A 72,089-nucleotide genomic window follows, 5' to 3' on the forward strand; every position below is an offset into this window, starting at 1 on the left:
TACCACTCCACGGTGCTCTCAATACTCCCTACACTACACCATCTGAGATGTGTGACTCTCTATGACTGAGAAAAAAATCTACTCTCTGTAACTTAAACAAGACCACATAAGGCCTATTCGCTAATAACTAATCACATGAATACAAATTAATATTAGCTTAGATTTAAACTAAAATCAAAATAAACTCTTAAAAACTATCAGGAACAAGGATGGTATTAACTTCACTGACCTATCTGTATATTGTCTTGACACTCTAGAAAGTTACAAAAGAATATATAAAATCTAAATTCCAAGATAAAGTGAAAATTCAATTGAAAAACCAACATGGTTTTCTTTAAGATGAATAAATGGCTTTATCTTGAGGCATCATATCTAGAGGGAAAAAGAAAAAAGAATAAATGGTTTTTAATCAATATTTGGCTGAAGCTGAAGTAGAATTAATCAGCATTACATTTTAAAACTCTTTGCAACAGGATTTTTAAAAAGAAGTAAAAAAAAAAAAAAAACATTTCAGTGATCAAACAATAAATCTAACATATATCCTTCTACATTTAGTAGTATCTTAAAAATAAGAGTTTTTTTGTTTTTTGTTTTTTTCAAATTTAAGAAACAAACATAACCACACTTAGGGAAAAAAAAACAGTAATACTCTTTCTGAAATACCAAAAAGATAAAATACTGTGGGTTCTTAAGATAATCACATAGGCTACACTGGCACTATGGTCTATAATGGGCTTGAAAAAATAACAAGATTTGATTTTATTATTTCATCACTATAATCTTAATCATTAGGCATATTAATGTCACATACACTTTTAAAATATATATTATTAAAAGCTGTGTCTCAACAATATGATACCAAAAACACACAACCGATATAGGTTGTATAGGTAATCATTCTGACTGTGAAAGAAATATGATCAGAATACTGTTACAATGAAGGAAAAATAACTTCTTTTCAATCATTCTCATTCAGCAATAGTAAAAATGCTCTATGTACACGGTGGCTCTGAACAACACATTTCATCTCTTTTTCAGACCTGGTGTGCTACCTATTGCTGTTTTGATGATTACACAGTTCAAAATGAAAATGTGTCCCATTCAGATTCCCAATAATAAGTCTGATTAGGCAGATAACTTCCCAATCATAAAAGCTTTTATTTTAGGACAACTATTATGGAAATCTAGGGTGGAAATCGGACTCACTGTAATTGGGATAAGAAGACACTCTGAAAAGAAGGCTGTACATGTGACACCTATTGCATTTTATGCACTCATTTTGCATTCTCTTCCTTTCTTCCTCCTCTTTGAAGCGCCAGATTAAAGTATAATTACACTAGACAGTTACAAATGGGCTTATTACAAGAGAACTATATGTTTAAGAAAGAGGCTTTCAGATAAGAAATCTCCAAATATTTTCTGTTATATGTTTTTACAATCTTTCTTATAAAGGAGTGTTTGATGCGCAATATCTGCTAACAGAAATAAATCTACACTCAAGCCCAGCAGAATAATCAAATATAAAACACAGACATAAAGCAAACTACAACGGCAACAGTGATTCTTCGGGCAGCATGTGCAAAATATACTATTTTGCTATCTAATATCATTGTGATCAGAAATGTGCCAAAACACTCTTTCGCATTCCACTTGAACTGGATCCCCGTAATTCCAACAAACATCACTTGTGACATTAGGTTGTCATTAGCTTGCATGATCCCCAGTTCACTTAACCTTTTCTTCTTTATCTGGCCTTTTTGTGTAAAGGCAGGAACCAGTTCATTTACAGTTTCCCTCAACTTGCTCAGAAAGGTCAGATCTTGCATAAAGCTCCATTTCAGCAGGTGCACATTGCATCAGCTCCTCTGGATCTACTCTTTCAGCTACATCTGCCTTTCTACTTGTCTGAATTTTAAGTGCTTTATTTTCTGGAGAAACAAACTATGACAAAGTTCAGTATACAAGCTAGCCCAACTAAAACATGAATATTCCTACACAGTTTGTTAGAGCTTTCAAGTTTTTTCTGCCAAGCATTCCTGCTGTCATCTAACTGGAGTTTACAAATTCCTTGCCATAAGAATCTCAATGAGCGACTGCCTTGCTCTTTATGCGGTTTCCTGATCTTCATACAGGATCACAAATTTTGAACTATTTGTCTATCCTTTTCATCCTAGAATCTTCTCCACTCAACAGATATTTATTGGATATTTACTATCTGTTAAGCATTGTGTTAGGAACTAGGATGCAGATTGGTAAGACAGTGCTATTTTCCTTTAATTCCCAATCTTGCAGCAAACTCTAGATGAGCCCCAAGATCCCAGCCCCCTGGTATTATTTTCATGATGATAAAATGGCAAAAGGACTTTGCACTGCAATTTGCAATGTAATTAAGGTTCCTAATCAGTTTTCTCCAGCTGGTTGGAAAAGAGGAATTCAGAGAGATTCAAAGCATGAAAGGTTTGCCTTAAGGGAGGTTCTCTTTTGCTGAGATAGAGCGGACCATGGGGCAAGAATCTGAGAGCAGCCTCTAGAAGCTAAGTGCGAGCCCCAGCCAATAGCCAACAAGAAAACAGAGACCTCAGTCCTACAACCTACATAAATGAATTCTGTTGATGAATAACATGAATGTGTTTGGAAGCAGGTTCTTCCAACTGAGCTTTCTTTTTTTGAGATGGAGTTTCATTCTTGTTGCCCAGGCTGAAGTGCAATGGCGCAATCTCGGCTCACTGCAACCTCTGCCTACCGGGTTCAAGCGATTCTCTTGCCTCAGCCTCACGAGTAGTTGGGATCACAGGCATGTGCCACCAAACCTGGCTAATTTTGTAATTTTAGTAGAGACAGGGTTTCTCCATATTGGTCAGGCTAGTCTCGAACTCCTGACCTCAGGTGATCTGCCCACCTTGGCCTCCCAAAGTGCTGGGATTACAGGCACGAGCCACTGCGTCCAGCCCCAGCTGAGCTTTCAAATCAGAGCACTGTCCAGCTGACACCTTGACTTCACCCTTCAGACCTGTGAAGAAATAAAGAACTAGTTCTTCAGGAGTGGACCCTGAAGGATGAAGGAGTACTCTTGAAACTGCTTTAAACTTTCCTTAACTCAGTCAATACTTAATTCTTCTCTACGACTGAGATTTAGTAGACTGAGATCTATGTTACTGCTTTGAAGTTCACAAATATCCAGTGAGTTAGCTCACATTTGCTGCCAAGAGAGGCAGATGACAGGGAGGCACTTCCTTCTACCAATAAAAAATGGAGGCAAACTCCACTATCCACTCCAGTAAACACAGCCCTCAACCTGGCACACGGATTTCCCCACCTCCAACCTCAACAGATGCCAGCCAGAGCCACCACTGCTATCACACACCCATCCTCATTCTATCTGTTTATAGAAAGCCAACAATGGTAAGAAGGGAACTGCAGGACCACAGAAACCACAATGTCAAAGTTTTGAATGAACAGTTGAACCAGCTGACTTTGAAAGTTCCTTTGTCCCTCAGATTCTATATTATAGCTTTACCAAACTTCTCTTTCTCCATGCCCAAATATATTCTGGCAATCTTAAAAAAAAAAAGAAAAAAAAAAAGAAAAAGAAAAAAGCAGGAAGACTCAGATCCTTAATCAGATTTTAATGCTAAAAACAAGTAAAGTAGGTCTGATTTTTCTATCTAAAATTCCTAAATATCGCATACCTTCAGTTTCATCTTGGGCATTTTCTTGCAGATTAGAGAAAATTGTAGTTTTCACCAAGAAAACACCATAACCTTCATTTTATGATATTACTCACCAAGGATATTCTGGGAATGTCATAATGCTCATCTAAGAAGACCTGTGACACTGAAACAAATGTTTCAAGGAACTGTCTTTTCAACACTGCCTGCTTAAAAAATCTTGGCTTTTTTCACACTATTTTAAAAATAAAGCAGAAAAGCTATGCTGATTGACATGCTGTAGCAGAGTGTGATGCAGCATTCCTCTGTCATTTCTGCAGATCTACAGGCAACAAAGCATTCTTGCAAAAGACTTTCAATCATTAGCTACTGATATTATTAGAATTTATATACTATTTAGGCCTTTCAAAATCAGAAAACAATAGGACTCAACATGGGAATGTAATAAAGCATAATTTCTTAGGTGAAATCATTCCAACCTTTAGAAAGCAAGTGTCTCAGTTGATGCTCAGCTTAATGAGAAGCCCTTCCTTGCAACAGCAGGTCCATTCTCACTCAGGGAACCCGAACTTACTCCCATATATTTCTACGCCAGCACCCTGCAAGTTACAATTTGAGATAATAACAATCAGTTCCAAAAACGCAGGAAGAGTTTTATTACAATCACTTTTTAGCCTTTTACACAGTGCAAATGTAAAGCACAAAGATAAAGTGTTTTACAGATAAGCTTTATTAGGTATTTTAAACCAACACTTCATTTGTTCCAGATTAGCAAGTCATTAGCATGCATCATTTTCAAACCACCCCACCCCACCCCAACACACAGACTGAGTGTCAACATTCAATTCCTGTTCCACTGTCTTTCATTCTAGACAAATCGGTTTTCAGATTCTGCCAAAAGTAGAAATCCTTTAACAATTTTGTTGAAAGATGCACTTATTCAAAATGACCATTCTCTCATCTACTCAATTAGTGAAGAACAGTATTTGAGTTTAGTAAAGTATAATTTGAGACTAGAAACAAGGCCCTACATTAAAAAAATGCCATTTATAAGATACCCCAATCCAACTCAAAAATTGCTTCTATGAATTAAGTAATGGCCTTCACTGCTACACAGGTTAAAATTAACAACTAATTCAAATGTCTCTGAACCACATATGTACACTCTAACTTATCTCTTCTATTGAGATGTTTTTAAAAATCTGCTAACTGGGACTTAAGCTAAAAAAATGTCAGCTTGGGGTTATGTGCAAAAAAGACATAGGAGTGATTATATTAAAAATACATATACAAATAGTTAAATATCAAACTATCAGGAATCATATCAAATTTAAAAAGAATGGGAACAGCAGCTATCTGGCAAATGATACAATCATATTCAAACTCAGTTATAAAGATGAACAGATAATTTGGCAATTAAAAAGTAACTGCCACTTGTGAAACAATAGGGATGTCTCTATTTTTCCTGCTAGGTATAACCAAAAACCATCGACATTATATATAAAATAAACATAAGATAACTGAAAAACGGAGAGAAGGTGGCAGACCAGCAACAGACCTCAAGACCCAAGAAAGAACACCAACACAGTGGGAAGTTCCCAGGGTTTTCTTTTCATTTCACAATCCCCGAACTTGGAGCTGATGTAGCTGGCAATCCAGTACACAAACAGACAAAGACAAGAAAAGCCTCCAAAATACTGCTTTGTCTAGGCAACCTAGAAAGACTGAAAACAGATAATAATACCTCCATTCCAGTCAAACAGCACAAAATAAAAGAGCAACCCCATTCCCATCATGCCAGCCAAGGTCGAGAGGAACCTGGACTTTTGCCCTCTGAAGGCTATAACCAGGTATACTCCCACTGGGGTGGAATCAGTGAAAGCAAAACAGGGAGCCAGGACTTTCATCCCCACTAACTGGTTACAAGGCTGTCTCTGCAGCAGTATCAGTGAAGACTGAGGAGCCTGGGCTTGTACCCCCACCTAGCAGCAACAAGATGCTTGCCCCCTCCCCACCGGGGTGGTGTCAGAGCAAGCCTAGTGGAGATTACAACTTTCACAATTAGCCAATGGTAAGAAGACCAGGCCCGTATACCACAGTGTCAGCAGAGACCAAATGGGAAGCTAGAATTCCCACCCTTACCCAGCAGTAACAAGGAGTTCCGCCACCCAGCTTGAGTATCAACAGAGGCCAAGGGGAAACTATGACTTCTACCTTAACAAGTTGATGGCCACCTACCCCCATCTTTTATCTGCTTGCAGGAATGTCAGAGAAGTTAGAGAAGATCCAGACTTCCATAATGTAATACAAAAAATGTACAGGATTCAAATGAAAATTACTTGTCATGCCAAGAACCAAGAAGGTGTCAAACTGAATAAGACAATCAACTGATGCCAAAACCAAGATGTCAGAGATGACAGAATTAACTGACAATAATTTGAAAGCAGCCAGGATAAAAATGCTTCAGTGAGCAATTACGAACATACTTCAAACAAATGAAAACTGAGTCTCAGCAAAGAAATAGAACATAGAAAGCACCCAATTAAAATTCTATTTTTAATTTTTATTTCAATAGCTTTACGACTGTAATATAGTTTGGATATTTGTCCCCACCCAAATCTCATACGGAACTGTAATCTCCAATGCCGAGGGTAGGGTTTGGTGGGAGGTGTTTGGGTCATGGGGGCAAATCTCTCTTGGCTTGGTTCTGTCATTTCAATAAGTGAGTTCTTGCGAGATGTGGTCTCACATCTCACAAGTATGTGCCCCCTCCCACCCCCCTTTCACTTGCTCCTGCTTTTGCCATGTGAGGTATCTGCTCCCTCTTTGCCTTCCACCATGATTGTAAGCTCCCTGAGGCCTCCCTAGAAGTTAAGCAAATGCCAATATCATGCTTCCTCTAAAGCCTGCAGAACCATGAGTCAATTAAACCTCTTTTCTTTTTAAATTACCCAGTATCAGGCATTTCATTAGAGCAATGCAAGAACAGCCTAATACAGAAAACTGGTACTGAGGAGTGGGGCATTGCTTTAAAAACACCTGAAAATGTGGAGGCAGCTTTGGAACTGGGTAATAGGCAGAGGTTAGAAAAAGTGTGGAGGGCTCCAAAAAAGACAAGAAGATGAGAAAAAGGTTGGAATTTCTTACAGACTGGTTAAATGGTTGTGACCAAAATGCTGATAGTGATACGGACAATGAAGCCCAGCCTCAGATGGACATGAGAAACTTACAAGAAACTGCAGCAATGGTCACGTGTGTTATGCCTTGGCAAAGAGCTTGGCTGCATTCTATTCATGCCCAAGGGATCTGTGGAAGTTTGCACTACAGAGCAATGACTTAGAATATCTGGCAGAAGAAATTTCTAAGCCACAAAGCACTCAAAAAGTGGCCTGGCTGCTGCTTCTAACAATCTACGCCCAGATGCAAGAGCAAAGGAATGACTTTAAGCTGGAGCTTTAAAGGGGGAGCAGAGCATAAAAGTTTAGAAAATTTGCAGCCTGGCCATGTGGCAGAGAAAGAAAAAGCTTTCTCGGGGAGAAGAATTCAAGCAGGCTGTGGAACAACTACTTGTTAGATATTTGCTTAACTAAAAGGGATCCAAGTGCTAATATCCAAGACACTGGGGAAAAGGCCTTGAAGGCATTTCAGAGCTCTTCTCACCAGCCCCTCCTATCACAAGCCCAAAGACCTAGGAGGGAAGAATTGCTTGGGTGGCCAGGGCAAGGTTCCCAAAGCCTGCATAACCTCAGGACAGTGCTCCCCACATTCTGGCTGCTCTGGCTCCAGCTGTGGCTCAAAGAGTCGCAGATACTGCTTGTGCCACCAATCCAGAGTGGGTAAGCCACCATAGCCTTTGGCAGCTTCCACATGAAGTTAAGCCTGTAAGTGCACAGAGCATAAGAGTGAATGAGGCTTGGTACCCTCTACATAGATTTCAGAGGATGTACAGAAAAGCCTGCTGGGTGTCCAGACAGAAGTCTGCTGTAGGGGAAGAGCCCCCATGGAGAACCTCTACTAAGGCAGTGCCTAGAGGAAATGTGGGGATGGAACCTCTAGAGTCCCCACTGGAGCACTGCCTAGTGGAGCTGTGAGAAGCAGGTGGCCAAACTCCAGATCTGAGAATGGTAGATCCACCATCAGCTTGCACCCTGGGCCTGGAAAAGCCACAGGCACTCAACAGCCAGTGAGAGCAGCTGCAGGAGCTGAATTCTCGAAAGGCACAGGGGAAGAGCTGCCCAAGGCGTCAGGGGCTCACCCCTTCCATCAGTGTAACTTGGGTGTGGGACATGGAGTCAATGAAGATTATTTTGGAGCTTTAAGATTTCATGACTGCCCCGCTGGGTTTTAAACCTGTATGGGGCCTGTAACCCCTTTCTTTTGGCTGATTCCTCCCTTGTGGAATGGGAATGTTTACCCAATGACTATAGCTCCATTCTATCTTGAAAGTACATAACTTCCTTTTGACTTTACAGGCTCATTTGTGGACTGGACTTGCCTTGTTCAGATGAGACTCAGATGAGATTTTGAACCATAAACTTTGAGTTAATGCTGGAACAAGTTAAGACTTTGGGTGACTATTGGGAAGGCATGATTGTATTTTGCAATGTGAGAGAGATACGAGATTTGGGAGGGTCCGGGGCAGAATGATATAGTTTGGATATACATTTTTCCCTGCCCACATCTCATGTTGAATTGTAATCCCCAATGCTGAAGGTGGGGCCTGGTAGGAGGTTTTTGGATCATGGGGGCAGATCTCTCATGGCCTGATGCTGTCTTCAGGATAGTGAGTGAGACCTTGTGAGATCTGGTCATTTAAAAGTGTATGATACCTGCGGCCCCTCTATCTCTCTCTTGCTCCTGGTCCGGCCAGGAGCCGCAATGTGCCAGTTCCCCCTCTGCCTTCTGCCATAATAGTAAGCTTCCTGAGACATCCCTAGAAGCAGATGCCACTATGCTTCCTATATAGTCGGCAGAACCATTAGCCAATAAAACCCCTTTTCCTATAAACTACCCAGCCTCACATATTTCTTTATAGCAGTGCAAGAACATCCTAATACAGAGTACATGTGCTTTTTGGTTACAGGATGAATTGTATAGTGGTGGAGAGTTTGGGATTTTAGAATATCCATCACCCAAATAGTACACTTTGTACCCAACAGATAGTTTTTCATCCTTCATCCTCCTTCCAACCTTGTCTATTCTGAGCCTCCAATGTTGGTGATACCAGTCTGTAAGCCTTTGTACACCTAAAGCTTAGCTCCCACTTGTAAGTGACAACATGTAGTACTTGATTTTCCACTCCTGAGTTACTTCCTGTAGAATAATGGTCTCCAGCTTGATCTAAGTTGCTGTAAAAGACATTATTTATTTTTCATAGTTCATTATTTTCTGAGTAGTATTTCATGGTGTGTGTATGTGTGTGTGTGTGTGTGTGTGTGTGTGTATAAAAATTTTAGAACTGAAAAATAATTGAAATAAAAATCTCAATGATAAGTTCAACAGCAGAATGAAAAGAACAGAGGAAAGAAACAGTGCATACAAAGATAGAACAATAAAAATTACCCTATCTGAACAATAGAGAGAAATTAAACTGAAAAATAAATGTAAACAGAGCTTCAGGGACCTAACTGGACTATAACAAAAGATCCAATATTTGTGTCATTACAGACCTGGAAGGAGAGGAGAAAGAAGGTGAGGCTAAAAAGGTAATTGAGGAAATAATGACTAAAAGCTCCCACATTTGGTAAGACACAATAAGCCCATAGACTCAAGAAGCTGAGCAAACTCCACACAGGATAAACTCAAATAAATCCGTGAAAACATATATCATAATTAAATTACTGAAAACTAATGGCAAAAACAAAAAAAAGTATTGAAAGCATCAGTGAAAAATTTACACCTTACCCATTGGAGAGAAATTGTGATTGAGAGCATCAGAAACCATGGATGGCAGACAAAAGAGGCCCAGTATTATTTAAGGGTGGAAAGAAAAGAACTGTCAATCCAGAATCCTATAGCCAGTAAAGATATTCTTCAGGAATGATGAAGAAATCAAAACATTCTAAGAAGAGGAGAAACTAAGATAATTAGCAAACAGCAGATCTACTCTAATAGAATGGGTAAAGAAAGTTCTCTGAACAAAAGAAAAATAATAAAAGAGGGAATCTTGGAAGATCTGAAAGGAAAAAGGAGCAAAAGTAAGCAAAAATACCAGTAAATAGGCTTTCCTCCTCTTGAGTTTAAATTATGTTTGAAATTTGAAATGAAAATATTATTATTGTCTAATGTGGTTCTAGATGTACATAAAGGAGATGTTTAAGACAATTATAAAAAGAAATTGCAGGGAGCCAAAGGCTGGTGGGATGTGACCAACTCAGCATTCCACTGGAAGCTCTATGATCAAACAACAAACTGTTTTTCATGAATGCAGGATGTAGGCAAACTCATGACTGCTCCTGCTGACAGAAGTTTTGCTGGAGGCAATCACTCCCTGGTGCTGAGGTTATCTACTATGACATCTACAGCCCATTGTTCAAGGACTGCATTCTTGCAAGCCTGCTCTGGACCAAGCAGCTGATCCCTTCTTCCATTCCCCTTCTCACTATCTCTTTTGCCGAATAAATATGGAAGACTGTGTAAAGCTCAGGGCCCTTGTCCACTAGAGGCAAGGTGCCCCCTGACTCCTTCTTCCAAATATACTCTTTTGTCTCTTGTCTTTTATTCCTACATTTGCCCAGCTTTGTTTGGTTCCCCTAGGTTCATGCGGGTTACATAGTGGTGCCACGATCAGCAACAGAATCGGGTGCTCCACAAGAGATGTAAAGGAAAGCAGAGTTTCTCTACTTCACTTGAACTGGTGAATGAAGACACCAGTAAACTGTGAGGCTATGTACATATATTACCTGAGGCAATCACTAAAAAAAATAGCTATACAAAAAGATATACTCAAAAACAAATGAAACTATGAAAACTGCTCAGGTAATCCCCAGGATGGCAGAAAAATGCAAATCAAGAAATAAAAAGCAGAACAAACAGAAAACAACAATTAGATTAATGACTAAACATCAACAATTAAATGTAAATGATCTAAATATAAAGACATTAAAAGACACAGATTCGCAGAGTGGATTAAAAACATGACTCAACTATAGGCTGTCAACAACCAAATTTAAACAAAATAATATAGGCAAGTTGAAAGTAAAATGGTGGAAAAAGATGTATCATGCAAACATTAATCAAGGGAAGGCAAGTGTGGTTATATTAATGTCAGATAAGGTAGACTTTGGAGCAAAGAAAATAACCAGAGACAGATAATAACATTATATAATCAGAAATATGTTTCACCAAAATGACAACATAGCAATCCTAAATGGGCATACGACAAATAACAGAACTGCAAGATATGTGAAGCAAAAACTAACGGAACTGAAAAGCCAAACATATCCATACTTGTGCTCAGAGATGCTAGCAACTCTATCTCAAAAACTGACAGAATTACTAAACAGAAAATCAAAAAGAATACAGGAAAACTCAACAATACCACCAACCAATTTGATCTAGTTGATATTTATAGAATGAAATACCCAACAACAGCAGAATACATATTCTTTTCATAGGGTCACTTTACACATAACAAGATAGACCACATCTTCTTGGGTCATGAAACAAACCTCAACAAATTTCAAAGAGCTGAAGTCACACACTGTGTTTTCTGACAACCATGGAATCAAACTAGGAATCAACAAAAAGACAACAGTAATACTCCCAAAACTTAGAAACTAACACTTCTAAATTCTGCATGGGTCAAATAATGAAAGTACAAAATATAAAAATTTGTGGAACACAGCTAAACTAATGCTGAGAGGGAAGTTTATTAACATTAAGTGTGCACATTAATCAAAAGCAAAACAAACCCAAAACAGGCAGAGGGAATGACATAATAAAAACAACAAAAAACAATGAAATTGAAAACAGAACAATTTCTAAAAATCAATGAAACAGAGTTGGTTCTTAAAACGAGGCCGAGACGGGCGGATCACGAGGTCAGGAGATCGAGACCATCCTGGCTAACAGGGTGAAACCCCGTCTCTACTAAAAATACAAAAAACTAGCCGGGCGAGGTGGCAGGCGCCTGTAGTCCCCAAGCTACTCCAGAGGCTGAGGCAGGAGAATGGCATAAAACCCGGGAGGCGGAGCTTGCAGTGAGCTGAGATTCAGCCACTGCACTCCAGCCCGGGCGAAAGAGCAAGACTCTGTCTCAAAAAAAAAAAAAAAAAAAAAAAAGAGAGAGAACAAACGAGCTACCAATGTAGACTATCAAACGGAGATGATCACTACAGACCCTGCCAACATCAAAAGAAAAAGGAAATACTATAAAAAATTCCAATATAGGTGGGGTGGAGCAAGATGGCCGAATAGGAACAGCTCCAGTCTCCAACTCCCAGCGCCAGCAACACAGAAGACCGGTGATTTCTGCATTTTCAACTGAGGTACTGGGGTCATCTCACTAGGGAGTGCCGGACAATCGGTGCTGGTCAGCTGCTGCAGCCTGACTAGCGAGAGCTGAAGCAGGGCGAGGCATCGCCTCACCTGGAAGCACAAGGGGGAAGGCAATCCGTTTTCCTAGCCAGGGGAACTGAGACACACAACACCTGGAAAATTGGGTAACTCCTACCCCAATACTGCGCTTTAAGCAAACAGGCACACCAGGAGAATATATCCCACACCTGGCCAGGAGGGTCCCACGCCCACAGAGCCTCCCTCACTGCTAACACAGCAGTCTGCGGCAATCTATCTGCAAGGCAGCAGCAAGGCTGGGGTAGGGGCGCCCGCCATTGCTGAGGCTTAAGTAGGTAAACAAAGCCGCTGGGAAGCTCGAACTGGGAGGAGCTCACAGCAGCTCAAGGAAGCCTGCCTGTCGCTGTAGACTCCACCTCTGGGGACAGCACACAGCTGAAGTCCAACAGGGGAAGCAGCGGGGCCGGTGCAGACGCGAACAACTCTGTCTGACAGCTTTGGGGGGAGCCGTGGATCTCCCAACGCGGAGGTTGAGATCTGAGAAGGGACAGACTGCCTGCTCAGGTGGGTCCCTGACCCCTGAGTAGCCTAGCTGGGAGACATCCCCCACTAGGGGCAGTCTGACACCCCACACCTCACAGGGTGGAGTACACCCCTGAGAGGAAGCTTCCAAAGGAAGAATCAGACAGGCACACTCGCTGTTCAGCAATATTCTATCTTCGGCAACCTCTGTTGCTGATACCCAGGCAAACAGGGTCTGGAGTGGACCTCAAGCAATCTCCAATAGACCTATAGCTGAGGGTCCTGACTGTCAGAAGGAAAACTATCAAACAGGAAGGACACCTATACCAAAACCCTATCAGTACGTCACCATCATCAAAGACCAGAGACAGATAAAACCACAAAGATGGGGAAAAAGCAGGGCAGAAAAGCTGGAAATTGAAAAAACAAGAGCGCATCTCCCCCTGCAAAGGAGCAGAGCCCATCGCCAGCAACGGATCAAAGCTGGTCAGAGAATGACTTAGACAAGATGAGAGAAGAAGGCTTCAGTCCATCAAACTTCTCAGAGCTAAAGGAGGAATTACGTACCCAGCGCAAAGAAACTAAAAATCTCGAAAAAAGAGTGGAAAAATTGACAGCTAGACTAATTAATGCAGAGAAGGTCATAAACGAAATGACAGAGATGAAAACCATGACACGAGAAATACGTGACAAATGCACAAGCTTCGGTAACCGACTCGATCAACTGGAAGAAAGAGTATCAGCGATTGAGGATCAAATGAATGAAATGAAGCGAGAAGAGAAACCAAAAGAAAAAAGAAGAAAAAGAAATGAACAAAGCCTGCAAGAAGTATGGGATTATGTAAAAAGACCAAATCTACGTCTGATTGGGGTGCCTGAAAGTGAGGGGGAAAATGGAACCAAGTTGGAAAACACTCTTCAGGATATCATCCAGGAGAACTTCCCCAACCTAGTAGGGCAGGCCAACATTCAAATTCAGGAAATACAGAGAACGCCACAAAGATATTCCTCCAGGAGAGCAACTCCAAGACACATAATTGCCAGATTCACCAAAGTTGAAATGAAGGAAAAAATCTTCAGGGCAGCCAGAGAGAAAGGTCGGGTTACCCACAAAGGGAAGCCCATCAGACTAACAGCACATCTCTCGGCAAAAACTCTACAAGCCAGAAGAGAGTGGGGGCCAATATTCAACGTTCTTAAAGAAAAGAATTTTAAACCCAGAATTTCATATCCAGCCAAACTAAGTTTCATCAGTGAAGGAGAAATAAAATCCTTTACAGATAAGCAAATGCTTAGAGATTTTCTTACCACCAGGCCTGCCTTACAAGAGACCTTGAAGGAAGCCCTAAACATGGAAAGGAACAACCGGTACCAGCCATTGCAAAAACATGCCAAAATGTAAAGATCATTGAGGCTAGGAAGAAACTGCATCAACTAACGAGCAAAATAACCAGTTAATATCATAATGACAGGATCAAGTTCACACATAACAATATTAACCTTAAATGTAAATGGACTAAATGCTCCAATTAAAAGACACAGACTGGCAAACTGGATAAAGAGTCAAGACCCATCAGTCTGCTGTATTCAGGAGACCCATCTCACATGCAGAGACATACATAGGCTCAAAATAAAGGGATGGAGGAAGATCTACCAAGCAAATGGAGAACAAACAAAAGCAGGGGTTGCAATCCTAGTCTCTGATAAAACAGACTTTAAACCATCAAAGATCAAAAGAGACAAAGAAGGCCATTACATAATGGTGAAGGGATCAATTCAACAGGAAGAGCTAACTCTCCTAAATATCTATGCACTCAATACAGGAGCACACAGATTCATAAAGCAAGTCCTTAGAGACTTACAAAGAGACTTAGACTCCCATACAATAATAATGGGAGACTTCAACACTCCACTGTCAACATTAGACAGATCAACGAGACAGAAAGTTAACAAGGATATCCAGGAATTGAACTCATCTCTGCACCAAGCGGACCTAATAGACATCTATAGAACTCTCCACCCCAAATCAACACAATATACATTCTTCTCAGCACCACATCGCACTTATTCCAAAATTGACCACATAATTGGAAGTAAAGCACTCCTCAGAAAATGTACAAGAACAGAAATTATAACAAACTGTCTCTCAGACCACAGTGCAATCAAGCTAGAACTCAGGACTAAGAAACTCAATCAAAACCGCTCAACTACATGGAAACTGAACAACCTGCTCCTGAATGACTACTGGGTACATAACGAAATGAAAGCAGAAATAAAGATGTTCTTTGAAACAATGAGAACAAAGATACAACATACCAGAATCTCTGGGACACATTTAAAGCAGTGTGTACAGGGAAATTATAGCACTAAATGCCCACAAGAGAAAGCAGGAAAGATCTAAAATTGACACTCTAACATCACAATTAAAAGAACTAGAGAGGCAAGAGCAAACACATTCAAAAGCTAGCAGAAGGCAAGAAATAACTAAGATCACAGCAGAACTGAAGGAGATAGAGACACAAAAACCCTCCAAAAATCAATGAATCCAGGAGTTGGTTTTTTGAAAACATCAACAAAATTGACAGACCGCTAGCAAGACTAATAAAGAAGAAAAGAGAGAGGAATCAAATAGATGCAATAAAAATGATAAAGGGGATATCACCACCGACCCCACAGAAATACAAACAACCATCAGAGAATACTATAAACGCCTCTACGCAAATCAACTAGAAAATCTAGAAGAAATGGATAATTTCCTGGACACTTACACTCTCCCAAGACTAAACCAGGAAGAAGTTGAATCCCTGAATAGACCAATAACAGGCTCTGAAATTGAGGCAACAATTAATAGCCTACACACCAAAAAAAGTCCAGGACCAGATGGATTCACAGCTGAATTCTACCAGAGGTACAAGGAGGAGCTGGTACCAGTCCTTCTGAAACTATTCCAATCAATAGAAAAAGAGGGAATCCTCCCTAACTCATTTTATGAGGCCAACATCATCCTGATACCAAAGCCTGGCAGAGACACAACAAAAAAAGAGAATTTTAGACCAAGATCCCTGATGAACATCGATGCAAAAATGCTCAAAAAAATACTGGCAAACCGGATTCAGCAGCACATCAAAAAGCTTATCCACCATGATCAAGTGGGCTTCATCCCTGGGATGCAAGGCTGGTTCAACATTCGCAAATCAATAAACGTAATCCAGCATATAAACAGAACCAAAGACAAGAACCATATGATTATCTCAATAGATGCAGAAAAGGCTTTTGACAAAATTCAACAGCCCTTCATGCTAAAAACGCTCAAAAATTCGGTATTGATGGAACGTACCTCAAAATAATAAGAGCTATTTATGACAAACCCACAGCTAATATCATACTGAATGGGCAAAAACTGGAAAAATTCCCTTTGAAAACTGGCACAAGACAGGGATGCCCTCTCTCACCACTCCTATTCAACATAGTGTTGGAAGTTCTGGCTAGGGCAATCAGGCAAGAGAAAGAAATCAAGGGTATCCAGTTAGGAAAAGAAGAAGTCAAATTGTCCCTGTTTGCAGATGACATGATTGTATATTTAGAAAACCCCATCGTCTCAGCCCAAAATCTCCTTAAGCTGATAAGCAACTTCAGCAAAATCTCAGGATACAAAATTAATGTTCAAAAATCACAAGCATTCTTACACACCAGTAACAGACAAGCAGAGAGCCAAATCAGGAATGAACTTCCATTCACAATTGCTTCAAAGAGAATAAAATACCTAGGAATCCAACTTACAAGGGACGTAAAGGACCTCTTCAAGGAGAACTACAAACCACTGCTCAGTGAAATCAAAGAGGACACAAACAAATGGAAGAACATACCATGCCCATGGATAGGAAGAATCAATATCGTGAAAATGGCCATACTGCCCAAGGTGATTTATAGATTCAATGCCATCCCCATCAAGCTACCAATGACTTTCTTCACAGAATTGGAAAAAACTGCTTTAAAGTTCATATGGAACCAAAACAGAGCCCGCATTGCCAAGACAATCCTAAGTCAAAAGGACAAAGCTGGAGGCGTCACGCTACCTGACTTCAAACTATACTACAAGGCTACAGTAACCAAAACAGCATGGTACTGGTACCAAAACAGAGATATAGACCAATGGAACAGAACAGAGTCCTCAGAAATAATACCACACATCTACAGCCATCTGATCTTTGACAAACCTGAGAGAAACAAGAAATGGGGAAAGGATTCCCTATTCAATAAATGGTGCTGGGAAAATTGGCTAGCCATAAGTAGAAAGCTGAAACTGGATCCTTTCCTTACCCCTTATACGAAGATTAATTCCAGATGGATTCGAGACTTAAATGTTAGACCTAATACCATAAAAACCCTAGAAGAAAATCTAGGTAGTACCATTCAGGACATAGGCATGGGCAAGGACTTCATGTCTAAAACACCAAAAGCAACGGCAGCAAAAGCCAAAATTGACACATGGGATCTAATTAAACTAAAGAGCTTTTGTACAGCAAAAGAAACTACCATCAGAGGGAACAGGCAACCTACAGAATGGAGAACATTTTTGCAACCTACTCATCTGACAAAGGGCTAATATCCAGAATCTACAAAGAACTCAAACAAATATACAAGAAAAAAAAAAAACAACCCCATCAAAAAGTGGGCAAAGGATATGAACTGACATTTCTCAAAAGAAGACATTCATACAGCCAACAGACACATGAAAAAATGCTCATCATCACTCGCCATCAGAGAAATGCAAATCAAAACCACAATGAGATACCATCTCACACCAGTTAGAATGGCAATCATTTAGAAGTCAGGAAACAACAGGTGTTGGAGAGGATGTGGAGAAATAGGAACACTTTTACACTGTTGGTGGGATTGTAAACTAGTTCAACCATTATGGAAAACAGTATGGCAATTCCTCAAGGATCTAGAACTAAATGTACCATACAACCCAGCCATCCCACTACTGGGTATATACCCAAAGGATTATAAATTATTCTACCACAAAGACACATGCACACGTATGTTTATTGCGGCACTATTCACAATAGCAAAGACTTGGAATCAACCCAAATGTCCATCTGTGACAGACTGGATTAAGAAAATGTGGCACATATACACCATGGAATACTATGTAGCCATAAAAAAGGATGAGTTTGCGTCCTTTGTAGGGACATCGATGCAGCTGGAAACCATCATTCTTAGCAAACTATCACAAGAACAGAAAGCCAAACACTGCATGTTCTCACTCATAGGTGGGAACTGAACAATGAGATCACTTGGACTCGGGAAGGGGAACATCACACACTGGGGCCTATCATGGGGAGCCGGGAGGAGGGAGGGATTGCATTGGGGAGTTATACATGATATAAATGATGACTTGATGGGTGCTGACGAGTTGATGGGTGCAGCACACCAACATGGCATAAGTATACATATGTAACAAACCTGCACGTTATGCACATGTACCCTAGAACTTAAAGTATAATAAAAAATAATAATAAATAAATAAATAAATAAAAAATTCCGATATATGTAAATTTGACAACTTAGAAGAAACGGTTCAATACTGCTAAAACAAAAACTACCAAAATTTACTCTATATAAAATAGGTCATTTGAATAGTTCTTTACCTATTAAGAAAATTGAATTCATAATTTTAAACATTCCAAAAGATAAATTTCCTGGCTCAGATGGTTTCATTGGAGAAATCTATTAAACATTTAAAGAATTAACAGTAATTCTACAAAATTTCTTCTAGAAAATAAGAGAAAAAAATGCTTCAGAGTTCATTTTATGAAGCTAGTATTAGTGATACCCAAACCAAAGACAGGAGTTCAAAAAAACAAAACTACAGACCAATATTCTTTATGAATGTAGATGCAAAATTTCCTCACAAAACATTAGCAAGTACAAGTCAACAAAATATAAAAAGATTTTACACTATGGCAAAGTGGTATTTATGCCATTGAGGCAAGGCTGATTCAAAATTTGAAAGTCAACCAGTATAATCCATCATTATCTTTTTTTTTCTAATAATAAAAATCAGGTGATCATCTCAGGAAATGCAGAAAAAGCATTAAGGAAAGTCAACATTCATTGATGATAAAAGTTCTCAGAAAAAGAGAAATAGAGGAGAACTTCTTTACCTTGATAAAGAATATCCATAAAACACCTAGCTAACCTCATTCTTAATGATGAAATATTGAATGTATTCCCCATAACATGAAAAATAAAGTTAAGCTATCTACTCTTATTCAAAATAGTGCTGGAAGTTCTAGCCAGTGCAATAAGGCAAGAAATTAAAAAAATAATAATAAAAAGCATACTAATCAGAAAACAAAACAAAAACAAGAAAAAACAACTTTTGATACTTACAGATAACATGATTGGCTACATAGAAAATCCCAAGGAATCTACAAAAACACTTCTATAACTAATAGGTAACATTCAGCAAGGTCACAAAATACAAAATGAACATACAGAAATCAATCATATTTCTACATACTAGCAATAAGCATATGAACATTGAACTTAACAATATAGTATGACAATCTAATAATAACAAATAATGGAGAAAAAACTCTCTATTCAATAAATTTTGCTGGGATAACTGGCTAGCCATATGCAGAAGACTGAAACTGAACCCCTTCCCTTCACCGTATTAAAAACCAACTGAAAATGGATTAAAGACTTAAAAGTAAGATCTAAAAGTATAAAAACCTTAGAAGAAAAACTAAAGAGCTACTGCAGGGTATCAGCAGAGTAAACAACCTACAGAATGAGAGTAAATATTTGTAAGCTATGCATCTGACAAAGTCTTAATGGCTAGAATCTATAAGAAAAAAAAAGGCAAAAACCAAACAAACCCATCTAAAAATGAGTAAAGGACATAAACAGACACTTCTGAAAAGGAGATATACACATGGCCAACAAGCCTATGAAAAAATATTCAATATCAGTAATCAGAGAAATGCAAATAAAAGCCACAATGAGATACCATCTCACACCAGTCAGAATGGTCGTAATTAAAGTCAAAAAATAGCAGATGTTGGTGAAGTTACAGAAAAGGGCATGCTTAAACACTCTTATTGGTACTGTAAATTAATTCAGTCACTATGGAAAGCAGTTTCAAGATTTTTCAGTGAACTTAAAACACAACTACCATTTGACCTAACAATCCTATTACTGGATATATACCCAAAGGAATATAAATCATTCTACCAAAAAGACACACGAACTCGTATGTTCACTGCAGCACTAGTCACAAGAGCAAAGACATGGGAACAACTTAGATGCCCATCAAGGGTGGACTGGATAAAGAAAATGTGGTAAATATATACCGTGGAATACTACACAGACATAAAAAAATCGTGTCCCTTGAAGCAACATAGATGCAAATGGAGGTCATTATCCTAAGCAAATTAACACTGGAATAGAAAACCAAATACTGCATGTTCTCACTTATAAATGGGAGCTAAAAAATCAGGACACATGGACACAAAGATGGGAACAACAGACAACAGAACCTACTTTAGCGGGGAGAGTGGTAAGTGGATAAAGGTCAAAAAACCTACCTATTGGGTACTGTGCTCAATACTTGAGTGGCTAAATCATTTGCACATCAAACCCCAGTGACATACAATTTACCCATATAATGAACCTGTGCATGTCCCTCATGAATCTAAAATGAAAGTTGAAAAAAAAAATACAAAACACAAACAACAATTGTATGCTAAAGACTACATAATGTTGACGAAGGAAATCAAAGATATAAATAAACAGAGAAATATGTTCACAGACTGGAAGACTCAACATAATAAAGATGTCAATTCTTCCCAAATTTATATACAAGTTTATTAAAATTCCTATCAAAATTTCAGCATAATTTCTTATGTATACAAAATTATTCTAAAATTTATATTGAAAGGCAAAGAACTTGGGTAGTTGAAACAATTTTCATAGAGACCAAGTGGGAGAAATCACTCTATTTGATTTCAAGACGTAAATCCAGCTACAGGTATTAGTGAAGAAATAGGCCACTGATCAGTGAAACAGAATAGAGAATACAGAAATAGACCTATACAAATATGCCCAAACAATATTTGAAAAAAACATAAAACCAACTTATTGGAGGAAGGACAGTCTTTTCAAGAAATGGTAAAGGAGCAACTGGACATCCACGGGCAAAAAAAAATGAACCTTGACCTAAACCTCACATCTTACAGCAAAATTACTAAGAACTGGATCACAACTTTAGGTAGAATGTAAAACCATAAAAATTTCATAAAAAATAGGGGAAAATATTTTGAAATCTACAGTTAGGCAAAGAGTTCTTAAACTTAACACTGAAAAGCTCAATCCATAAAAGGAAAAATTGATAAATTGGACAAAATAAAAACTTTACTCTGTAAAAACCCATATAAAGAAGATAAAAAGACCAGCTACAACGCAGCAGAAAGTATCCGCAAAACACATACTTGACAAAGGACTAGTATCTAGAATATATATATATAACTCTCAAAGCTACAGTAAAAAAGGACAAACAATCCAAATAGAAAATAGGCAAAAGTCACAAACAGACATCTCACTAAAGAGGATAGAAGAATAGCAAATAAGCCTATGAAAAAATGTTCAACATCGTTAACCACTACGGAAATAATTAAAACCACAGTTAGACAGTACTATCACCTATCAGAATGGCTAAAACAAAAAATAGTGAAAACATCAAATGCTTTCAGGATATGAAGAAACAATGTTTCCCACTCAAACATTGCTAGTGGGAACTGAAAATGGTACAACTACTCTGGAGAACAGTCTGGCAGTTTCCTTAAAAAACTAAACATGCAACTGCCATAGGACCTACAATTGTATTCCTGGGCAAATCCTAAGAAATAAAAAGTATAGTCTCATCAAAATCTGTACACAAATGCTTATAGCAGCTTTAGTGACAATAGGCAAAAACTGAAAATAATCTAGATGTCCTCCAATGGGTAAATAAACAAACTGTAGAACAACCACACATTGGACTACTACCCAACAATAAAAAGGAACAAATTACTGGTACATACAGCAACCGGGATGAGGCTCCAGAGAATTATGCTAAGTGAAAAATGCCAGTCCTACAAGGTCATATCCCAAAAGGAATGTGATTTCACTTTTAAAACTTTTTTGAAATGATGAAATAATAGAAATGGAAAACAGATTAAGGTTTGCCAACAGTTAAGGAAGCAACTGGTGGGAGAGGGAAGTAAGTGAATGTGGCTATAAAAGGGTAACTGGAGGAATCCCTGTGGTGATGGATGTGCTCCTCAGCCTAACTGAATGTCAGCACTCTGGCTGTGCTACCATATTGTGGTTTCGTAAGTTGTCACCACTGGGCTAAACTGGTAAAGAGCGTACATACAGGATCTCTTTTTGTTATCTCTTACAACAGTAGTGAATCTATAATTACCTCAAAATAAAAAGTAATTAAATAAAAGCAACTGAGCTTTAACTGTTACAAAGTTGTTTACAAAGTTATAATTTTAAGGTCTAAAATTCTCTGAAAATTACCATAAATTGTGAGATTTATTTTTCTTACTAATCTATGTTTTGAAAATGCTACATAAGAACCCTGTACAATTGAGCTTGCATGACTTAGTAGATATAAATGTCTGAACTTCTTTGAAGAGAATAGGAGTACGCAGTTACATCTTGGTCTCATATTTTACATATTTATTTACAACTTAAACTCAAACTATTTCCCAAAAAAAAACTCATCATATCTTGTCACTATGTAAATCCAAGTTCTTCATGAAAAATTCTACTGATGTGCGTGCTGTGCCTCATGCTACTTCACGTGGCAGCACAGTTTTCTGATGGAGTCTCACTATGGTGAGTGCCTGTGATGAAAACATATAGCTGACTGCTTTAAGAAGTAATGTACCTTTTCCAGTATCAGGGACAGCCTGGAGCTGACATTAGATATAGTCTAAATATTTAATAGCTTCCATTTAAACTTGAATTAGAAATTCATAAAATACAAAACAATGACTATTTTGAGTTATTTTCTAAAATCTAAAAGCAACATTCTTAAAAAAGAATGACTTGACCTCAGAAATGCAAAAGCACTTTCATTACCACAAAAGAATATCAGAGAGCAACTTTGCCCAGTATCTTGGGAAAAAAATACCTTATTCAAGAAAGAAGACACAGATCCTAGGAAACAAATACTACTGCAATGTGAAGGTAGCTAGTTTCAGTCTAGTGATAAATTGAAAACAATGAATACAGACCACCACATTGGAAAGTATTAAAAGAAAAAGATGACTGCACCGAGAAGAAATTAATATTAAACTAACACATTTTCAAGAATAGGCTGAACTATTTTTCACATCAGGGTAAGATTCCTAAGTTGTCATGCTGTGTACACAAATAAATAAGCAGCCTTCCACATATAGGCATATTGTCATTTCAACAATATTCAGTCTCTTTACCAGGAGTAGATTCCATGTCAAGAAATCATCTTCTTTGCTCATCCATAAAAAGCAAATCCTCACCTGTTCAAGTTTTGTCACAAGATTATAGCAACTCATTCCCATCTCCAGGCCCCACTTCTGATTCTGGTTCTCTCACTATTTCTACTACATCTGCAGTTACTTCCTCCACTGACTTCTTGACCCTGAAAGAGTTTGGAAGTGTTGGAATTAAGTTCTCCCAAACTCATGTTAATGTTGACATTCTGACCTCCTCTCATGATTCTTGAATGCTCTTAGTGACATCTAAGTGGTGAATCCTTCCCAGAAGGTATTCAATTGACTCTGCCCAGATTCATCAGAGAAATCACTATCAATTGAAGCTATAGTTTATGAAGTCTACTTCTTAAATATTATGACTTAAAAGTTGAAATTACTCCTTGACCCATGGGCTGCAAAATGGATGTTATGTTAGCACAAAAAGAACATTAATCTCCTGGCACATTTCTGTCAGAGCTCTCAGGTGGCCAGGTGCTTTGTTCAGTAAGCAACAATATTTTAGATTTTTTTTTTTTTTTTTTCCTGAGCAGTACGTCTCAACAGTGGGCTTGAAATATTCAGCAAACAATGCAAATAACAGATGTGCTCTGTTGTTCCATTTCTAGAGCACAGAAATGTGTTCCACCCAGGCTCTGTTGTTCCATTTCTAGAGCACAGGCAGAATAGATATAGCATAATTCTTAAGGGCCCTAAGATTTTCAGAATTGTAAATGAGCACTGATTCAATTTAAAGTCACCCGTAAAAGAGTTGGCCAGTCTTTTGAGGCTCTGAAGCCAACTAATGACTTTTCTCTAGTTATTAAAGTCCTAGATGCATCTTCTTCCAATAGAAGGTCATTTCATCTACAGTGAAAATCTGCTGTAGTGAGCCACCTTCATCAGTGATTTCAGCTAGCTCTTCTGGATAGCTTGCTGCAGCTTCTACAATAGAAACTGCTGTTTCACCTTGCACTTTCATGTTACAGAGATGGCTTCTTTCCTTAAACTTCATTAACCAACCTCTGCTAGCCAACTTTTTCTTCTGTAGCTCCCTTGCCTCTCTCAGCCTTCATAGAATTAAAAAGAGTTATGACTTTGCTGTGTAGGCTTATGCTTAAGGGAATGTTGTAGCTGCTTTAATCTTCTATCCTGACCACTAAAACTTTCTCCATATTAGTAATAAGGCTGTTTTGCTTTCTTATTCATGTGTTTGGCTTTTGACGTGCCTTTCTCACTAGGCTTAATCATTTCTAGACTTTGTTTAATGTGAGGCACATGCAACTCTTCCTTTCACTTGAACACATAGATGCCACTGTAGGGTTATTCATTGATCTCCTTTCAATATTGCTTTGTCTCAGAAGAGAGAAGTCCAAGAAGAGGGAGAGAGAAGGGAGCATGCCTGATTGTTGGAACAGTCAGAACACACACAACACTTACTAAGTTCACCATTTTCTATGGTGATGCAGTTCATGTCACCCAAAACAATTACAGTGGTAATATCAAAGACTACTGGTCACAGATTAGCATAACAAATATAAAATAAAAATGTTTGAAATATTGTGAGAATTACCAAAATGTCACACAAAGGCATAAAGTGAGCACCAGTTATCGGAGAAATGAGGCCAAGTAGACTTGCTCGAAGCAGGGTTACCACAAACCTTCAATGTATAAAACATTCAATATCTGTGAAGCACAATAAAACAAGGTATTCCTGTACTTAACAGTGGCATTTCATTAAATTCTCTCTTTCATAGAAAGTAAAGTTTTACACCAAACAGTCAGACACTTACTTAAGATTCCTTCTACAACACCATGCTGAACAAATTTTAAGCCTGAGATGTTAATATCCTCATTCACGCAGTCCACAGAAGTGTCACCTTTTTCCCTATTTTCTATCACAATATCAATTGGTAGAACACATCTTAAGGGAGAACAGAAACATTTAGGGTGGGTGAGGGGAAATGTCCAAACACAAAAATGTAGAACACATTTCTCTAGTGCAAGAGACTCGAAATGATGAGACCAGCCAACCCAGATGCATTTAAATAAAGTTGATCTCCCCACATATCCTATTTAAACCAGGGCATCAAATTTTTAACAGTAACAACTTCCCAATGTGTCCTCATATTAGCAAGACTACTCTATCAGCCATCTCAGACCAGCCCAGCACAAAATTCACATACAAAGCTGCCATAAAAGTTAAAAAATAATCCTAAGGACCTACATCTGGGTGAAAGGGCTTTAAAGCATTCAGCACTCTTAAGCTTTTTTCTAACTGCATGGGTGCTGTAGAAGGAACCTTAAGTATCTGAGATTCTATGATTCTAATATAAATTACATTTGAATAAACCTAAGCAGTTCTCAGGATTACCTAATTTTAATATTCTTGTAGAAAGAATGACTTAAAATCTGACAAACTGACTTAGGACAGTTTAGCTACAGGAAAAAACAGTCTACCTCATTAATTAACAAAAACCATCAGATCTCTATAAATCTTAATCAAATCAATAATACAGGCCAAGCCTCTGAGTGGGTTTACAAAAACCTGGAATATCAGAAAACTAAAAACCTCGCTTGACTTTCATTATAAAACAGAAGACAAACACACAGACAAAGCTGTAAGAAAGAAAGACCTCATTGTCTAATGATAAGTCCTTGAGTATATGAAAGCAGTAACTGCAGTAAACAGGCAAAGCCACTGAACTTATCCGTACTTGAAGGGTACAGACAAGCCTTTGGGGGCACTAGAGAAGGCAAGACGACTCCATACACTAGAATGCTATCGGGGTGGTCTAGAAATGACTGAACAGTGAGTAATTTTGTTTCTGATTCTGTATGTGTCGGCCTGTACTTTGAATATTTTCCACAATAACCATTCGTTTTTTTTACCATTAGAAAAATTAAAAATAGAAAATTATTGCATATTGAAGAAAAAACAGATTTTTACACAAATTATGTATTCTTACCAACTTAAAACATAAAGCCATTACCTAAAATGAACAGATTTTCTAAAGAAGAAAGAGAAGCCCAACTATAAGTACTATTAATACTCTGCACATAGTAGGTACTCAATATATCTCATTTTAAGTGTTGGCTATAGATTACCATCAGATAAGCTTTAATTTACTCATAAGCAAGTGCTCCATATATTCACACCAGAGATACCATATGATTCCTCAGTTCTCAGAAATGTCCTCTGTTAGTAAATTTACAGTCATTTTTACACTCAACTATCAGAATTTGATAGGTTATTTTGACACTCTGGCAATTACATTGTAATTTCTTCACCAATCTAAGAAGAACTCTTATCTACTATACAATTTATAATATCAATGTTATTTTTACCCTGCTAAAAAATAAAGTGTTTTTATGGCAGTGATTTATCCTGCAGATGTGTTACTTATACATACACATCTATTATAAATCAAGCATTGGAGATGAGAAAGAACAAAATAAACAAACATAAAACAAAAAAGGGAGTGAGATGATGTACTAGTGAACAGCAGGAAATTAAACTCCCAGCCTTGATTCCATTAAGAAATTTTGACAAGACAAAGATCAAGAGCACAGCTTAAGCAGTTTGTGAACAGCTGCACAAGTCCCAAAATGATAAATGATTTTTTTGCATTACAAGCTTCATTGCTAACTTGTAGCAGTTTTGGTAAATAGTTGAACAGGTACAACTAAATTTGATACATTATGGAAATACACAGGACCAAGATGAACAATTGTAAAGTAATCTAAACTTAGGAATTACTCCAAATGAAAAAGATTATAACTTGAAAAGTTATTTTTAATAGATATTAAAGATATCTATTAAAGCAGATAATAGTTATCTATTTATTAACTAATATATTTATTTTAATATTAATATTTCAACATTGTTCCATTGTTTTCAAAAGCATACTGTGTCAAGAGACAAAGTGTTGCATTTGTGACACTTAGCAAACTTTTAGAGAATTAAGATAATTTTTGATACCAATTTCAAGTAAAACGTCCTTCACCATATCTCTCATAAAAATAAGCTAAATTTAAAACAAAAAGTCATGCACTAAGATATCACAACATCTATGAGATAAGAGCAAGCAACAAACTAAAAAATACTGAAATTAAAAAATATATATTGTTGCAATTTTTTTTTTTAATTCTAGAAATTTGACATCCTTTCCATAAATCACCTACAATCTGTAAAGCATGCTTCTTCCTCATGGTCTTCTTTCTATATAGGCCTGTAAGTAACTTCCCAAAACATACACCGCTAAAAAGAACCACAAGTCCACTTAAAAACTGGGTCAACTCCTTTTAAGCTTCCAATGTCTTTAATGTTTCAAGGCAATTCAGTAATTCATTTGAAGTCAAATAGGTTGAAATCACATTCTTGGAGCGTTGACAAGAACAGTCGTTTATTGTTTACTTAATCATGTCATGCATGAGAGTTTGGCTGTGTCTTCCATTCCCACCTTCCAACTCAATGGAGTCAACACTGCACTCCATTATGCCGTGTACCACAAAATGGCCAGGACAAACAATAACAGTGTCACCTTCATAGCAGGCATTTATAACAGGTAATGGATCACTACAGAACTAGAAAACAACATACTTGCAAATATACACCCTCACATGGTTTGGATCTGTGTCCCCACAGAAGTCGCATGTTCAATTGTAATCCCCAATGTTGGTTGTGGGGTCTAGTCAGAGGTGACTGGGTCATAGGGACAGTTTCTAACAGTTTAATACCATCCCCCTAGTGCTGTCTCATGATAGAGTTCTCACGAGATCTGGTTGTTTAAAAGTATGTAGCACCTACCCTCTCTCTCTCTCTCTTCCTCCTGCTCCAGCCATGTAAGCTTTGCCTGCTTCCCCTTCACCTTCTGCCATGATTATGAGTTTCCTGAGGCCTCCCCTGCCATGTGTCCTTATAACCTGCAGAACTGTGAGCCAATTAAACCTCTTTTCTTTATAAATTACCGTTTCAGGTATTTATAGGCAGTGTGCAAAGTGACAAATATACACCCCCACAAAGCAACTTGAGTATTATTCCAAGTGCCTTTATATCTCACTCTGAAAATGGAGCCAACACTGCACACTGAAGCATCTCCTTTGGTAGTGGACTGAACCAAATGAACGCCTGGTAAATGGCTACTGTTGATGAAAGGCAGGGTTTTCACTACTTCCTATATAACAGAAAACCATCTCTGGGAAGCTTTTTGTAGAATTCATGAAAACGTATGGTGAATCAGAAGGAAAAAAGCCACTTGGCAGCAAGAAACTCTCCTTTTACCTGTATTTCTATCTCTTTCCCCAAGGCACCTGGCAAAGCCTGTCCGTGAGTAGGGTCCACAGCAGACCAGTCATCCTGGTGAAGGAGATCTCATGGGTGGAACTACTGACCACCGGATGGACACCCTTTGCTTAGATGTTAGAATTCTGATAATCAAACACATACCACGAAGAAACCAAACAGACGTATCAGTTCTCAGTAAGACAGCGAGGAAGAAAAGATGCTAACTAGCTAAGAATTACAAAGACACACATACCTCAACAAAGGATTCTCCATGAGTTTTAGCTTTTGCTTCACCTGTTCAATCTCTGAATACAATTTTAACCCTTCAACCATGGAGATATCTTCCTGTTCAAAGCTACAATTTGACAAACTGCTTCTCAGATTAAAAAATTTGCTGTAAATCTCCTCACATTGAGACAACAGATTGTGGCAGTCACGTCCTGAAGGAACTCCAGTTTTCAAGAATGTCATAATGCCTGAGAGTTTAAAAGCAAACTGAAATCCATTGCCTTTCAGACACATTTTTTCTCATTAAGAAAGCCCATGTAGTCCTCAAAGACCCACTAAGAAAAGTGCTTTATAACTCAGGTACATGTTAAGTCTCCCTGAATAGTACTCTAAGTAGCTGTTGAAAGTTTGAAGCACTACTTCATTAAAGTCACTAATTTTTCTTCTTTTGAGGAATTGTTTTTTCTTAGATCCAAACATTTGTGCTTTAGAATTACCTAAAGTTCATGTTGTACAATTTGTAATCATTATTTAATAAGAAATTATTTTCTTCTCATATATTAGATTCAAAATCTTAATAAGGAGTGGGTGGCAAGGGCCAACTGGGGAATAGGTGTATAGAGCGAAGTAAATTGTTTCACAACGGTTAAGAGTGCCATGTTTTTCAGAGATCTGAATGTAATTTTAAAATGTTTTAAAAGATTACCATATTTATAGGATCAAAAATTAGAAATGACTCAAATTGTCTAGTCCTTCCTTGCACTTAAAGCACTATATAAGCACAAAATTATGTTGAATATTCCCTGAGAAAGATCATGGGATTTCAAAAAAATAAATCTTCGAGATTCTGAGGGGAAAAAAATGCTGTCATTATTAGAGAATGATTAACACAAAATAACCTCGTACTGGACAACCTCACTAGCACTTGAAATTTATTCATTTACATAAATTCTCAAATATAATGACAGAACAAAAAGTATGTCTCAATGTAATAAAATAATTTATAAATATACAGTCAATAGATATTAAACTAATGGGTTTAACACTAAACTATTGCCACTACTTGTAGTTTTAAAATAATTGCTTTATTTTTCAGTTAAATGTATATCAACTAGCTGTGCCTTAGGTTACAGCTTCTCAATTCTGATATCAGAATCACCTAGGATCTTTCAAAAATACAGATGCTCAGGCCAACATCCAGAGCAATAAAAACTGGTCTCTGAAAGTGGAGAGGTATTTTTTTAAAGTTCCCTAGGGATGTAATGTGTAGCCAAAGTTGAGAACTATTGTCTTAGATGACTATTATTTTTTTTAACTTAGTCATGCTCTGAAGAAGATGGGGGGGAAAAGCAGAACAAAACCCTAATTTATATCAAATTATGGTGAACACTCAATATTTAAAATGAATAGAGGATTTTATTTTCTTGCTTTTCAAGTAAATGGATTAGGTAAAGCTTGAAAAAGTAGGGATTTTGTCTACTTTGGCTACCCACACTCATTTAAAGATATTCTAGAAACCTACTTTGCAAATAAGAAATTAGGAACCAAATCATTGGTCTATTAAGTCGTAAAGATTAAGACTAAAATTTTAAAATAAGTTTCTTAGCATTTCCAATATCCATGCAAGTTAGCTTATTTCTTCTCATTAGATTGAAACTTCATAGCCTAGAACCAATAAACCAACACCATCTTCAGACCCCTAAGTTCTGAAGCAGTGTGTTTTGAATTAAAAAGGAAAGTATTTGCCACACAGTGCAAAATCAAGACAGTGATTAGATCTTGCTGGCTGATAGCTCTACTCCTATCTTAGCCCAAGGACCTTTTTAGAGTCTGCCTACATTTGGTAACATTCCAGTCCCTCCATCAAGTGCCATAGTTTCTTCTCCGTAACTAAAAACAATTCCTCCCTTATGCTGTCCCATCTGCCAGTGATGTACAAGGCATGTAGGGAAATCATTACTTGTTCACACATGCAAGGCTCTCAAATCAGAGTACAATTTTTGTCCACATACAGATCAAATTTGCCAGATATGCATTATATTCTCCTACCATTACATTCCACTTCAATCAAAACCAATCACTACTCTTTAAGAGCAAGTGTATCAAACTTAGAAAATACTCAAGCTTTTTGATGTTCTGGGATTGTACTGAACACACTATAGAAAAATAGGAAATGCACAATGGAAAAATTAGAAAGGCTAAATAGAAATCACAGCCAACTTATGAAAGCTGAAATCAGACATACATAATTCTAAACCACGTAGAACCATTAACCAGATTTTCATTTTTTAAATTTTGTTATTATTTACTACTTAAACCAAGAGAAACTTACTAAATCAAATCAAACTGCATGAAAATGTAAAGAATTCCTGCCTTGTCTTATATAGTCAAATCATCTTTCACATAGGAAAAACAAATTACCTTCTACAATTTTTTTTAATGTGAGTTCTAATTTTATTGCAGCATTGCCTAATAATTTACTGCTCATGAATATAGGAGAAAATTACTGGTCTTAGGGCACCATCTAGTGGAAAGATAAGTGTCACATGTAACAAGACCAGCATAGAACAACTACTTAATTTAGGCTGCATGATTAATTTTGGTATTTTTGTATGGAAGGGCTTTTCCTTGTCAAAATATGATAAATTAAAAGAATGTGTTTAGGTATTTTGGATTCATCTGTTAGTTTAACCTAGTATGTTTTACTATAGGAACTTAGAGTAAAGCCATATAGCTTAAAAAGTATTCTTTAAAAGTTTAAAGCAAAAAAGTCTCTATAATTCAAATAAGTTCACTCTTTGAAAAAAACGATTGTCGGCCGGGCGCAGTGGCTCAAGCCTGTAATCCCAGCACTTTGGGAGGCCGAGACGGGCGGATCACAAGGTCAGGAGATCGAGACCATCCTGGCGAACACAGTGAAACCCCGTCTCTACTAAAAAATACAAAAAAAAAAAAAAAACTAGCCGGGCGAGGTGGTGGGCGCCTGTAGTCCCAGCTACTTGGGAGGCTGAGGCAGGAGAATGGCGTGAACCCGGGAGGCGGAGCTTGCAGTGAGCTGAGATCCGGCCACTGCACTCCAGCCTGGGTGGCAGAGCGAGACTCCGCCTCAAAAAAAAAAAAAAAAGAAAAAAAAGAAAAAAACGATTGTCATTGAATAGATGTTCACAAACCTCCTGATTTTAGACTCAGTTTATAAACAGTAAAAGCAGGTTTCTCTGCACTTGTTTGTTTCATTTAATAACTTGAAAAGGGGCTGCACTACTTGTATATTGGTCTATTTCTGTCTATAGGCCCTTGGAGTAAGAGTGTACATGTGTGTGTGTTGTGCATGCATGTGTGTGTGTGTGTGTGTCTCACAAAGGTAAAATTAAGCCATGATAACTATTTTTTCAATAAGTACAAGATCAGTAATAAACACAATCTCAACTGAGGTTCAACACATCTGACAAAACAATCATATGCATCATCCTTTTCTTCACTCCAACTCTTCCAAATGTTTTGGTAGGAAAACCTAAAAAATAACTTAATATCATTCAAATTTAATCACTGGCCCCAAATGTTAGGATTCTGGAGGGATGAGAGCTAAAAAATAAATCAAAGCAATTCTCATATCTCAGAGAATGCTGCATATTTGCTATGGTTATCAGTTGAGTCACACAAGATAATGACCTTCTTTGGATCAGCTAGAGGGGTTTTTCTACAACATTCTTTTTATAAAACTTTCTTTTTATCAGAAGTAGTATTTATTTACCGCCTGTAACTGGGCAGATAGTAGTTCCATTTGTTGAGATAGAAAACACTGGGAGAGAAACAGGTTTGGGGTTGAAAATGAAGAGTTTTGTCTTTGCCATGTTCAGGTTGAGATGCCTATCTGACCTCCCAGTAATGACGTCAAGTGTGCAGAGGAATACACAAGCCCAGAGATCCAGGGAAAGGTCAGGGCTAGAGACATAAATCTCGGAGGTGTCAGCATATTAATAGTTTTAAAGCAGTAAATGAGATCATCTAAGGACATAATATAAAGCAGCAGTTCTCAACCCTGGTTGCACATTAGGGTCCCCCGGGACACTTTAAAAAATTGATTCCCTATCCCAGACCAATAAATCAGGTATCTGTGGAGGGAGGGGGGTTAGCATCCACATTTTTTTTTAAAGCTCTCTAAGCACTTTAACAAATTTTTATGACAAAAAATTCTAAACATGTAACAGATAAAATAGTATTATGAATACCATGTATCCATCAGTCAATTCCAATAATTACCCACTTAGGAGCAATCTAATTTCCTCTCTACCTCACCAACCTACCCTCTGCTCCTCTCCTCCCACCATCCTTTCCCTGGCTTATTTTGAAGCAAATCTCAGATACATAAAATCATTCACAAATTTTTAGCCCTAAAATAAATCTTTATGCCAAAAAAGTTTTAATTTCTAATATTACCAAATACCCAGTCAGTACTCAAATTTTCCTAATTTTCTCTTTGCTATTGTTGTTTTACAGTTGACTTATTCAAATTAGGATCCAAACAAGGCCAGCTGTGGTCCTTAATGGATGTGTCTCTTAAATCATTTTTATTCTATACATTACCCCTTGTTCAATTTTTACCCTTGTAATTTATTTAATAGCTTCCCATACACTGAATTTTGTTGATTACTTCTCCAGGGGGTCATTTATTTAACATGTTTTTCTGTTTCCTTTCTTTCTAGTAAACTGATAGTAAGATCTAGAGCTTGATGGGCTTCAGGAAAGATTTGTTGGCAGGAATACTTCAAGTGAGGTATGATGTACTTGCATCAGGAAGCGCATACAGCAAGTCCTCTAATGTCAGCCTTTCATTCAATGTCTTTCATTATATAAAGGAATAAACATCAATTCCTGGCCATAGTCACAGCCTGTGTGGAGTTTTCATGTTTTCCCATGTCTGCATGGGTTTTCTACACGTACCCTGGCTTCCCACATCATAAAGATGTGCATACAAAAGATGTGCATGCTAGCTGAACTGGTGTGTCAACATCCTCCCAGTCTGAGTGTGGGTGTGAGTGCACCCTGGGATGAAATGGCATTCTGTCTCATGCTGGTTCCTGTCTTGCACCCTAAGCTGCCATGATAGGTTTTGGCCACCTGCAATCCTGAACTGGAACAAGCAAGTTGGAAAATGAAAAAATGAATATGAATTATTGTCAAATAAAAAATTTTAAATTAGACAATAATCATACAAATGCACAACAATAAACAATGCAGTATAAAATCGTTCAGCAAGTCCATCAAGTTTGTGACTGGTTTGAACCACGTGGTGGTAAAGGGTACTCCTTACAATATTTACTTTGCCAACATTTATTCCTCAATTTGACTAACAACCACCATGAATGACTGCCATGACTCACTGGTTCACCAAAAATTGGGTAAATAATTATTTTGTTTTCTTACATGTATACAGGATTCACATTTATTTCAATGTTCAAGATTAAAATTGTTTTGGGTCTTTATTAGAAGTGTGGTGATGTTTTTGTGACCAGAAATATGCCATAGGAACTTTAACTTTTGTTTATATGTATTATCCTATGGTAACATTGGTTTTATTATTTCACTTAAAGTTGAAGTTTCCAAGAACCTGTCAACAACAGTAAGTGAAGACTTCTATAATGCCTAGCCATCTCTTTTTGTGAGGTTAAGACTGATCAATGGATTCAGGTATTGTCAACCTGATTCATCCACTACAAAGTTCTCTGTTAATTTTTTACCTAAAGATTACAGCAGTCATGGAGGATCACTGCTTATAACCTTTATTCCATTAGTGGTTACAAAATATGGATATTCTATCATTCCTTCTTCATGTAGTGGTTGGAACACGTCTATAAGGAAAATCCCCAAGTTATTATAATGCACTTCCAAGGTAGAGTAGATTAGAAAAAGAAGAGTAATAGGATTGATCCCTTGGTAACTCGAACACTCTAAAAAGATACAGCATGAGAGAAGAGCTGGGCAAGATGACTAGAAAACCAAGCCAGTGAGACACGAAATGAACAGTGCTGGCACAGAGGCTGAGAGGACAGTGTGTTAAGATGGGAATGGAGGAGGCAGAGCAAGGTGGTAGAAAAGAAGGCTCCTCTGATCATCCTCTGTGCGAGGACACCAATTTAACAACTAACCACACAGAAAACCAACTTCGTCAGAACTAAAAATCACACGAGCACCTATAGTACCTGGTTTTAAGTTCATATCACTGAAAAGAGGCACGGAAGAGATAGAAAAAGAAGTCTTGAATCACCAATGCCACCCCTCACCCACCCTCCTGTGTGGTACAGAGAGCATATCTGGGCGCTGGAGGAGAGAGAGCACTGCAATTGTGAGGCGTTAAACTCAGCTGTCCTGCTACAGCAGAAAGGAAAACTGGACCAAACTCAGCTGATGCTCACCCATGGCGGCATTTAAACCAGGCCCAGCCAGAGCCGAATCACTCTTCCCAGCAGTCCAAACTTGAGATCCTGTAAACCTCGCCACTGAGGGCTAAAGCACTTTGTGTCTCTAAGTAAACTTGAAAGGCAGACTAGGCCATAAGGACTGCGACTCTCAGGTGAGTCCTAGGGCTGAAACGGGCCCAGAGCACAGTGGACTTGGTAGGGGCACACAACCTACTGAGACATCAGCTGAGGTGGCTAAGGGAGTGCTGGCATCACCCCACTCCTAAAGCCAGACTGCACAGCTCACAGCTCTAAAGGAGACCCCTTTCCTCCACTTGAGAAGAGAAGGGGAAGAGTGGTGAGGTCTTCATCTTCCATCTTGGAAACCAGCTCAGCTAAAGCAGGACAGGTCACCAGGCAGAGTTGTGAGGCTCCCCCACCCCGCATTCCAGGCCCTAACTCCCAATCCCCAATGACATTTCTAGACACATCCTGGTTACAAGGACCCAGTCCTGCCAGCATTCATCATCTGCCAACTGAAGACCCCTTGGGCCCTGAATAACCAGCAATGATACCCAGGTACTATGTCAAGGGCCTTAGTGAGCCAGTGAGACTTGCTGGCTTCAGGGGAGACTCAGCACATTCCCAGCTGTGGTGGGCCACAGGCCGAGACTCCTTCTGCTTGAGAAAAGTAAAGGGGACTTCATCTTGCACCTTAGACACTAGCACAGCCACAGCGGGGTAGAGTACCCAGTGGGCTATTAGTGTCCCTAATTCCAGGACTTGATTCTTGAATGGCATTTCTGGACCTGTCTTGGGTCAGAGGGAGGGAAGCCCACTGCCGTGAAGGGTGAGTCCCAGGCCAGGCAGCATTCACCACCAACTGAGTCGAGAGACCTGGGGCCTTATGGGAACATCAGCAATAGTCTGGCAGTAGTCCTTGTGGCCTGGGATGGTGGTAGCTACGGGGTGAGGCTCCTCTGCTTTTGGAAAGGGGACAGAAGAGTGAGAAGGACTGTATCTTGTGGTTTGAGTGTCAGCTCAGCCACAATAAAACAGAACATCAGGTAGACGTCTAAGGCTTTGGCTCTAGTCCCTGACTTCAGGACGACACCTCTGGATCCACCTGGAGCCTGGGGGACCTCATCACCCTGAAGGGAAAGACACAGGCCTGGCTGGCTTTGCCACTTGCTGATTGTTAAGCACCAGGTTCTTGAACAAATATAGGCAGTAGCCAGGATGTGGTTACAGTAGGCCTTGGGTGAGACTCAGTGGTGTGCTGGCTTCAGGTCTGACCCAGTACAGTCACAGTGGTGGTGGCCACAGGGGTGGTTGTGTCACTCCACCCCCAACTTTAGGCGACTCAGAAGAGAAACTCTGCTTGGAAGAAAGTAAGGGAAGAGAACAAGAGTCTCTGCCTGATAATCCAGAGAATTCTCCTGGATCTTGCCGAAGACCATAAAGGCAGTACCTCTATGAGTCTGCAAGAACCATAGTGTTACTGGACTTGGAGTGCCCCCTAAAGCAGGTACAGCTTAGATCACAACACTCAAGTCTCTTCAAATATCTGGAAAGCCTTCCTAAGAAAGACAAGTACAAACAAACCCAGACAGTAAAGACTACAAGTAAGTACCTAACTCTTCAATGCGCAGACACAGATGAACACCTACAAGAATCAAGACATTCCAGGAAAAAAATACCTCACCAAATGAACCAGATAAGGCACCAGGGCTCTTCCTGAAGAAACAGCAATACATGACCTTTCAGATAGAGAATTCAAAATAGCTGTTTTGAGAAAACTCAAGAAAATTCAAGGCAACACAGAAAAGAAATGCAGAATTCTATCAGATAAATTTAACAAGGAGACTGAAATAAAAAGAATCGAGCAGAAATTATGGAGCTGAAAAATGCAACTGGCATACTGAAGAATGGAATAGAGTCCATTAATACCAGAATTAATCAAGCAGAAGAAAGAATAGTGAGCTTCAATACAAGCTATTGGAAAAATACACACTCAGAGAAGAAAGAAAAAACAATGAAACATGTCTACAGGATGTAGAAAATGCCTCAAAAGGGTAATTCTAAGAGTTATTGGTCTTAGAGAGCAGGTAGAGAAAGAAATGGGGGTTGCAAGTTTGTTCAAATCCTCCTTAAGGATAGGTCATATGTTAGGTATCAAAACAAGTCTTCAAACATTAAAAAAAACTGAGATAATACCAAGCATCTTCTCTGACCAAAGGAGAATAAAACTAGAAATCAGTAAGAGGAATTTTGGAAACTATGCAAATATATGGAAATTAAACAATATGCGCCTAAAGGACCAGTGAGTCAATGAAGAAATTAAGGAGAAAATTGAACAATTTTTTGAAACAGATGATAATGGAAATACAACACAGCAAAATCTATGAGATACAGTAGAAGTAGTACTCAAAAGAAAGTTTATAGCTATTTAAGTGCCTACATCAAAAAGAGGAAGAACTCCACATAAATAACCTAATAATGCATCTTAAAGAACTAGAAAAGCAAGAGCAAATCAAACCCAAAATTACAAGAAAATAAATAATAAAGATCAGCACAGACATAAATAAAACTGAAATGAAAATACAAAAATCTGAAACAAAAGGTTGTTTTTTAAAAAGTTAAACAAGATTGACATAGCCAAACTAAAAAAACAAAAAAAAAAGATACAAATAAAATCAAAAATGAAAAAGGAGACATTACAACTGATATTGTAGAAATTCAAAGAATTTGATTCCTAGTATCACTGGTAGATAGTATAAGCAAATATATACCAATAAATCAGAAAATCTAGAAGAAATGGACAAATTCCTAGATATATACAACCAATCAAGACTGAATCAGGAAGAAATCTAAAACCTGAATGGACCAATAAGAAGTAACAATGTTGAAGCTATAATAAAAAGTCTCCCAGTAAAGAAAAGCTCGGGACTGATGGTTTCACTGCTGAATTTTTACCAATCCTCCCCAAACTATTCCAAAAAATAGAGGAGGAGGGAATACTTCCAAACTCATTCTACAAGACCAGTATTACCCTGATATCAAAATCAGACAAAGACACATCAAAACAAAACAAAACAAAACAAAAAAGAAAAGAAAAAAAAAGAAAGAAAACTACAGGCCAATATCTCTGATGAATATTGATTCAAAAATTCTCAACATTACCAAACCAAATTCACTAACATATTAGATCATTCATCATGATCAAATGTAATTTATCCCTGGAATACAAGGATGGTTCAACATACATAAATCAATGTGACATATCATAACAGAATGAAAGATAAAAATCATATGATCATTTCAATTGGTGCTGAAAAGGCATTTCATAAAATTCAACTTCCCTTCATGATAAAAACTCTCAAAAAGCTGGGTACAGAAGGAACATATCTCAACATAATAAAAGCCAAATACAGCAGACCAATAGCTCTTATCATACTGAATGCAGAGAACTCAAAGTCTTTCCTGTAAGATTTGGAATACAAGGATGCCCACTTTCACTACTGTTATTCACCACAGTACTATAAGTCCTAGCTAGAGCAATCAGACAAGAAAAGGATATAAAGGGCATCCAAATTGGAATGGAAGAAGTCAAGTTATCCTTATTTGCAGATGATGTGATCTTATATTTGAAAAAAACCTAAAGACTCCACCCAAAAACTATTAGAAGTGATAAATTCAGTCAAGTTGCAGAATACAAAATCAATATATAAAAATCAGTAGCATTTTTATATGACAATAGTGAACAATCTGAAAAAAAATAAGTACCCCCTTTTAAAATAGTTACACATAAAATTAAATACCTAGGAACTACCCAAAGAAGTGAAAGATTATAATGAAAACTATCAAACAGTGATGAAAGAAATTAAAGAGAACACCAAAAAAAGGAAAAATATTCCATGTTCATGGAATGGTAGAAGCAATTTTGTTAAAATGTTGATACTACCCAAAGCAATCTACAGATTCAATGCTATCATAAGGAAAAAGAACAAAACTGGAAGAATCACATTACCTGACTTTAAAATTATATTACAGAGCTATAGTAACCAAACTGCAGGGACTGGCACAAAAACAGACACATAGACCAATGATAAAGAATAGAGAACCAAAAAACAAATCCCCACACATACAGTGAACTCATCTTCCACAAATGTGCCAAGAATAAACACTGGGAAAAAGATAGCTTCTTCAGAAACTGGTGCTGGGAAAACTGGATATCTATATGCAGAAGAAGGAAACTAGACTCCTATCTCTTGCTATACACATAAATCAAATCAAAATGAAGACTTAAATCTAAAACCTCAAATTATAAAAAAATCCTTAAACTATAAAACTACTACAAAAAAAATTAGGGTTTTCTCTAGAACATTGGTCTGGGCAAAAACTTATTGAGTAATACCCTACAAGCACAGACAACCAAAGCAGAAATGGACAGACGGGATCGCATCAAGTTAAAAAGCTTCTTCATAGCAAAGGATACAATCAATGAAGTGAAGAGACAACCCATGGAATGGGAGAAAATATTTGCAAACTACCCACCTGACAAGAAATTAATAACCAGAATATACACGGGGCTGCAAACAACTCTATAGGAAAAAATCTAATAATCAAAAAATGGGCAAAATATTTGAATAGCCATTTCTCAAAAGAAGACATACAAATGGCAAACAAGCATATGAAAAGGTGCTCAACATCATTGATCACCAGAGCAACGCAAATCAAAACTACAATGAGATATCATCTCACCCCAGTTAAAATGGCTTATATCCAAAAGACAGGCAATAACAAATGCTGGCGAAGATGTTAAGAAAAGGGAACCACATTGGGCATGGTGGCTCATGCCTGTAATCCCAGCACTTTTGGAGGCCAAGGAGGGTGGATCACTGGAGGTTGGGAGTTCGAGACCAGCCTGACCAACATGGAGAAACCCCATCTCTACTAAAAATACAAAATTAGCTGGGCGTGGTGGCACATCCCTATAATCCCAGCTATTCGGGAGGCTGAGGCAGGAGAATCGCTTGAACTTGGAAGGCGGAGGTTGTGGTGAGCTGAGATCATGCCATTGCACTACAGCCTGGGCAACAGGAATGAAACTCCATCTCAAAAAAAAAAAAAGAAAGAAAGAAAGAAAAGAAAAGGGAACCATCCTACACTATTGGTGAGAATGTAAATTAGTAAAATAACTATGGATAACAGTTTGGAAGTTCCTCGAAAAACTAAAAATGGAGCTACCATATCATCCAGCAATCCCACTCCTAGGTATATATCCAAAAAGAAGGAAAATCAGTATATTGAAAAGATACCTGCACTCCTACGTTTATTTGAAGGACAGTTTACAATAGCTGGGATTTGGCAGCAACCTAAGTGTCCATCAACACAAAAATGGATAAAGAACACATGAGACTTATACACAATGGAATACTATTCAGCCATAAAAAAGAATGAATCATTTGCAACAACATGGATGAAACTGAGGATCATTATGTTAAGTGAAATAAGCCAGGCACAGAAATACAAACATTGCATGTTCTCACTTATATGTGAGATCTAAAATTCAAAACAATTGAGCTTATGGAGATAGAGGTAGAAAGATGGTTACTACAGGCTAAAAGGGAAGTGGGGGAGGGTGAGGGGAAGGTGGGGATGGTTAATTAGAAAGAATGAATAGAAACTATTAGTTGACAGCACAACAGAGTGACTACAGTCAATAATAACATAATTGTACATGTTAAAAGAACAAAAAGAGTCTAATTGGATTGTTTATAACACAAAGGATAAGCACTTGAAGAGAAGGATACACTATCCTCCATGATGTGATTATTTCACATTGCATGCCTGTATCAAAACATCTCATGTAACCCATAAATATATAAACCTACTATGTACCCACAAAAATTAAAAATAAAAAAATAAAAAGATAGAAATGATCAAATACCTAGAATGCAGTCAAAAGGTCAAGCAGTATGAGATCAGAGAAGTGTCAACTGGATTTGAGAACATGGAAGTCTTTGGTAATCTTGAGCACAATTTTCATGGTGAAGTTAGATTAGAAGTGTTACTGGGATGCCAAGAAAGTACAGACCGTCTGTCTGTGACTATATATAACTCTTTCGAAAAGTTCTGTGTGAAAAGAAAGGAGCACTAAAAACGAAGCCAGCCATCTTTTAATTCTTATGGATTGGGCTGTCAGTCTCTTCACCCTGTAGAGTCTTTTTTTTTTTTTTTTTTTTTTTTTTAATGAATCTAAGCATGCCTTTACTCAATTCAAAGAAACCTCTGCCGGCTCTTTGTTGCCCTTAAAATGAAATCCTAAACGTGGTAATATAACATGGATTCATAATTTAACTTCAATTACCTCTCTTGCCTCAGAGCCCTTGTGGGTAAACTCTCAATTTCACAAGCTCTTTCAAACCTCCATGTAACATGCTGGTCAGGCCACCGGAAGTGTCTTCCTTCTCCACCTGGTAAGCTTGTATTTACATCCCATGACTCAGCTCAGATATCCTCCTCACCAGTACCATGTCGGGCACTTACACATCATTCACATCTGCACCTCCCCAGTCTTTATTCCTTTAAGCCAGAAACATGGGTATCAGCCTTGACTTCCACATCCACTCATGTCTCATCCCCCATAACCACTTGACCACCAAGGCCCAGCTATTCTACTTTCTCAATGAGCTTCTACTCCACTCTAGAACCCTCCATATTCCCACTCTAGACTCCTCCACGTCCCCACTCTAGACCCCTCCATATCTCCACTCTAGATCCCTCTGTGTCCCCATTCTAGACCTCTCCATATCCCCATTTTAGACCTCTCCATATCCCCACTCTGGACCTCTCCATATTCCCCACACCCCCCCATATCTCCACTCTAGATCCTTCCATATCCCCACTCTAGACCCCTCCATATCCCCACTCTAGACCGCTCCATATCCCCCACTCTACACCCCTCCATATCCCCCTCTAAACCTCTCCATATCCTTACTCTAGAACCCTGCATATCCCCACTCTAGACCCCACCATATCCCCACTCTAGACCCCTCCATATCCCTACTCTAGACTCCTGCACATTCCTACTCTAGACCCCTCCACATCCCCACTCTAGACCCCTCCACATCCCCACTCTAGACCCCTCCATATCCCTACTCTAGATTTCTCCATATCCTTACTCTAGACCCCTCTGTATTCCCAGTCTAGACCCTTCTGTATCCCCACCTCCCTATTCCATCTCCCTCCATTTGTTTTCCACACAGCAGCCAGAATGAACCTTTAAAAACACAAAGCAAGTCATATCCACCCCAAAATAAAAACCCCTCAATGGCTTTTCATGCTCTTACAAAATGATTCACTGGTTGACAGAGCCCTGCACTGTGCCCTGCCAACCTCTCTACCCTGGCTTCCTAGGCCTCTCCCAGCACTGTGTTCTGGCCACATTGACCTTGCAGCTCCTTAAACCCACTGAATTCCTGAACCTGTTCCCCCATCTCTGCCACCCCTTTCACCTGCCACTCCTTTCACCTTTTAGACCCAAATTCGAATGTCATTTCCTCAGGAAATAAGCACAGAACAGCAACCTGACCCAGTCTTAGGACACTCTGAAATTCTTCAGGGTGCTCAAGGCTGCTTCCAATCGCATCTGCATCCTTATGTGATTATTCCATAAAGCTTCACCTCCCACCTGTAGACTGGCAGCTCCCCAAAGAGGGTGTTGGTTTTGTGCACCAGTCATACCCCACCCTCAACTGAGAACCCAGCACTCCACACTTACTGAATCAATAGGCAAATGAAAACCCTCATAATTTGATCTTCTCTAGTCACTGACCAGAATCCGAGTCCTCAACGTGGAGAGTAAATGTAATCAGGCTCCTCTTCCTTAACAGGAACTCTTACCAGCTCCTGGTACTTGTCTTTCTACCAACTTCTATACCCACAGAGATTGGCACCCTCTCTCCTAATTTCCTGAATTCATCAGTTATCCCTTCACCTTCAAATGCTTCGACTGACAGACTATTTTAAAGCAAGAGAAACATAAGGGAGTTATTTTGGTCCTGGACAGAAACCAGTTCTTTAGATTTATATTGCTTGGCTTAAAACTGAACACCCAGGGTTAAATGTTCTTGCATGCAATTAGAGATTGTCCATAAGATGTCAGAAGTGGCGTCTGAGGCACTCTGCTTCTTTATCAAGTATGTAAACTAAGCTTAGCAAAACCTGGTTAGCTGACTAATGGTATAGAAACAGGAAAGTACTTTCAAAACTACAAAACACCAAGCAACATTATTAACATTATGATCATTGCATTAGCCAGTCTTCCAGTTACTAGAAGAATATAAGTCCATTTTTACATGGCTAAAAGTAGCCTTCTTCAGTGAATATACTTATATATAGAAAATCCAAAAGAACTATCTGTATCAGGCACTATCTGATAGAAGATTTATCTGAAAAAAATTTTAAATCATACCTATTAATATGAATCCAGGTGTGGGCTTTCTTTCTCAGGTAAGGGACAAACTGTCTGCTTGTACAAGTGGAAATAACTGCCAAAAAGGCTGAATGGCAGGAACACATTGCCTAGGGATCCGGGAAGCAGCCTCAGAAAACACCTTCTCTGACCAGATACCTCCTTGAAGAAAATGTGTATTAGTTAAATGAGTGCATACATCATCATCATGGTATACAAACTTCTTCACTTTCTTTCCTTTCCTCTTTCTGTCCTTTTAGACTCAAATATACCAACCATAAGCCTTAGCATCCATAACTTTTAAGTCAGTTTCTAAATATACACAAACCAAATTAAGAATCCCCTACCTTTTGTTAACATTTGGGGATACTAGGTAAAAGACAAATAGGAATGCTTCGTACTGTACTATTTTTGTTAACTTTTCTGTGAGTTTGAAATTATCCCAAATGATTTAAAACTTTTTTTAACTTAAAAAAGATTATCCTATCATTGAATATTTTAAAATATTGCCATGACCAAGTTTACAGTTTGAATTTTAAAGCTGGGTCTAACACAGACCAGAATTACTTCATTTCATCCAGTTTCTGGCCACAAAGTGATTTTTATCAACTTACCTTCCTATCTGACATGCTCAGTTGCAAGTGCTATCTGGTCAAACACTCCAGAATCATCGAACACTACCCAGCTCCTGCAGGGGCAACTGATGTTCCTTCAGCTCGAGGAGCTCTTTTATATACTCCAAGGTGAAAGTCCTCGCTCAAGATTCACAGAGGTACGGTTCAGCAAGCTGTACCACTGCCTTCAAGGCTGAAATGTCCACATCTGTCACCTAAAATGTAAAATAATGTGACTTAACATGTGGAAATCAAAATTAAGCTCCACATATAAAACACTACTAACAGGGTGATTTTTTAAAAGCATGCAATAGGGGCGGGATTCTTCTTCCATTACGGAAGCCTATCCTTCCATAAAGGATAAACAAGAGAGGCCTAGCTTTTAGCCTCATGGAACTTACATTGTAATCAAGGGAGTAAATAAACAAGATAGTGATGAGTAGGTGACAGAGAGTAACTAGCAGGGTGGTGATCTGGTTTTGCTGGGATGGCCAGGAGAAGTCACCTGAGCTGAGAATAAAAAGGAAGCAGCCATCTAAAGAGCACGGAAGATGCAAAAGGCCTGTGGCAGAGATGGGCTTGGCCACTGAAAGAGCAGAAAGGCAGTCCTTCTTGCTAGAGCCAAAGGGAGGAAATTGGGAGCTGGGGAGAAACAGTAGGAGATAAGGTGGGAGAGAAAGGCAAAAAGACCAGGACACATAGAGCATCAGGCGCTTGGATTTTACAAGTTCTCCAGCACAATGAGAAGCCATAAAGCCAACACAGAACCTTTGGTAAATGCAATGCATTAGTAGTTTTAAGCAGAGAAATTGCACACTTCTTTTAAAACAATGACTTTGACTGCTTTTAGAGAAGTGACGAGGGCAGGAGGGGCGGGCACTATCATAACCCAATGAAAAGGCCTGAACTTCAACTGAAGATATTGGCATAATCCAAAACTTAAAAACTCACAAGGAAGAGCTGCAACCCACTGCCTCGTTCATAATCATTGCAGTATGCAATGCCATTTACTAAAGGAGCTGCAAAAAAACTTGTATTCACACTCCTTGGTTTAACATTTTAGCTTAACAGGGCTTTTTGTGGTTCAGTTAACAAACACTGCGAAAAACTCACAGCTGTAATTGGAGTGCAAATTTAATGTAAAAGGCCCAGTCATTTGAAAAATAAGATTGTTTTTACTTTCTGCAATGAGACACATTATCAAGAGATTAACCACATACCTACAAATTTACTAGGCAAAAATGGGATAGTTTTAAAATGCCTCTTTGGTTTGAGCTACTTAATGGGCTACAACTCAGAAGGTAAAAAATTAATGGAAACTGTTGACTTCATAATTAGGCCTCCTCATTTTTTAAACGATCTCAAATATTTCCTCCACTTCATAGGTTTATAATCCAGTTCCCCTTGTCAAAGGACACTGAAACTTAAGCCACTTTAATTCCCTGGTAGCTCCTCCTCAATTGCCTTTAAAATTTGCGGAACACTTCCTACACCATGGCAATTAGATGTGAAAAACATGCTATTTCAATCAGCTCATAAACTTTAATTAAAAATAAGCACTTTGGCTCTAAGAGTCTGAAGTAAAGTGCTTATAGCTTGAGACAAATGTCTTAACAACAAAATTAACTTCACCTCAAGCAGCACCTTGAGCGCATTATGTGCCAGACTGCACGCCATCCAGATGGCTCAAGGACCTTCTCCAAGAATTCAGCTGTGAATTTCCGTGCCTCAGAGGCCTTGCCGTCAGCTACAAACAAATTAAACACAGTAAGAAGTGAGAATGCAGAAAGCAGAGGAAAGTTAATAAATCCACTTAAATCCATTTTCTCAGAACCAACAACTGGCGATCTGAGGGACTGAGATAGACCATCTACTTAAAAACTAAAAAGATAAAAGGGGCAAAAAAGGCCGGGCACGGTGGCTCATGCCTGTAATCCCAGCACTTTGGGAGGCCTAGGTGGGCAGATCACTAGAGCTCAGGAGTTCGAGACCAGCCTGGGCAACATGGCAAAACCCTCTCTCTAGAAAAAACACAAAAATTAGCCAGGTGTAGTGGTGCATGCCTGTAGTCCCAGCTGCTCAAGCGGCTGAGGTGGCAGGATGGATAGAGCTGCGAAGCAGAGGTTGCAGTGAGCCAAGATCATGCCCTCTAGCCTGGGTGACAGAGCAAGACTCCATCACCAAAAAAAAAAAAAAACCCAGAAAAGAAACAAAAAAGAGAACCTACTCACCTAAAATGTAGTCTTGATAGGCCCTGGATTACTCACAGAGCAAAAGTTGATTTGTTTGGAAAATTTCTAGGTGAAGTGGCTTTTTTCCTTCTGGAATAAAACTTTGTAAACTAGAACCTGGCTTATCAAGACAGCTACGACCACTGAGTGAATCTTCATTTTGAAAGAAACCTAAAAAAACACAAAAAATAAGCAGGCATAAGTATCCCAGATACTTCCAGTGCTCGTAGAGTGCTTCTGTCTTCACATCCTTGCTTGAAATTCCAAACCAACAAGGATTTGAGTATGAATGCTCTACGTTTATCTCTATTATTGTCAGAAGAAACAGCTTTACAAACTTAAAAAATCTCAGAATCCAAGTTCTACTTAAAAACGGTAAGAGCTTAAGACCTTTCGCAAGTTAGGTTTTTGTTGTTATGTGGGGATTTGGGGGAAAGCAGAGAAATAACGTTGTTTTTTAATCCAGTGGAAACCACCTAAGTTCTTCTAGGGATCTTTACTATAGTTAGCAAGTTATAAAAGTCAAGTATCTGTTATTTTTTTCCCTCTCAAACACTGCCATAAAGCAGCATTAAGAGAGCTGATTTCCTATACTCCCTTTCCAATGGGTTGAAACCTCTTTATTTTCTACAATATCAGTCTGCCAATGGCTCCTCAATAAACAGGGATGAGAGATTCTTAATAATGCATAAGGTTTACTTCACTAAGACTACTACTAGGTTCCTCCTCATTAATTTCAATGACTGTGTCTAAGGAAAAGATGAGAAAATGCAAATCACATTAGGTTTGGGCTGTATGTAATTATGTTTCATAAGGCATGATTCAGCCAGTGGCATATCTAATTCTGTGTAATAAGATGTTTTTAAAAAAAACGAAATGACTACTAAATAAGCAATGCTGAGGGTAGCACTTAGACTGGCAGAGTAGTTTCCGAAGGCAGTTTCAAGGAAGGTGTCTGAGACGGTAATTAGCAGCAGTCTTTCTTCCCTACCACCTTTGATTTTCTTTCCCTTTCCCTTTCTCCTTCCTGCCATTCCTTTGTCCCGGCTCAGGCCTCTAGAATTACTTGATCCCACAGATAAGATGATCAAAGCAGGCAAGGGTCTACTACTGTTCACAAACACTGACGCGCATGAGCCTTAGAGGGCATCAGCACCTTACTGGCTGTGTGACAATCTCTCTGTGCCTCAGTTTTCTTGCCTATAAAGAGAAGATAAAAACAGTATGCCTACTTCAATTAAGAGAATTAAATAAATTACTTGTTAACCATTTACTACAGTGCCAATTACACAGTATATATGTATATTTGTTAAATATACCTTACTTCAGCACCACTCTTTACAGCCATTTTGTTTTTCCAGTTTTACCGAAGTAAATAAAAATATTGTATAATCTAAGGTGTACGATGTGATGTTTTGATATACATTATGAAATGATCGCCACCATAAAGCAAATTAACATTTCCATCACCTTGCATTTGTGTGCTGAGAACACTTGTTTCATTCTCGGCAAATTTAAAGTACACATTAGTGTCATTAACTACAGTTACCAAGCTGCACACTAGATCCCCAGAACTTACTCAACTTTGTACACGTTGACCCGCATCTTCCCCATTTCTCCCACTTGCAGGCAAGCACCGCGCTGCTTTTTCTCTCAGTTCTGTTTTATTTTCCACATAGGTGATATTATTTAGAATTTTTCTTTCTTTACAGCCACTTTAAAAATATTCTGCTTCGCACATTGTTTCACTGCGTCTTCGCCACAAGGACAGTCACTGGCTCCGTCTTTAGATGGGAAAACTGCGGCCCGGAGACTTTTGCTAATTGGAAAGGTGGGTCAGTGGTGGAATTAAGTCACACTTATGTCTTCTCACTTCGCGGCGGCTCTTTCCACTACACGATACAACTGAACGTGTTAAAAGTAAAAAACGTGACCCAGTTTAAAATGTCGGGGGTGGGGGGAGGAGGAATCTGCCCGAGGAGTGAGGAGGCAGAAAGGACCGAGAACGAGGGGACCCCGTTCCATTTCTGCACCCCGTCCGTAGGCTGCTCGCCAGACTTGGGGTCGCTCTGCCCTGGGCGATCAGGACAGCTGCGCGGGCCCAGGGTTCTAGCTGCCTTTTTCTTCGGGAGAGCGAATGGCTCGAATCTCCGCGGAGATGGAGCTGGAAAAGCAGAGCCACCGCTCCACAGCTCGCGGCAGTTCCTTGAAGCCCACCCAGGTGGGGAGTCCCTGACGCAGCCCAGCTCCCTGCAGTCTCGGGGAAGCTGAGGCAGAGAGGGAAGCCCCGACCCTGGTCCTTCCCGACCCCGACGTCCTGGCCCGCCGGGTCCCGAGGCCTCGGCCCGGGCGCCCCACGAGGGTCCCGACGCCCAGGCCACGCTCGAGAGCGGCTCCTGGCCCAGCCCGGCGGGCGTTCACCTTCCTCCCGGACACTGGCACCTCCCTGGCCGCCCAGGTGCACGCGACCCCGAGTCTACATCTCCCGGCAGCCCAATCACTCACTTCAAATTCCCGCGGACGGTCCCCTGGACAGTGACGCGACGGCGCGGCGCCTCTGATTGGACGGGCGGCCGAGCTCGTACCCTTGAGAGCCCCGCCCCGCCGCCCCCGCCGAGCGCCCCCTCCCGGCAGGCGGACTGCTGCTCTCGCTTAAGCTCTGGCGTGGGGCTGCGCAGGACCAACGGGAGCGAAGTTGAACGGGAACATCATTGGAGATGATTTTTGAAAAGTGAGCAAGCCATGCCTGGAATAAGAGAGAGTGGGAAATACACTGGATTGAGAGTCAGAAGACATGGTGTTTAGACGGGCTTTGGCCATTGTTAGGGGCACTGCCTTGGGCAAATCATTTCCCCTTTCAGGCGCACCTCACCTGTGCCAGGATGCTGGCCCCCCCCCATGGCCAGAAAATTCCACCACCAAAATCAGTCTCTCTCTCTCTCTCTCTCTCCTCTCAACACGCACACGCACACGCACAGTGTATTTTCAAAGAATGTCAAATGTAGTAATTTTTTTTTATTATTGATCAAAGGCAGCTGTAGCTTCCAATAATGGCTAACATTTACTGAGTACTGTGTACGAGACACCCTCCTGCATGCTTTACCTGAATTATCTTATTTAATCTTCAAAAACCATCCCGTGAGAGAGGAACTATTATTATACCTATTTTACAGAGAATGGAGTCAACGAGAAGTGAAGTGACTTCTCCAATCTCACTAGGTAAAGCCAGGAGGCGAAACCAGACAGACTCCAGAAGAAACCCTTTAGTGTCTCTGCCAGGCCCTCACTGCCAGGCTAATGAGAGCAGCCTGAGATAGCCCATGTCACCAGGACACCAGACAGGGTGAGTCCACAGGAGGCCAGGAGCCTGGACATGACACCCAGTGCAGCCTTGTCATGGGGAAACATTTTCACTTACTGCTTGGAAGGAAAACCTGGGCTGCAATCTCTCAGATCCCCTACAGCTGAAATAAAACGGAGCCAGGAGAGGTGACTGTGGAAACCTGCACTTAATTCAGCTAGCTTTGCCAGGAAACAAGATTTCTTTGACTTGTGTGCGGAGTCTGACCTTACATTTATTTGTTCACTGAACAAATATTTATTGAGCACCATAAGGTGAAAACACAGAAAACAATAAAATGAGGACTAACAACGGGGCTTGAGGACTAAGGTAGCTTTTTCATAATTTTTCCCTTCAACCCTCCCGCCCATAAACCTCACAAGTGGCAGCACTTCTCCTTACCCATTTTCATTATCACTGGAGACAACACAGCTCACTTCTTATTCAACTACCAAATATTTCTTCAAACATCAAGATGTTACTCAAACCAGTGCTTCTAGAAAATTATTTGAAAGAAACAGGAGGCCACAGGGTCAGACAAAATACCAATGCTATTGCAAACTCCGTTAAGGAGAAACTATTGATTACATGGGATACATTTGCTAGACACAGCCCTTCTCATTTCCAAACCTGTGTCACCACATATTCACTACTTGTTCAGATTCTATCAGAGGTTTTTAGAGTGTCTCCCTAAGTGGTGACCTGTTAAATGCACATATTTCTTGGGAGTTTTCTTTCCCTGCCCCTCCATATCCTAAAGAAACTATTTTTCTTCTTCCTCCTTTTCAATCTCTTCCCTTGTAGCCTATCACAACCTTCTACTTGCCCTAAGGTGGACATCACCTACTGCTATTCTGACATTTTTATATCTTTGCTCTTTTTATCACTACTGGGTCCTTACCCTCTGTTTAAACATGGGCTCACAAATATCTGTGCTCCCCCTAAAACCTTCCCAAAGCCCAATTTCAACCTTGAAAAACTGTCCTCTTGCTTCCCTTCTTGGTAGCCCCAACTTTTCAGTACAGTGCCTCCCTCTCCTGCTTTCTTGAAGGCCAGCAGCCCCTCCTGAGGCCCCCAGACTCCACCCCACAGCACTGACGTGGCTGACCACCCACCCCTGTGCTCTTTCCTTGCTTGCCCTCTGTGTCCTCTCCCTTGATCTCCATTCTAGTTCTCTGACTACAGTAGTACCTGGGTCAACTGTGGTCTGAAAAGATAGAATAAAAAATTCCAGAAATAAACGACAGGTTTCGAATTGTGAGCTGTTCTGAGTAGCAACACTCATTCCTTTGTCCAGAAGTGCCCACACTGTATACACTACTCATCTGGTAGTCACTGTCACGGCCAAAGGAAAACTCCTTCACGCTTGAAGGTTTGCTGAAAATCAACCAACAAAAGGCAGATCAATAAGAGAAAAGGCATACAAATGTATTCACGTGCACAGGGTTGGGGATATTACACAGCATGACCGCACCACGCAGTGGGGTAGAGATGGTTGTATACCCTTCTTCTTAAGGCAAAGGGAGGTGAGGACGTATAGATGATTGGGGGGGGAGTAAATTATTTGTGGGGAGAATTCCATGGGCTTAAAGAACATACAATGACCTGGGACAAAATCTGTTGAGCCCACAGAGCAGGCAATGGTTTATGACAAAAGTCTATCCAGGGGTATTGAAAAACTCCAGTCTTTCTTCCTGCAATATAAATTCAGTTAATGAAAATTCACTGTTATGGTGATTTATGCAAGAAAGTAGATTTGCTCATTCATTTGTCCAGTAATAAATATATATAGTATAGACTGTGTGCCAGACATTGTTCTACATTCTAGGGTAACAGGGCAAATAAGACAGCCAATGTCCCAGCCTGCACAGAATTTACAGCCTAATGGAAATACATGATGAAAAGTTAAAAAAAATCAATTCACAAGCAAATTTCAATTATAAAAAATGCAAAAAATAAAATTCAATGATGTGACAGAAAATGAAGGGGAACAAATTCAGATTTTATGCAAAACACTTGGCTTTAAACTGTTAGCAACTACTTTTTTTAAAAGTTAAATATCATGTAAGCCAGAAAAACTTTACTTCCCGGGCCAAATTGGCCCATGGACCATCAGATTGTGATTTCTGTTCCAAGCCCCAACTACTGAAAGTGTAGTCCAGGGACCAGGAACTTGTTAGAAATATAGAGCCGCTCCCTCCCTCCCTGACCTGTCCCCCAGAGCTGCTTGATCAGAATCTGTGTTCCACAAGATCCACAGTCCCCGAGTGACATCATTCACATTTGATGCAAGGGCCTTCAGAACTCACGTCTCTCCTGAGGCTGTTTCAATTTTCATATTCCTGCTGGAAAACGTGACCTGGGGTTCTTACCTGTGGTTCACCTCCACCTCCACTATGCTGCAAAGCCACACCTAAGCACAGCCGATCTTCCAGTTCAGATGTCTCTCACCACATCCCACTCCCTGACCACAGCCTGTGTAGGCTGCCACCATGTCCCCTAGGGCTGCTGGGACAGCATCTAGAAAGTCACACTCAAGCCTCCACCTGCCCCAGCCCTTCAGAATTGACTCCTTTGCTGCTTCTGGTCTAGGGGTCTCAAACTATCCAAAGTCTAAACCAAAGACACAAAGCAGAGAAGTGAGTGCTGCTGTTTCTCCAGTGGGCAGGAGATGAGCCAGTGTTGCCACATGGACCTTCCAAGAGAAGCCATAAAGCTAAATGTAATCAGACAATTTCCGTATTAAAATGTTAACATCTAGTTTTTAAAAATTCAAACAGTATCCCTGCCAAATAAAACCTATCTGCAGACCACTAGTTTGAGACATCTAAGACCTAGTCTGCATGGTGCATTGTCACAGAGGCTGTGCACTCTTTGAAGGCAAGAAATGTGTCATGTTCCTCATTGCATTGCAGGCACCTGCCACTAGGACCAATTTAGTAAAGGGAAAAACTAAATTAATACTGTTTCTTTCTGTGTGTGTGTGTGTGTCCTTTTTCTTTTAAATTTTAGATTCAAGGGTACAGATGTGGGATACTTGCAAGGACATATTACATGATGCTGAGGTTTGGGTTTCTATTGATCCTGACACCCAAATAGTGAACATAGTATCTGTATTTTTCCATTTTCACACTGCTATAAATAACCACTTGAGACTGGGTAATTTATAAAGAAAAGAAGTTTACTCGACTCACAGTTCCGCATGACTGGGGAGGCCTCAGGAAACTTACAATCATGGAGGACGGCAAAGGGGAAGCAAATCACATCTTACATGGTGGTGAGACAGAGAGAAAGACAGAGAGAGAGAGAGGAAAAAGGAGGAGGAGAAGGAGAAGGAGAAAGAAGAAGAAAGAAGCAGCAGCAGCAGCAGAAGCAGAAACAGCAGAAGCAAATACTTTTAAACAACCAGATCTCGTGAGGACACACTATCATGACAACAGCAAAAGGGAAATCTGCCCCTGTGATCCAATCAACTCCCACCAGGTCCCTCTCTTGACACATGGAGATTACAATTCCACATGAGATTTGGATGGGGACACAGAGCCAAACCATATCAGTACCCAGTAGGTAGTTTTTCAGCCCTTGCCCTCTTCCTTTTCTTCCACTTTTTGGAGTCACCAGTGTCTACTGTTCTCATCTTTATGTCCATGTAAACCCCGTGTTTAGCTCCCACTTACAAGTGAGAACATGCAATATATGCATTTCTATTTCTGCATTAGTTTGCATAGGATAATGGCCTCCAGCTGCATTCATACCACTGCTAAGGGGATGAGTTCATTCTTTTTATTGCTGTGTAGTATTCCATGGTATATATGTGGTACATTTTCTTTATCCAGTCTGCCACTGATAGGCACCTAGGTTGATTCCATGTCTTTCCTATTGTGAACAGTGCTGCAATGAACATACAAGTGCAGGTGTCTTTTAGGTAGAATGATTTCTTTTCCTTTGGGTATATACCCAATAATAAGACTGCTGGGTTGAATGATTGTTTTATGTTTAGTCCTTTGAGAAATCTCTAAACTGTTTCCCAAAGTGGCCAGACAAACATTCCTACCAACAGTGGACAAGTGTTCTCTCTCTCTTTTTTTTTTTTTTTTTTTGTAACCATGCCAACATCTGTTATTTTGTGACTTTTTAATTAATAGCATTTTGATTGGAATGAGAGGGTCTCTCGTGGTGATTTTGATTTGCATTTTTCTGATGATTAGTAATACTGAGCATTTTTTTCATAGGCTTGTTGGCCACATGTATGTCTTCTTTTGAGCAGTGTCTGTTCATGTTCACGTCCTTTGCTCACTTTTCAATGGGGTGGTATTTGTTGTTGCTGATTCATTTAAGTTCCTTATAGATACTGGATACTTGTTCTTTGTTGGATGCATAGTTTACAAATATTTTTGGCATTCTGTACTTTCGGTTAATAGTTTATTTTGCTGTGCAGAAACTCTTTAGTTTAATTAGGTCCCAACTGTCAATTTTTGTTTTTGTTACATTTGCTTTTGAGGACTTAGTCATAATTTCTTTGCCCAGGCCAATGTCCAGAGAGTGTTTTTCAAAAGTTTTCTCTAGGAATTTTATAGTTTGAGATCTTACATTTAGTCTTTAATACATCTTTAGCTAATTATTATATGTGGCAATAGATAGAGGTCCAATTTCATTCTTCTGCCTATAGTTAGACAGTTTTCCCAGCATCATATATTGAATAAGGTATCTCTACCCATTACTTTGTTGTTGCTATTGTTGTTGTTACCTTTGTTGAAGATCAGTTGATTGTAGGTGTGCATCTTTATTTCTGAATTCTCTATTCTGTTTCATTAGTCTATGCATCAATTTAGTATCAGTAACATACATTTTTGATTACTGTAGCCTTGCAGTAGTTTGAAATCAGGTGAGGCAATGCCTCTGGCCTTGTTCTTTCTGCTTAGGATTGCTTTGGGTATTAGGGCACTTTGGTTCCACATGAAATTTAGAGTAGTTTTTCCTAGTTTTGTGGAAAGTGAAGTTGGTAATTTGATAGGAATATCATTGAATTTGTAGGCTGCTTTGGGAAGTATGGCTATTTTAATGATACTAATTTTTCCAATCCATGAGTATGGAATGTTTTCCATTTGTTTGTGTCATTTATACCTTCTTTCAGCAATGTTTTGTAATTCTCCTTGTAGAGATCTTTCACTTTCTTGGTTAGATATATTCCTAGGTATTTTATTTTTTTGTGGCTATTGTAAATAAGATTTCAGTCTTTACTTGGTAATCGGCTTGAACATTATTAGTGTATAGAAATGCTACTGATGTTTGTATGTTGATTTTGTATCCTGAAACTTTACTGAAGTCATTTATTGAGTCTAGAGATCTTTCAGTGGAGTCTTTGGTTTTTTTTAGGTACAGGATTATATCATCAGTAAAGAGAGAGAACATGACTACTTCTTTTCCTATTTTAATGCATTTTACTTCTTTCTCTTTCCTTATTGCTCTGGCTAGGACATCCAGTACTGTGTTGAATAAAAGTGGTGAAACTGAATATCCTTGTTGTGTTCCAGTTCCTAGGGGAAATGGCCCAGCTTTTGGCCATTCAATATGATGTTGGCTGTAGCTTTATCATAGATGGCTCTTATTATTTTGATACATATTACTTTTATGCCTAGTTATTTGAGGGTTTTTATCATAAACAAATGCTGAATTTTATCGAATGCTTTTCCTGCATCTATTAGATAATCCTGTAGTTTTTGTTTTTATTTCTGTTTATAGGTTGAATCACATTTGTTAATTTGCATATGTTAAACTAATCTTGCATTCCAGAAGTAAAGCCCATTTGATCATGTGTGAACTAAGTTTCTGATGTGTTACTAGATTTAGTTTGCTAGTATTTTGTTGAGGATTTTTGAACGTATATTCATCAGGGATATTGGCATGTAGTTTTATTTTTTGGTTGTGTCTTTGCCAGATTTTGGTATCAAGATGATACTGGTTTCATGGAATGTTTTAGGAAAGAATCCCTCCTCTTCAATTTTGTTTGAATAGTTTCAGTGTGATTGGTACTAGCTGTCTTTTATGTGTCAGGTAGAATCCAGCTGTAGTCCAGGGCTTTTTTTGGTGAGAAGCTGTTTTTATTTGTTTTTGTTGTTTGTTTGGTAGTGAGTATCGTTCTTTTATTTCCATGTTTAGAACTTCCTTAAGCATCTCTTGTAGGCCTTATCTGGTGGTCATAGATTCCCTTAGCTATTGCTTGTCTGGGAAAGACTTTATTTCTGCTTTATGAAGCTTAGTTTGTTGGCATATAAAATTCTTGGCTGGCATTTCTTTTCTTGAAGGATTCTAAATATGGGTCTCAATCTATTCTGGCTTGTAAGGTTTTTGCTGAGAAGTCTGCTGTTCTTCTGCTGGGTTTCCCTTCATAGTTAACATGACCCTTTTCTTTAGCTGACTTTAAGATTTTTTTCTTTCACACTGACCTTGGATAGTCTATGTGCCTTGGGGATAGGTGTCTTTTATAGTATCTTGCAGGAGTTCTCTGGATTTCTAATATCTGCATGTTGACCTCTATAGAAAAGTTGGGGAAACTCTCCTGAATTATATTCTCAAACATATTTTCCAAGTTGCTTACTTTCTTTTTTTTTTTTTTTTTTGAGACGGAGTCTCGCTGTGTCGCCCAGGCTGGAGTGCAGTGGCGCGATCTCGGCTCACTGCAAGCTCCGCCTCCCGGGTTCCCGCCATTCTCCCGCCTCAGCCTCCGAGTAGCTGGGACTACAGGCGCCCGCCACCGCGCCCGGCTAGTTTTTTGTATTTTTAGTAGAGACGGGGTTTCACCGTGTTAGCCAGGAGGGTCTCGATCTCCTGACCTCGTGATCCGCCCGCCTCGGCCTCCCAAAGTGCTGGGATTACAGGCTTGAGCCACCGCGCCCGGCCCCAAGTTGCTTACTTTCTATTCTTCTCTCTCAAGAGTGCCAATATATCATAGATTTTTATTGCTTTACATAATCTCATGTTTCTCAAAACATTTGTTCATTAATTTTTTTTCTTTATTTTTGTCTGTGTTGATTCAAAGAACCAATCTTTGAACTCTGAGATTCTTTCATCTGCTTGGTCTATTCTGTTGCTAAGGTTTCCAATGTAGTTTAAAATTCCTGTAGTGAATTTTTAAAATTTTCAATCCCAGAAGTTCTGTTTATTTCATAACATAATTACGTTGTCTTTCAAATCCTGAATCATTTTTCTGTTTCCTTTGTGTTGGATTTCAATTTTCTCTTAGATCTTGTTGAGTTTCTTTGCCACCCATACTCTGAATTATATTTCTGTCATTTCAGACATTTCTTTCTGGTTAGAATCTATTTCTTGGGAGCTAGTAAGATACTTTGGAGGTGACAAAACACTCTGGCTTTTTGTATTACTAGAGTTCTTGTGCTGATTGCTTCTCATCTGAGAAAGTTGACGCTTTATTTTTCAAATGTGCTATCATTTAGATGGGGCATTTTGATTTCTTATCATTTTTTCCTTTGAGGATTTGACTGTGGTTTATGCTGTGTATGATCAATTGACTTTATGTCTGAGAGCTTTCAGAGGGCCTGGGTTCCTTGGTTGCAGACAGATTCGTATGGTGGCTTTCTCGGAAACTGCTTGGTGTAGCAATGTGTTTTCATTTGGTGTTATAATTCAGACTGCAGTAAAGTTGATGGCACCTCAGGGTAAGAGCCAGCATCAGGGTCTCACTTTGCCTGTGCTCACCCTCAGCAAGGGTGGAGGCAATAGAGAAATACAAGAGCACCCTCCCCGAGTACTGCTGTTCTTCAGCAGAAGTAGAAGCCCTTGAGAAGCTCGAGAACTGCCTCTTTCAGCCCACATTTCCCGGGACCCAAGAGGAAGATCTGTGGCTGCATCCACAGCAGTGCACTGGGGAGAGACGGGGCAATTAAACGACCTCCTCTCCATGTTTGTTTGTAGGCATTGGTGTTGGCCCCTCCAGTGGTTGGCACTGCGCTTGCATTTCCTTTGACCCAAGGGAAGCTCTGACAGGCTGTGTTCTTACTTCCCTCAAAGGCAGTCCTCACCAAGGGTTAGGTCTCCAGGGCAGCGGTACAGGTGGGCAGGGGGAGGGATGCCTCCCTTCCACTCCTCAAAGTTGGTGGGTCACACTTCGGCAGCTGATCAAGGGAGCAAGGTGGGGCACCCAGCAAGGACACACACTGACTGGTTCCAGATTGTAAAACTGTTCTTGGCTGCAAGTCCTACTGCTAAGGAGAAACCTCTTCTTCAGCACTTCTCCTCCTGTGGCAGCCCTGTAACAAGAGAATCTAATTTCACTGGCTGCTCCTGGGGTGCTCTCCACACTCACCACTCCATTCTGGCTGTGGGGGCCCTTCCCCTGCTCCAGGGCAAATGCTTACTCTCTGGCCCGAGACTAAAATGTTTGCAGAAGACACTATTGCCAAGTTGCCACACAGTGACTGCCTTGGTATGAGCCCAGATTAAAAATGGTGTCACCCTCTCAGTCCCAAGTCTGGGAAAATGCCAGCAGCTTTTCCCAGTGTCTTCCCTCCCTCCATCTCTCAGCCTTTCCCAAGCTACCTCCAGGGCTTGGGAAAAAAAGTGGTGCTCTGTCTTGGTCTGGGTTGCACAGACCCCTAGCAGAAGGGTGAGACACAGAGGGAGACAGGCTGCCACCCTTGCAGACAAGGGCTTCACTCACTGATCAGCCAAGCGCTGTCATGGAAGCTGCTTGTGCGTCTTTCCCTCCCCAGAGTCTGGTGTGTCCTTCACTAGTCTGAATTCCTGTCTTCCTTCTTGAGGGAAAGTTTACAGAGTTGATCTTTAAGCACTATTTTTCTATTTCCCTGTGACTGTGTCATGTACAAAGTCTCTCATCTGCCATCTTCATCATTACCAGATTCTCTAATTTACTGCTTGTTTTATTTTCCTCTCTCCCTTCCTCCCTCCCTTCCTTCCTTCCTTCCTTCCTTTGCATTCTCTTTTCATCACCAACATGGTCTCTAACCCCTAGTGGGCCATTCAGATAGTGGTTTGCCTACAGTTCTTTTTATGTATAATAACACAATGTCATTAGCCGAATAACTTGGGTTTAGAGTCCAGCAGCCAGGGCTGGGACCATGCTGGCTGCTTCTGCCCAGATGCTTCTAGGAAGCAGATTCAACATTGACGTCATTACCCGAGTCAGGGTCAGTGAAGGCTGATTGTGTTGGTGACCCTCCTCTGCCTGCAAATCATCTCAACATCTTCCCTAAGAATAGAAGCAGGCTTTTGGGTGGTAACTAACAGCATGGCTAAGGGCTTTGATTCCCTGGGAGACAGGTACTACTGTAAGTCATTATTGGACATTCATGTGAATGGATTTCAGAGAGCAGATATGGACCAGACAGACAGCACATATTCTGAACAGCAGAGAAAGGGAGAGAGGGCCCTGATTGTAGGAGGGGTCCCATTGGGGTAAGGCTTGTCTCTCTATCTGCAGCTGTATGGAGCTCCACATGGGCCCAGGGTGGGCCTGAGCACTTTCCATAAGAAAGAAAGGTAGCCCACAACACCCATCGGTTTCAGGGAGAGAAGAGATACTAGCTCACTGCTACTGATTTGAGTATCTGGGGCTCCCAGATGATGAAAACAAAACCAAAGAAAAGCCAGGCCCAAATCTTGACATGTATTTTCCACTAGAGGGCAGCTTAAACTTTCAAAATAAAATAAATCTTGCCCACTTTGTAAAGCACTATATACAAGATTTGTATGTACACATCACGTAAAACTAGTGCTCATATTCTAGTCTTTACAAACCTGTACAAGCAGGTCAAGTGTTTAATTGCATATATCTGAATGTATGTATCCTAGGAAACTAGTCTAGGATACAACTGAAAAATTCTTAAGAAAGTTAAGAGAAGTGCCAATGCCCAATGATTTGCCCTCTCAGTCCAAGACTCAGGCACCACCCACCCTGCATGGCCCAGTGTTTATGTTTTTATCAGGCCTATGGAGAGAACGCAGGTCAGTGTGTCTGCTTCTAGCTATGATGAGGAACTGAAGTTAAATTTACCTTCCCACTATAAGCAACTAGAAAACCAGACAAAATATATGAAACAACCGTTTTTAAACAATGGTCACGGCAGGGCTGTGATCCCTAAGAGAAGACAAACAAAAGTTGTGAGTCCTGTAATCCCCCTGGCTTTCTGCCTGCAGGCGCCTCGACTGCAGAACTGGAAGGGGGAATTTGAACAGAGCACAGCATTTCACCAAGTTAGGGAAATAGAGATCAGAGTTTGGAGAGACAGAAGTGGCTGGAATTTTTAAAAAGAAGTGTCAGGAGAAAGAGCTGATTTCAAAAAGAGCTTGAGAAATCTTTAGAAGGTTGCCACTCTAGTCTGATTCTGAATACTGAGCCACATGTTACCAGGGTGAAACTGCATGGGCTGAGCCAAGAGTTAAACAACGACCACAACTCACACAGGGGTGGGAGACATGGAGTTCAGACAAGTCAGAGTGGTGACCCCTCAAAGACAACTATCTAAAGTATATAAAGCACTCACAAAACTCTGAAAACAACAAACAATGAAAGACAAAATAGGCAAAAAACACAGACAGACATTTCACTGAAGAGGATATAAGGATGCCAAATAAGTACATGAAAAATATTCAACTTCATTAACTACAAGGGAAATGACAAATGAAACCTGATGGCTCATGCCTGTAATCCCAGCACTTTGGGAGGCCGAGGCTGGTGGATCACCTGAGGTCAGGAGTTCAAGACCAGCCTAGCCAACATGAGGGAAACCGTGTCTCTAATAAAAATACAAAAAAATTAGCTGGGCATTGTGGTGCATGCCTATAATCCCAGCTACTCAGGAGGCTGAGGCAGGAGAATCACTTCAACCCGGGAGGCGGAGGTTGCAATAAGCAGAGATCGCGCCACTGCACTCCAGCCTTGGTGACTCAGCGAGATTCTATCTCAAATAAATAAATAATGATATTACTACACACATATCAGAATGATTACAATAAAACTTAACAGAAGTAGCATAATGCTTCTAAGGATACAGAGAAACTGGATCACTCGAACATTGCTGGTGAAATGTAAAATGGTACAAACACTCTGAAAAATAGTTTGGCACTTTCTAAAAAAAATGAAACCTGTAAGTACCATATGACACATCACTGTATTCCTGGGTGTTTATCCCTGAGAAATGAAAATTATGTTTATACAATCACCTGTATGCTAATGTTTATAACAACATTAGTCATAATAGCCCCAAACTGGAAACAACCCAGACATCCTTCAGTAGGTGAACTGTCAGACAAATTGTGATGCCTTCAAGCCGTGTGTATAAATTAAACTTCTCCAGAGAAAGAGGATTAATATAAGATTATATATGAGGGGCGGGGGAGAGGCAGAGAGAGAGAGGGAGAGACAGAGACAGAGAGAGAGAGAGAGAGAGAGAGAAGGGGAAAATTTTTAGAAATTGGCTCACACAATTGTAGGGGCTGGCATTTTTAAACTTTGTAGACCAAACAGGCAGACTGAAAACTCAGGTAGGAGTGGATGCTGAAGTCTTGAAGCAAAATTTCTTTTTCTTTGGAAAAACCAGTCTTTTCTATTAAGGCCTTCAACTATTTATATGAGGCCCACTACATTATTGAGAGTAATGTCTTTTACTTAAAATCAACTGATTGTAGATGTTAACCATGTCTACAAAATACATTCACAGCAACACCTATATTGTGTTTAATTAAATAACAGGGTACTATGGCTTAATCATACTGACACTTAAAATTGATCATCACACCATATTCAGCAATTAAGAGGAGCAAACGATTGATATACATAACAAACTGGGCGATTCTCCAGTGAATTTTGCTGAGCGAAAACGCCATTTCTAAAAGGTTATATACTGTATAATTCCATTTATATGACATTTTTGAAATGACAAAATTTTAGAAATACAAGACTAATTACTGGTAGCCAGAGTGGGAGGAAGAGGTGGGAGTAGATAAGAAGAAGAAGAAGGAGGGTGTAGTTATGAAATTACAACATAAGGGATCCTTGTGATGCTGGAACTGACCAGTATATGAACTGTGGTGTTGAAGACATGAACTTATACAAATTCTAAAGTAATATAATACTTAATCCACACACATGACGAGCACAGCAAAATTAGGGAAATTGGATTATGGTCAATAGATTATATCAATGTCAATATCCTGGTATAATAGATACTATATTATACTATATTATAGTGTATAATGAACATAATTTTCATGTCTCAGGGATAAATGCCCAGGAGTACAGTTGTGGGTCACATGGTAGTTACATTTTTTATTTGTTTTTAAGAAAGTGACAAACTGCTTTTCAGTGTAGTTGTACCATTTTACATTTCCAGCAGCAATGTTTGAGTAATCCAGTTTCTCTGTATCCTTGGCAGCATAACACTATGCTATAACATACTATCTGTTATGCTGTATTATAGTATATTATATATACACTATAGTATATATTAATGTGTACTATATTATACTATAGTTTTCAAATGTTACAACTGGAGAAAAAAATGCAAAGTGAACAGAAAAGTCTGTATTATTTTTTAACATCAACTTTATTTTTATAATTTACATAAATAAAATGCAGCCACTTTAAGAATACACTTTAAAAGTTTTGACAAACATATGCAATTGTACAATCATCACCACAAGAAAGATATAAAATATTTTAATCATCCCAAAAGAGTCCCTTGTGTCACTTCCCAGTCAACCACCTTCTCCTAAAATCCCTGTTTCCAGCCCCTGGTAAACATTGATCTGCTATCATTATAAATTTATTTTTTTTTTTTGAGACGGAGTCTCGCTCTGTCACCCAGGCTGGACTGCAGTGGCCGGATCTCAGCTCACTGCAAGCTCCGCCTCCCGGGTTTATGCCATTCTCCTGCCTCAGCCTCCCGAGTAGCTGGGACTACAGACGCCCGCCACCTCGCCCGGCTGGTTTTTTGTATTTTTTAGTAGAGATGGGGTTTCACCGTGTTAGCCAGGATGGTCTCGATCTCCTGACCTCGTGATCCGCCCGTCTCAGCCTCCCAAAGTGCTGGGATTACAGGCTTGAGCCACCGCGCCTGGCATAAATTTATCTTTACTAGGTTTCACATATGTAGAATCATGGAGTGTGCATACTGTATAATTCCAACTATATGTCATTCTGGAAAAGGCAAAACTATGGAGACAGTAAAAAGATCAGTGGTTGCTGAGAGTTACGGGGAGAGAGTGGGATGAATAGGCAGAGTAGAGAGGATTTTTAGAGCAGTATAATTTTTTGTATGAGGCTATAATACTGGATACATACCATTACAGTATACCTTTGTCAAAACCTACAGAATGTGCAACGTCAAGACTGAACCCTAAAATAAATTATAAACTTTAGGGGAAAGGATTCCCTATTTAATAAATGGTGCTGGGAAAATTGGCTAGCCATAAGTAGAAAGCTGAAACTGGATCCTTTCCTTACTCCGTATACGAAAATTAATTCAAGATGGATTAGAGACTTAAATGTTAGACCTAAAACCACAAAAAGCCTAGAAGAAAACCTAGGTAATACCATTCGGGACATAGGCATGGGCAAGGACTTCATGTCTAAAACACCAAAAGCAATGGCAACAAAAGCCAAAATTGACAAATGGGATCTAATTAAACTAAAGAGCTTCTGCACAGCAAAAGAAACTACCATCAGACTGAACAGGCAAGCTACAGAATGGGAGAACATTTTTGCAATCTACTCATCTGACAAAGAGCTAATATCCAGAACCTATAAAGAACTCAATCAAATTTACAAGAAAAAAAAAACAACCCCATCAAAAAGTGGGCAAAGGATATGAACAGACACTTCTCAAAAGAAGACATTCATACAGCCAACAGACACATGAAAAAATGCTCATCATCACTCGCCATCAGAGAAATGCAAATCAAAACCACAATGAGATACCATCTCACACCAGTTAGAATGGCAATCATTAAAAAATCAGGAAACAACAGGTGCTGGAGAGGATATGAAGAAATAGGAACACTTTTACACTGTTGGTGGGACTGTAAACTAGTTCAACCATTGTGGAAAACAGTGTGGCGATTCCTCAAGGATCTAGAACTAGAAATACCATTTGACCCAGCCATCCCATTACTGGGTATATACCCAAAGGATTATAAGTCATGCTGCTATAAAGACACATGCACATGTATGTTTACTGCGGCACTATTCACAATAGCAAAGACTTGGAATCAACCCAAATGTCCATCTGTGACAGACTGGATTAAGAGAATGTGGCACATATACACCATGGAATACTATGCAGCCATAAAAAAGGAGGAGTTTGCGTCCTTTGTAGGGACATGGATGCAGCTGGAAACCATCATTCTTAGCAAACTATCACAAGAACAGAAAACCAAACACCGCATGTTCTCACTCATAGGTGGGAACTGAACAATGAGATCACTTGGACTCGGGAAGGGGAACATCACACACTGGGGCCTATCATGGGGAGGGGGGAAGGGGGAGGGATTGCACTGGGAGTTATACATGATATAAATGATGACTTGATGGGTGCTGACGAGTTGATGGGTGCAGCACACCAACATGGCACAAGTATACATATGTAACAAACCTGCACGTTATGCACATGTACCCTAGAACTTAAAGTAAAATTAAAAAAAAAAAAGAAAAAAGAAAAAAAAGAAGAAGAAAAAAATTTAAAAAAAGAAATGTACCACTCTGGCAGACAATGTTGATAATGAGGTAGGCTGGGGAGGACAGTATTAATACAAGGGAACTCTCTCTACTCTCCACTTAATTTTGCTGTAAACTAAAACTGCTCTAAAAAAAAAGTATTTTTAAAAAGAAAAAGTAAGAAAAGCTCAGAGCCTCCCAGACTCATAAATGTTAGTGTTATTCAGGGATGGCCTCACTTCTTTTATGTCTCTGTTGTTTCACTAGATAATTTCATCCAGTCAACCCAGCAATCTCCTTGTTGGGTATATGCCCAAAGCAACATAAACTCTTCCACCAGAATGCATGTCCACACCAGCATTCACCATAGCAGAGACAGGGAATCAACCAAGGTGCCCATTAATAGTGGACCGGATAAAGAAAATGTGCTAAATACATACCATGCGATACCACAAAGCCACAGAAAATAATGAAATCATGTCCTTTGCAGCTACATGGATGCAGCTGGAGGCCATTATCCTTAGTGAAACAGTGTAGAAAGAGAAAACCAAATATCATGTTTTCACTTATAAGTGGGATCTAAACATTGAGTATACATGGACATAAAGACGGGAACAACAGATGCTGGTTGCTACAAGAGGAGAGAGGGTTAGATGGGGGGCACTTTTAAAAACGACCCATCACGTACTACGCTCACTAACTGGGTGATGGTATTATTCATACCCCATACCTCAGGGACACACAATTCATGTAACAAACCTGCACACATATCCCCTGAACCTAAAATAAAAGTTGAAAAAAACCCAAAAAGTGTGTTATTATTGAATAAAAGAATAATTTTGAAATTACTTATAGCACTCTTTCCAAGTTTTGGTCCCCTGTGTTAGACCTTAAGGTATTGATTTGCTCTTAATATTATAAAAAGTTTTGATTTTCAACTCAGAGAAGTTCATCTTTTGTTGTGTCTTACTGCTTTCAGCTTTCTGTCCTCTTGAGAAGGCCTGAGAGGATAACTTTCTCTTTGTAACATTTTCATCAGCGTTTGTAACTTTCTTTTCCTATAACTCTAAATGTTGTTGAAGCCTGATGCTAAAATATTTTATCCTGAAGGTCTCAAAGGCAAAGGTTTCCTCCAGTATAACTTGATTCTGCACTCTTGGTTTTTCTTAGTATGTCTGAATTATTTCATGAACAGGAAAACTTGACTCATGACTCCGAGTAATTTGAGTATTCTTTCCATTAGGTTTGACTTCCAGGTGATCTGAATGGGCTTCTCATAAGGGGAAGCCATCACTACAGAAGGTCTTTCTTTGACTTTTGGTAACTGGCCTAAGAAACAGATCTTATGTTTTATTGAGATAATTCCTATATCATCATTATTAAATTTTTTATTTGCTTAAGAAATATATCTATATAACATTCTGTATTGATTTTAAAATCCTTGTGTGGTTAAGTTACAAGACTTTGACTCCTGGGTCTTGAAGAAGCACCAATTCCTGCTAACTCTTGAACATTTAAAATGCATTTGTGAGACACAGGGCCAGAAATCAAACTTATTCAATCTTTCTCAGCCCAGGGACTACTATGAAAGAGTGGGCATGTGAGATTATAGGGACTTATTTTGAGAGAGAAAATTAGTTCAGAGTTTCCCTGTAAATTAAACGTTATTATCAAAAGCACACTGATGCAAGGTCAGCATCTAGGTCCCTGTGTTGGAATAGCAAGGTTTCCTTGAGGCGCTAATCTGCTCCTTGACTAAAAAAGTAATAAAAGCTTATAAAAGATTTATGGAAGTTATATCTTACCATCAAGCTGATTAAAATTAGATAGATATGTTCATAAGGTTTATTTATACTAGCTTAAATATTAGTAATACATTATATGAAGGTAAAATTCAGTTTTCTCTTTTGAACAAAATGTTTCTGTAATACTAAGAAATAGTAAAAGATTTTTGTATGCCCTTTGAGTGAAAAAAGAAGAAAAAATCAGGAATAGGGAGAGAGAGAGACAGACCCACTGGCCTAATGATGTCTTTATTAGGTCTTATTATTTGGGAACATGAGTCTCTTCTATATTAAGAGTAGAAGTTTCTGCTTTTTTGAAATCTTTTGAGTTATCACTTTGGCTAACTGAGTAACTTATTTTCAGTGACATATAATGCCATTTTATGATATTCAGTGTTTTAAACTTTTGTTATTTGACAAATGTTTCAAAATCAAATTCTAAATTCAGTCTTTTGGCCTGACACTAATTTTTTGGAAGTCCAAGAAAGATATGTTTGTCTTATTTGGTAAAATAAAATAAAACAGGAAGCATTGTCAAACATACAAAGGTGTTTAACTTTCTTTGGGTTATATTTACATAAATGTCTTATTTGTATGTGCTTCAAAATCGTATGATTCCTACAATTCTAATATGTCTGAGTATATGTTATCAGTAATAATTATAACTATCATGTTAAATTGTTGTATGTTACAAAATACTCAAATTTCCTTGTCAACTGTATCTCTAACAATGGCAATTCTAAGATTTTGCCATCCACAAATATTGTATTACTTTAATCCTTTACAAAAAGTGGTTTGTAATCAGCTACAGAACTTCAAGGAGTGCTCTTAAACATAGGTTTCTGATAATTTTGGAGACTGTGTTGTTGGAATAGACAAATATAACTTCCAGGACTCTAATTTAAAAGTTAACGTGTTCATGAGAATTGCCAACACAATATCAAATGGAATGAGTTAATTGCATGGACTAAATAACAGAAGACTGAAATAAATTTTTTGACTATTTTTGTTAGAAACGTTGATTCTTTTTGTTTTGTTATTTAAGAGCCACAAAAACATTTTTCTTTTGATATATTACAGCTATTAGCAATTGAGTAAAGTATATTCTTTTGAGTAAAATTCGAAGCACATTTCTTCCTCTCTACCTGATTTCTTTAAAATTTGAAAACTGTTTGTTAGTATTCTTAATAAATGACAATATAGTTATTTGCATAAACTCAATAAGAATCTCTTTTCTTTTGTATAGGACACAATTGAAGACACTATTTACCAAGGCTTTCACTGGCAGGGCATATTTTCATACTGTCTTAAGAAACTGAAATTGACTTATAGAGCCAAGAAAAGCTCCTTGGAAAAACTGATCACATACCTTGTCTATGCAGGTTCTTTACAGAATTTCTGGTCTGCAGTATATAAAGACTATCACTTTCTGACCAGCCCAGAAACCCCAAGTTATCTTGGGTCCTTAAAAAAAGAGAGGAAATATTCATACAGGTGTTTGTGGGAAAAGACAAATCTTTGTTTGGGCTTAATGGTTTGAAAAAAATCTAACCTGAGATTTATTGTATTAAAACGTTCCAGTAAAGCCAATTTAAAAAAGAAGCCTATATGGAAGATAGTTTTTCTTCCTGGACTTTATGCAAATAATCAGGCCAAGTATAATAAAACTAAAACTTTTATTTATTTATTTATTTTACAAATAAATTAGTTCTTCTATGAGTTGCATTTGGTAAAAATGGAGAACTGAAAGAGAAAAATTATCTTTCAAAAGAAACTACAGTATATGTGTTATTACATTCTAGTCTTGTTCAGTGATTTTTCAGTTTTTATTATTTTCTACAATTTGGACCAAATCCTAAAGTTTTCCTGGCTACAAGTTTTCCAAACTAATGTTTTTAATTTTTTCTTTTTTTTTTAATCTCCAATTTGTCTAATTTGAAATCACTAGAAATTAAAGCTGTGTTTTCCTTAAAGCCCTATGAACTGAAGCTAAACAACTTAGGATGAAATAACAACCTACTCATGTCCTAAATCAGTTTTCCAGGATTCTTTTCCCCTTTTGTTGTTATGCTCTCTCCTCCTTTCTTTTTTTCCCCCATTTTATTTCTCTGTTCTTCTCAATGGAATGTAAGAATTCACAACCTGAATGAGCCTTCCTAACAATGTGGGACTTATCCATCTAGGAATGAACTATCCTAGTGATGAGAGATCAGACAAAACACAATACCACAGATTCATTTTCATTGAAAATACTTTATTTGAAAGATCCTTTTAAATAGGGGGGAAATGATAAAGAAAAAATAGAATGTTGGGACCCCAAATTAACTATGCCAAAAGGGAAAAGTTAAAGCTTAGAAGCTGAGTTATTAAAAAAACAAAACAAAACAAAACAAAAAACTGCCTTTCCTTTTGTTCCTAAACTGACTGCTACAGATAGAATGCCACATTTCTCCACAAAGGGCCTCCCTCATCCTGACAATGTAAATTAACAGCTTATCTTCGTAGATACAAAACAAGAGGAGACTGGAAACTGTCCCACTACCCACCCCAAGACAAACGCATACTTGACTGCTTCCTCGACTCAACGCTTACTTTATCTTATGTAAAGTGCATATTTACTGAACATGAGATGAATGCATAATTGACTTTTCCCTCTATGTCCTCCTTTTCATGTGCAACAGGTGGATTCGGTTAACCTAATAGAAGCCTCACAAGAATGTGACCATATCCATCTTTTCTTTCTTTCCCTTTTTCCCTTCCACCACATTTACCCTTTAAATATTGAAGCCATCAAAATCTTCTTCAGAAAAAGCACAGGCCCCAGATCCTATTGTAGGTTATCTGTTTTTCCCAGGTACATCGTCAACCTTGACAAAATACATCTCTAACATGATTAAGACTCATCTCATTTTTTCTGATATGAAAAGAGGGTCTACATTTACATTAATCTCTAAGTGTTCTTGGCCTCACTGAAGACCCACTTCCAAAAATTAGACACCTTCTCAGAAATTGGGAGGAATATACTTTTTTGCTTCAAATCTCACCAAATGGCCCAGAATCTTCCTGACATCTTGGAATGTCTTTTAAGAATCCCAGTTATCCCAGTAACCATTTTCACATACAACACAGCTGGACTGGCTGGTTCATGATATAAGTAGACCTGTTCTGTCACCTCCACCCCATCACTGCTGTCACACAGACATTCTTCCTCCCCTTCTAAGGAAAGGTCTTTATAATGTGGCAACACCTTTCTCAGGAAGTCTTGCAGTCCTTATTTCTGAGTGAGCCTCATACTGCATTATTTTTGGAGGATACTCCTGGCCAGCTGGGGTGATGTTACCCTAGGAGAAGGTATCATTCCATACTAGTCTTGAGCGCAGAAGCAGATCCAGTCTCTTAAGCACTAAGGGTTTTTCCTTTTCTCAACCTATATTCATTCCTTAGTTTATCCCATCCAGTCTCATGGCTTTAAACTCCATCTACATTTTTACTTTTTAAAGCATGCTCTGTGGACCAGTAGCAGCATCTGGGAGCTGGCTGGAAGTGCGGCTTTCCAGGCCCTACCCCCGTCCTACAGAATCAGAATACGCATTTTAGGTGACTTGGCAGCATGTGGTGGTGTGTTGCCCCATGCCTGGTACCTCCCAACTTATCTCCTGTCCTGAAATCTCTCCCAGCCACTCTGCAGCTGCTTACGTCACAGTTCAGCTTGAAGGTCCACCAGGCATATTAAACATATCCAAAACCAGATTCTTAGTTCCTGCTCCCTAACCCTGCCCCTCCCCCAGCCTTCCCCACTCCAACAATTCCCCTTATCCAGTTGTTTGGAACAGCAATCTTGTCATTATCCCTGAAGACTGCCTCTCATACTTCCTATCCAATCTTCCAGAAATGCTTCCATCCATTTCTTACCACTTGCCCTGCTGCCTGTCCAAGGCAACATGGCGTCTGACATAAAGTGATACAATTTCCTCCATCTTCCTACTTCTAATCTACAGCAGCCATCATGACCCCCACAGCAGCCCTTATGACCCTTTAAAAATGCAAGTAAGAGCAGTTGCTCCCAGGGTCCCATCTCATGTTTCGCAGTACTGGTCACAGGCTTCACCATGGCCTCCAGGGCCCTGCAAGATCTGAATATGCCCCCAGCCCAACTCACAGCTAGCCATTCTCCCATGACACAGCTCACCAGCCAAACCAGCTGCTTCATGCTCCTTGAAGTGTGAACATGTGGGCACACTCCTAGCCATAGTGCCAGTGTGGCTCATGCTTCTTCCGTTCATGTTTCTTCTTCATGGAAGTTTTCCTCACCACCTCATCAAAACGATGCTACTGCCTATCCTCTAGTCCTATTTTCTGTGTTATTTTTTTTCACAGCAGTTCTTGCCACCTGACATTTTTCACATTTATTTACTTATTTATTTATTTTCTGTTTTCCCAACTAAAGTGAACATGGGGATTTGTGGTTTTGCTATCTCCAGTACCTAGCTCAATGTCTGAAACATGGTAGATTTTTCTTAAATATTTGCTTAATAAATGAATTTTACTGCTCAGTGGACACGGCTCTTACCCCTGAGAAAGAGTCCTATCATGTTTCTAAATAGGCCAGGAGAAGAGTTCCTGACTGGTATAATTAATCATTAATTAGTCCACTAGTTTTGCCTAATGGAGTAAACATATTCTAATAACATTTTCCCAATGTTTGCTTACAAAGTCCCTTCTGGATCAAATTCTTATGTTATAGAAAGAAAACAGTATAAGACGCATTTGAAAGAAAGCATAATTCCATTTGCCTTTTATTGTCGCATATTACTATAGGCCTACGGAGTAACCAATACAAAATGAAAAATATTCTCCTAACATTTGTAAACGTTCACTTAGAAAAACTTTCTCGGCCGGGCGCGGTGGCTCACGCCTATAATCCCAGCACTCTGGGAGGCTGAGGTGGGTAGATCACGAGGTCAGGAGATCGAGACCATCTTGGCTAACACGGTGAAACCCCGTCTCTACTAAAAATACAAAAAAGTAGCCAGGCGTAGTGGCAGGCGCCTGTAGTCCCAGCTACTGGGGAGGCTGAGGCAGGAGAATGGCGTGAACCCGGGAGATGGAGCTTGCAGTGAGCCGAGATCGCACCACTGCACTCCAGCCTGGGCGACAGAGTGAGACTCTGTTTCAAAAAAAAAAAAAATTTTCATTCACTGAACTCTTTTCATACCCCGAGAAAAAATAATAGTAAATGTTTTTAAAAGCAAGTTTATATTTACTTTTTATGAGTGGATTTCTCTATAAGTCTTAGTACATATCAGAGAAAAAAACATGTTCTAAAACTTCTCAATGTTTGCTAACAAATTCCTTTCTGTGTTAAACCCTTCCAATTACTAAAAAGAAAATAGTTTATAATCCTTTTGATCAAACTATAATTTCTTACAAATGTTTTTCTACATAAAAATTTTTCATTCACTTTAATAAAAGTTAATGATATATTCTAAGAAAAACTCTTTCTTACATTTGTCTTTTATTGCTGGATGTCTTTATTGGTAGATGAAGGCCAGAAGAAGTAAAAAGAAGTTCAAATTTTATATATATATATATACACATATATATATAATTGATTAGAAATTAGTTTTATTGTACAACTCATTCATGCACTGAAAGAAAACAGTTAATAATAAATTTTGATAAAAGCAAGCTTGACATTGACTATAGGTGGATTGCTCTATCGTCCTCTAGGCCAGGGGTCCCCAATCTCTGAGTCATGGACCAGTACTGCTCTGTGGCCTGTTAGGAACTGGGCTGCACAGCAAGAGGTGAGTGGAGG

At 39.1% G+C, this 72,089-nt stretch overlaps 1 pseudogene; it reads right to left on the reverse strand.

Moving 5' to 3' along the window:
- Window positions 1-1,514: 1,514 nt before the first annotated feature.
- Window positions 1,515-47,608, reverse strand: LOC117093530 (annotated as a pseudogene).
- Between the last annotated feature and the right edge of the window lie 24,481 nt (window positions 47,609-72,089).

This window comes from Trachypithecus francoisi, unplaced genomic scaffold (genome assembly GCF_009764315.1).
Source record: "Trachypithecus francoisi isolate TF-2019V2 unplaced genomic scaffold, Tfra_2.0 Lachesis_group12, whole genome shotgun sequence".
Taxonomy (NCBI): domain Eukaryota; kingdom Metazoa; phylum Chordata; class Mammalia; order Primates; family Cercopithecidae; genus Trachypithecus; species Trachypithecus francoisi.